Here is a 72,089-nt window from a genome sequence, read left to right as displayed (position 1 = left end):
ACAGTTGATTGAAGTAGTATATAGGTGTTCCATAGTCCATTGAGTTCCCAAGTATGTGATGGAGGTTTTTAAGAAGTAAAAAATTTCTTTGTGCAACAATACTGATTAGGACCATCTGTTGCTAGAATTAAATCTTCCACTGCTGCTCACATCTCTCTTCAGCACACGAACAAATACAATTGCAGTAAAAAAAATATAACATCAAATAAAATGATAAAAATAAAATAAGATAAAACAATGTAAATATATTTCATGCTAATGTATTGGCTTCATGCAAAAATACCTTTGACAATTGTATTCTTATTTCACTTGTAGTCAACTGCAACTGATTGTAGCTTTGAGACTTAATTCTGCTATTCTGACCCAACCGCAGAGTGGATGAATGGTATTGTGGAAACATAAGGTAGCACCTGCATGCTTTTTGACCATACAGCAACCATTGGACAATAATATCCGTCAGACAGGTACCACAGCATGGCACTATTAAGTCTTCTGACACACATCATTGCCTTGTTTGCTTAAAAAGTTTAGAATTCTGTGTCATACTTGCCTGAATTTCAGGCAGTCTCCCTGGATTCCTAGGAGAGCAAAGGACCCTTCTGCATCTCATCCACTTCCCTAGTGATGTAGATAGGTGTCATGAGCCGCGGCGGTACGCCGCATCCTGGCGTGATCTAGCAGCCGGGCACGTGCATTGGTTACTGTGCTCTGTTATTATTCTTTGGGATTATCCTTGTGGCATTGATGTAGGGACATCCTCCAACTCCAGGGGGAGCTCTCATATGATTTAAACTGGTTCATTTATATTTTTATACATGCTTTCTGGTTTATGTTATTACCTATGCCAGTTCTAGCTAGTAATTAATTAGCAGCCTCCTGAGGCCGATTGTCAGCCCTGTCCTGATTGGCTCTTAGTACTATTTAAGGCAGTGAGGTTTGAGCCTTACTGCCGGTTATAACGTCCAGTTCCCTGTCTGCTAACATGCTCCTGTGCTGTGTATACCATCTGGATTGAACTTCTGTCTATGACCCCTGCCTGTACCTTGGACCTTGCCTGCTTGCCTGTGACCCTGATTCATTTGCCTGTACTTTGGACCCCGCTGTATTGCCTGTGACCCTGTCCTTTGGCGTGTTACCTGATTATTCTGCTTGCTAGTGACCTCTGACCGCTGCTTTCGTCTGACCATCCGCTACCATCTACGCTGCCTCCTGGCCTGCCGCTACGGTTTTGTATTACCAACTCACACTACATCTGGAGTTAAGTCCTGGGGGCATCTGAGTACCGGAGAGCGTATAAAACTCTAAGGGAAAGGAGGCTGCTATAAGGGAAGACCTCCGCCATCTTGTTCTGCGAGTTGGTGATCAGACCGTCAGCCTAACAATAGGGACTTATGACATGATTTGCATCAACACACCCTTCCCCTCCCCCTTTAATCTCCAGGAGAACCTGGAGGGGAGTAAAAAATTTTGTCAAGTATGGTCCAGGTACAGCGATAGTCAAATCTCTCACCGAAAGATAAGAAGAATGAGTGTGGAACTGGTTACATGGTATTATATTATGGCTTTGTTCATATAATGGAGACTGTTGCATTTTATTGTATCCTTTCCATAAACTGATCCTTTGGTAAGGGCAGAGTTTATTTGCTGGATGTCGTCTGAATCCAGTCTGTGAACTTCTGTTAGATTGATTTCATCATCATCAGCTATTTATATAGCACCACTAATTCCACAGCGCTGTACAGAGAACACACACTCACATCAGTCCCTGCCCCATTGAAGCTTACAGTCTACATTCCCTAACATATACACACACACACACAATTTGATAGCAGCCAATTAGCCTACCGGTATGTTTTTGGAGTGTGGGAGGAAACCCGAGCACCTGGAGGAAACCCACGCAAACACGGGGAGAATGTACAAACTCCACTCAGATAGGGCCATAGTCGGGAATCAAACTCCTGAACCTATTTACGTGGCATATTTTGCGTCTTTTTACTCTGCACATGCGCTGAACTGAAACATAAACCAAAGAACACAATTCATGTTCGCACGTAAATAACACTTCCGGCTGCCTACGATTCGAAGAAAGGAACGGTGAGATGAAGGGCATATGCACGTATTCAATGTAGAGTAAGGGCATGTCAAAGTTGAGCACCACAGCAGCATCCAATTCAAGCATTGGGCATCTCTAAGGTACGTGTTTTTCAGTCGTATCATTTGCACCAGCTTCAGGGCAGGTTTAAATACTGAGGGACAATGATGATGGTTGCGTATGCATGTAAAAATGTGTTTGCAATCAAGAGCAACTGTAAAAATAGATTTTACGTATAGTAGGCATTAATAATAACCCGATAAATGTATTCCATGGGGGGAAAAAATGAAATAAAAAAACTTTTTTTAAGGTTATTTTCATCAATGACTAGATTAATAACAGATGACAATAATTTAATTATTTTTTTTATGTGCGTTCCACTGAGACTTTATATTGCAAATATGTATTGTTTGTATCCTGCAGTGTGTTGTCTGTCTCAATACAGTGGCGGATCCAGGGGGGGGGGGGGGATCCGGGCGATCGCACCCCTTAGCAGGGGCTTGCTGCCGACAGCTGCACACTGTGCAGGTCCGTTCGGTAGTGACAGTGTGCTGCCCGGCTGCTCTGATTGTGTTTTAAACACAATCAGATTAGCAGGACAGCACACTGCCACTGCCGAACGGACCTGCACATACTGTGCAGCCGCCGGCAGCCTTAGAAATCAGAAAGGGGGCGTGGCCTAAATCGCCCCCCCTAAAATCGCCCCGGGTATATCAATAGTCTAGATCCGCCCCTGTCTCAATATGACAAGTGGTGTATAAGTAGCACATACCTACATCCGTATTCACCGAGAGACGTTTCTTGAGTTCCGCTTGTAGTTGAATACGGATATGCATATGCCCGAATTATGTGCATTTTTTTAAAAAGCGCAAATTACGATTGTTTCGCTTACCTTAATGAATCAAGCCATGTGATGCAAATTTTCTTGTTCGCAACAAATACAACTCAGTATTGCCTTTTACTGTAGAAATCACCAGAGTGGATCCCAGTTAGCAAAGCCTGATATTGAAGATCTGATCGAACACAGAATGTTTTTATTTCACAGTCATAAATAGATGTATTTAGCACTGTATTTTAATATGTGTTTACATGATATTACCTCTCAAAGAGGTTATACATTTACTGTACTGTAAAGTGTGTGAATCTATGGTCAGTATCTGACATTCCTAAAGTGCTTCACTTTATCCAAGTTCTGCCTTTACCGCTGTGGGTCTTGCTAAATGGACTAACTATAGGGGGCATCCCTTAATTCAATGCACCTTTCCACCATTAAATTGTGGGCAGGGTAATGGCAACCTATAAAGTTGCTTGGTAACAATTTCAAGGTTGGGATCGGTTCTTAAACTTTATATAAACTGGTCAAAGCAATTATCCATTTTGCACTATTGTGCTATACCACATGAATTGTTATATGGTAATAAAATGTATCAACTTTTCTCCTCCAAAAGTATACCTCCACAGCATAGAGAATAGCAGATACAATTTTTGGCTGATATTTATGTAATGTTCTCATCTGTCGGGGAACCTGAAATTCCGCTGTCGCTATATTATTCCACGTGGCTCCTATGGTTGGCCAACTAATCCATTAGAGGGTAGTATGTGTCAAAGTCAGTAAATTGGATAAAGTCATTAATTAATATCGAGCAGATTTGGTTGTCTTTGTTTGAAATTAAGCGTCGAGCACGCTACAGTGTGGAAGGGCGTATCCAGCCGCAACACGTGGCAATAACAAGTTTTACACTTTTACACACATTCACACAAACATAAACATTTGTAATTAGAACACATTAATTGTAAGTGCAACACATAGTTATTTATGTCGAAATATAGCAGTATTTATGTTTAGTATTATACGTTATATACATGTTAGTGAAATCAAAGGTTCAGGTTGCAGGAACTATGTCATGTTCAGTATCATTTTAATCCCCTAGTCATCAGCAGTTGTCTGGTTTATTCGCCGAAGAGATCGCACATTGCATACTCTAGTTAGCGATGTTAGGGAATAAATGTTTAAAGTGATACAGACTGTAAAATGCAAATAGACTAGTGGAAACTGGATTCTTGGCGGGAAAGTCGGAGCACATCCCCTGGAGAGTTGACCCCCCACCTTTGGATATTTTGGTTTGAACTGGCCTATGACCTGCAGCACACTGGACCTTTCTGATGTCTGGACCAATAGAAGCAAGCTGCCTCGTCTGCATTGTTTAACTGTATTCATTGACTGCATATAAGCAGGGGCTCTGGGCTTAGTGACCAGTCTTCTTTGACCACAGCCTTCAGACCTGAATGACTGTTCACTGGATCCAGAGCGCCTGCGATAAGTAACGGCTGTACTTGTTTTATTTCACATTGTAATTCTGCTACTTTTAGCTATTAAATTACGTTGTGCTTTGGAACCACACATCGGGATTCGACAATCGTTATTGGATAGCGACTAAACGTACATAACATATGCCACAATCCTACACAATGTCCCTTGATGGAATAAACCAGTTCCTATGGTTAAGGTAATCAATGTATACATGTTCTGTGCAGATAGCGAGCTAGAAAGACAATTACAAAAAGTATCCATAGATAGACTCAGTTACAGAACTACAACTCTTTGAATTGGCACATGAGCAGAGAGAGCATGCGCTGGAATGTGCTTGCTCAGAAGAGGCTAGAGCGCCATTACCTACCTAAATTTTACTATGGGACCTGGCGATGCACCTTTCCGCCCCTGGATACATTTGAAAGAAATCTAAAAGAAACACAAGAGATGACATACATGCAGTTGCTGGCAATACCTACACCAGCACAGTGAGACAAATATATTTTCAGAGAGACGTAAAAATCGGAGGAGACACACTGTGCAAACATGTAAATGTCACATGAAAAGTCCAATCTTACACTTTAATACTACCCTTTTATTAGATTACACGTTTGTGTTTTCTCCTAAAATACAGCTTGGTTTATTCTTATGTGTGGGTTATGTTAATTATGAGCATGAAGGAACATAAGGTTCGTTGTTATTATATTTGGCACTTTTGCATGTTTAAGATTTGTATTACATTAGGCAAGGTGAGCCAGGAAGAAAAAGTATAGGATGGGACACGATAATCACCATCGCCAGTGTATGGCCCTCAAAAATGAAAGTTCTTTTGTGGAGTAGAGTGCTAAAGGCAGTGCATGCGTCTAGTAATCTCACCCAGTGGGGAATAATGAAAAGCATTTTAAGCTAAACTGGACCCCATAGGTGCAGGTAAGCTAATGCTATCCTGAAATGGTGATAGTTTGCATTTTCGCTGATTCATAAATTGCTAACATGACAGTCCTCATAGAGTTCTATGGGGACTGCTGTAACCAACATAAAGTAGGTTAGGTTAATCTTTGATTTCTCCTGTGTTAACCCCTTCCTGAGTTGTATAGGTCGAAGCTATGGCCATTTTCTCCGAGTTAATGGCTGATCACCACCTCTTTGTCCCCCATTGCCAGCATGTCAAATGTGTACAGGTAGCAGGAGGCAAAATATAGCACAGAATGAAGAAGGTAAGTGCATGCAGGGCTGCCAAGAGAAATTCAGGGCCCGGGTACAACAAATTAATGGGGCCCCCTCATAGTCGAGTAAGCCATATAAAAAATTTGCGCCGCAAAAAATTTTGTGGGTATGTTCATACATTCAGGGGGGTGGCAATGCGCCTTTGGGGCGTGGCTATCCTAACGGCGATGCATTCATTTTTGGGGGTGTGGTCATACATTTGGGGCATGGCAATGCGCAGTTGGGGCGTGGCCAACATCAAAATCACTAGGTCCTGAATTCACCAGAGCGTCACATATGTCCCAGCACTCCTGACTTTTAAGACATTTAGCACCACAGTGTAGTATACAAAGAATGCAGTGTGTACACAAAGAGTTCAGTCTTGGCCTGCACCTTACATTGGGCACGACACTCACCAAAAATTCCCATTGTCCCTACTAGAATCACAACATTTCACACACTGTGCTGCTCTCTCCTACCTGTTCTTCTCACTTTCACCACCTGTGACTGCTGCTTTCTTTAGTTGCGGCTTGTCCGGATCCTAAGATGTTAGGATATTTGGGAAAAAAAATAGTTACATTTAGAAAATTACAGCCAGCCCCGGCGTTAAATCAATAGCACCCACGATTAATAATTAGGCCTTCCTCCAGCCCCAACATTAAAATAATACTATTCACATTTAATAAATAAACCTATTTCCCTTCCTGCAAACAGCCCCAGCAATACCTATTTCCCGCAACCATCACTGCCATTAATAAATTCATAGTCACATTTAATAAATAGACCTCATTCTCCCTAAACTCACCCCCATATTCAATAGCCCCCAAACCACCCCATCTTAAATTATTAGTCCCCACTATTAAATGTGCCTCTCCCCTTTTTTTTTTTAACTCTTTGCTTCTCTCCCCCTTTTTTTTTATTCTGTTTCTCTCCCCTTTTTATTTTAACTCTGTGCTTCTCTCCTTTTTTATTTATACTGTTTCTCTCCCCTTTTTTATTTATTCTGTGCTTCTCTCCACTTTTTTATTTATTCTATGTTTTTCTCCCCTTTTTTATTTATTCTGTTTCTCTCCACTTTTTTATTTATTCTGTTTCTCTCCACTTTTTTATTTATTCTATGTTTCTCTCCCCTTTTTTATTTATTGTTTCTCTCCACTTTTTTATTTATTCTGTTTCTCTCCACTTTTTCATTTATTCTGTTTCTCTCCACTTTTTTATTTATTCTGCTTCTCTCCACTTTTTTATTTATTCTATGTTTCTCTTCACTTTTTTATTTATTCTATGTTTCTCTCCACTTTTTTATTTATTGTTTCTCTCCCGTTTTTTATTTATTCTCAGCCTCTCTCCCCCGTTTTTTTACTCCCCCTTCTTTATAGCACTGTCCCTTTCCTCCCCTTGCCTCTCCGTTTCTTTACTTACCTCCTGTCAGCTTCTTTCTTTTTCTCTTCTTCTCTTCTGTCTTCTCTCCTTTCTTCTAGCTTTGTCTTGTCCGGCGCTCCTCACTGACTGACGGGCGTGACTTGATGACGTCACGCCCGACAGTCAGTGTGAATAGAGAAGAGGAGAGGAGGGACGCGGCGCCGCGGTCACGTGAGTATTTTTTTATTTTTTCTCGTTTTATTGTTCCAGCTCCCCCCACCAACCCACCCCCACCCCCCCCCCCTCCGCCGCAAAAAAAAAGTACATACAAAAAAACCCAAGATAAACAAAAAAAAATAGATAAAAAGAAAAATTTAAAATTATAACCGAGGGCCCGCCCCAGGCCCCCTGGCAAGCCGGGTAAAATGTACCCGCTCCCCCCCCCCTCTCGGCGGCCCTGAGTGCGTGTGTGTCACAATGAAGTGAAGGAGCATTTAATGTAAGTGAGAGGGATTGAATGTACAAATTGAAGTGCAAGACCAAAAGGCTGATCCAGCGCAACCGTGTGCTAAGTATAGATAATAAAAATGTAAAAACTAAGGCGTAATGAGTGTATACAGACCGGTCTGAAGTGTCCTCCGATACCAAGATAATATTGGTATAAGGGTGATATGATACAGGCAAGTGATCACTTCCGTGTTCCGTAATATATAGATGATCCAGATAAAATGGATTATTGAAGGAATATATTGATGTCCAGAATATTAGACCAGCAGGTGGTTTCAGCGTACAAGGGAATACACAGTCAATTAGTGGTAATACAGCCGCCCCGATGTTCCGTAATGCGTGCACTCTCCAACTGATGGCTGAGGTCTAGACAAGTTAGCCGATCAAAAAACCTGTCCGAGCAGGGACCAGGTAATAGATATATGGTTCCACAGATCTTTCTAACTCCGTAGCCTGTTACTATAAGTATGCTCGTCCTTAGCATATAGTGTTCTTCACAAAGTGCAAGTGCCAATAATAGATAGATAAGCTGACTGACACGTCTCGTCTCTAGACTGAGACTTTCTCAAATTGAAGTGCAAATAGTTCTAGTGTAAATATAGCTTATAGCATTTGGTGTTGTTGTGATCTCCATAAAACAGGTAATATATATATTTATATATGTACTTTCCAGTTAAAAATTATGGTTAAGGAGTTATTGTGTGCTGAACCCCAAAAAATTGTCCTGTTCAACTAAGATCCTGTATTAAAAATGAAGCCTGGCTTGGTGGGGCTTTTAATGTAAGTGTTTGGGGGGGAGATTTAAAATGTAAGTGTAACACCCTTTCCCTAGCATCTTGAAACGGGTGGTAAAATGTTTCTCTCTCTTCAGTGCTTCCACCCAAATCTTCTACACAGTATGGTGGGATGTGGACTGTGACTGAATCCACAAGCGGTTGACTCGGGAGGCCCCTTGTACCCGACCACACTAATTCTCTAAGTAATAATGAACAGGGCTGCCAAGAGGAATTCAGGGCCCCGGTACAACAAATTCATGGGGCCCCCCTTATAGTCGAGCATGCAAAAAAATTTGCACCGCGTTACGACGGCACAAAATTTTTTGTGGGTGTGGTCGGCCATTTGAGGGCGTGGCAAATGTGCCATTGGGGCGTGGCTAACATCAAAATCACTAGGCTCTCAATTTGCCGGAGCGTCACATATGTCCAAGCACTCCTGACTTTCAGGATATCTAGCACCACAGTGTAGCATACAAAGAATGCAGTGTGTACACAAAGAGTTCAGTCTTGGCCTGCACCTTACATTGGGCACAACACTCACCAAAAATTGCCATTGTCCCTACTAGAATCACAACATTTCACACACTCTGCTGCTCTCTCCTACCTGTTCTTCTCACTTTCTCCACCTGTGGCTGCTGGTTTCTTGTAACGGATTTACTGGATTCTCTACTAACCTTGATTAACGCTGGCTTACCTGAGGTGCGGAGTCTAACGATCTCCCCGGTATTCACCAAGAACCGCTGCAAGGCGGGATGGGCTTTGCTGCCAGGAGTCGCAGGTCGCGGTCCTCAGGTTTGCCCCAAGGTGTAGTACAGCGGAGCAGGAACAAGATGAGAGTAGTCGGACAGGCCGGGTCGGTACACAGGCAGGCAATGCAGACAGAATCAGGAAGCGGTCTCGGAGTCAATCAAACCGGGTCGGTACACGGGTCACAAGAACAGAAGCGAGGTCAGCTAGCCGGGTCGGTACACAGAGGACAACGGAATCCAGAAGAGTGAACAAGCCGGGTCGGTACACTGGGAGTCAATACATACGAAGCAGAAACAAGGAAGGACACAGGAATCAGGAGCCAGGAACTGGCAAGTTGCTCTGACACTCTCCAAGTGTCAGAGCTAGGTTTTTATGCAGAGTCCCATTTGAATTCCCCGCCCTGGTGGTGATCATGTGACCGCCCTAGGTAGCGGTCACGTGATCGCTGAACCTGGAAGTGCGGCTTCCGGGTCCGACGGAGCGGCGGGGGAGCGTGGAATGGTATCGTAACAGTACCCTCTACCTTAAAGGTGGACTCCGAACACCTATACAGGTTTACAGGGAAATCTTTTATGAAAGAGTTTGAGTAGACGGGGTGCATGAAGGTCGACTGCTCTTACCCAGGAGCGTTCCTCGGGACCGTAACCTTTCCAGTCTACTAGGAATTGTACACCACCTCTGTTTTTACGGGAGTCCAAGATTTGTTTTACTTCATATTCACCCTGATTTTGAATAATAACAGGGGGAGGAGCCCTAGGAGGGGTGGAAAACTTGTTGGTAACCACTGGTTTCAGCAATGATACATGAAAAACATCTGGGATACGTAGAGAACGTGGTAAGCTTAATCTGAACGCTACTGGATTGATGATCTCTGAGATAGAAAATGGACCAATGAACCTGGGAGCAAATTTCTTGCTGGGAACCTTTAACCGAATGTTCTGTGTAGATAGCCAAACTTTATCCCCGATAGAGAAATTAGGGCCGGCTCCTCTCTTTTTATCATAGGACTCCTTAGAACAAGAGATGGCTTTTCTGAGACTTGATTTGGTTTGTTGCCAGATATGTGCGAAGTTACGAAATAATACACCCACTGCTGGGACTTCAGAAGCAGTAATTTGGGAAAAGGTGGGTAATCTAGGATGACAGCCATAGAGAACGAAAAAAGGAGAATAAGAGAGAGCCTCATGGAAATGTGTCACGGGCACTAGGAGTCTTTACCCAGGGATCACCAGGTGGTAGGCTTACCAGAGCAATGTAGGTGGTAATAGGGTACTCTGGTAGCAGGGTGATCACGGAACAGTAAATAGCAGATGATGAGATGCTCAGGAAAGTCTATGACTAGCAACACTGGTAATATGGAGGTAATAGTACACGAGGAACTGTATGGACAAGGACACGTGAAGGTAGTCAGTGGTCTGCGATAGCAAGTTGTACCACTGCTATAGTGAGGAGGAATGTCCAACAGAAACGAGGAAGTGATGAGAGTCAGCGGTCTGCGGATAGCAAGTTGTACCGCTGTCTGAGTGAAGGAATGGAATCCAAGTGGAGGTATCCGGGGAGTCAGTGGTCTGCGATAGCAAGTTGTACCACTGCTATGTGAGAGGATACTGGAACAGGTGATACTGGAAACAGGGATCAGTGGTCTGCTACTAGCAAGTTGTACCACTGAATATATATGTGAGGAGGTGCACGGGGAGAGACTGCAACACAGGGTAAACACGGCACCTTAACACGATCCACAGTAATATGCACAATATAGATATATATATATGAATGACTGAACAGCACTGCAAATATGGAAAGTCTCTTGAAGTAATCCGGCACAAGATAGTACAGTCAATGATGGTAATAGTCTCAGCGGATAGTAAACTCCAGAGGAGAACAAACTCAGTCCAGCAAGGTATGCAATACACCAGCACAGTCAATGAGAAGTATGCATACCGTGGTTCAGAAGCAGGCAGTCAGACAGGAGTGCAGCGATACCTGAGCGGCAGGAGGCCGGCAGGATGAGAAGTCCCTGGATAGATGAAGCAGAGGTCTAGTAGGTGCAGCGCACAGGTAAGTAAACCAACAGGGACACGAATCCACAGGAATCGGTAGAACGCGGAACTGGACTCTTAGAGGACCCAGGAGAATGGTGATGATCTAGCAGCAGGATAGCGGATGAGACACGAATCCAATGCTGACAGGCGGGTAGAGACCAGCGGAACACAGGAAGGCGTGGAGAGCGGATCAGCAGTAGATGGACGATTAGCGCTGGCAGCAGCAGCAGGACACTGCGGCTCCCCGGAGGTAACCAGTAGCAACCAGCAGGTGCAAATAGCGATGGAACACGGGTGAGCAGAGTAGACCAGGAGCTGTTGATCACGGAGAGTAGCAGATGGCAATAATAGCAGCAGTCTCGAGGAAACACGGAAGAGATGAGATGAAGACTGCAGTGCACAGGGACAGCGGATAAGAATCAGCTAACAGTCACGATGATGAAACACAGCTGAGTTGCAAGCTGGAGTCTGTAGTGCACGGAGGCAGCGGATAGGAATCAGCTAACAGTCACGATGTTGGAACACAGACGAGTTGCAAGCTGGAGGCTGTAGTGCACGGAGGCAGCGGATAGGAATCAGCTCACAGTCTTGATGATGAACAGGTGAGTAGATGTGGAGAGTGGCTGAAGTGCACGGAGGCAGCGGATAGGAATCAGCTCACAGTCTTGATGATGAACAGGTGAGTAAATGTGGAGAGTGGCTGAAGTGCACGGAGGCAGCGGATAGGAATCAGCAAACAGTCACAATGATATGAGATAGAGTTGAAGTGGCTTAGAAGACTGTAGTGCACGGAGGCAGCGGATAGGAATCAGCTAATAGTCACGATGATACAATTGATGGTAGAAGTGGTATGGGAACCACAGTAGTAGCAGTGGTTTGGAAACCACAGAGGTAGAAGTGGTTTGGAAACCACAGGAATCAGCAGCGCTGAACAAACGAGGAAACACCTTCAGAGACTCATGGGGAATGAGACTCCAAGATCAGGCAACGTGGTGTTGACCACAGGTGCTTAATATAGGGAGTGTTGCCTGATCTGCCAATTAAGTTAAAGGGACATACACTGAAGGGTAGGAAAGGGCTGCGCATGCGCAGACCCTCAGGATGGAGGACGGCCACGGTTCCTAAATGTCCAGGAAGAGGCACTCACGGTCCGGTGAGTGACAGTACCCCCCCTTTTAAAGGTGGGCACAGAACGCCTGGAACCGGGCTTGTCCGGATTTTTGGAATAAAACTTCTTCAAAAGGGCAGGAGCATTAAGATCTTCAGCTTTGATCCAAGAGCGCTCCTCAGGACCAAAGCCCTTCCAATGAACGAGGAAACGGAGGACTCCTCGCGAAATTTTTGCATCCAATACCTCAGTAATCTCGAAATCCTCCTCCTGGTGAACTTGAACTGGCTGCGGAGCTGAGGGAGGAGTTGAGAAACGGTTGATGATAAGAGGTTTGAGTAAAGACACATGAAAGGCATTGGAAATCCGAAGATTCTTAGGAAGAAGAAGTTTAACACATACTGGATTGATTATTTGAATGATCCTATATGGACCAATAAAACGAGGGGCGAATTTCATAGATGGGACCTTCAAACGAATATTTTTGGCAGATAACCAGACACGATCTCCAATTTTTAGTGGTGGAATAGCCCGCCTCTTTTTATCTGCGAAAGACTTATATTTGTTAGATGTCTTCTTTAAACAGGTTTTGACCTGAGACCAGATATTTTTGAAGGTCTGACAAACAGTCACCACAGCAGGAACTTGGGTGGGCGGGAGGGCAGGAAATTCCGGAAAAGACGGATGGTGACCGTAGACCACAAAAAATGGAGTTTTGGATGATGACTCATGGTACATGTTGTTATGGGCGAATTCAGCCCAGGGAAGCAATTCTACCCAGTTGTCTTGATTGGCTGAAGAGAACATCCTTATAAAAGTCTCAAGATCTTGATTGACTCGTTCGGTTTGTCCGTTAGATTGCGGATGGTAAGAAGATGAGAGTGCTAATCGTATGCCCAAGGTTTTACAAAGGGCTCGCCAGAATTTGGAAACGAATTGTACTCCTCTATCAGACACAATCTCCGACGGACATCCATGGATACGGAAGATCTCTTTAATGAAATGTTCAGCCAGAATAGACGAGGAAGGCAAACCAGACAGAGGGACGAAATGAGCCATCTTCGAAAATCTGTCCACCACCACCCAAATAGTATTATGATTCTTACTAGGTGGTAAATCAGTAACGAAATCCATACTAATATGGGTCCATGGTTTGGACGGAATGGGTAGTGGTCGCAGCAACCCTGCTGGAGTTCTGCGGGAGGATTTGAACTGGGAACATAACTCACAGGAAGCAATGAACTCTTTGACGTCTCTCCTCATTGAAGGCCACCAGTAATTTCGAGAGAGAATCTCAAAGGTCTTGTGTTCACCGGCGTGTCCAGAAAAACGGGAGGCATGGAACCACGAAAGGATTTTCCTCCTTAGAGTAGGAGGCACAAGGGTCTTCCCAAATGGTAGCATTTTGGTGGAGGAAGCAGCCAGTGAGATACATTTGGGGTCTAGAATAGTATGGTTGGAAACCTCTTCTACATCAGAGGACGTCACAAAAGCTCTAGACAGAGCGTCAGCTTTTTTGTTCTTGGCAGCTGGTTTGAAGGTTATAATTAATTCAAAACGGGAAAAGAAAAGAGACCATCTTGCTTGACGAGGGTTCAAGCATTGGGCAGACTGGAGATATGACAAGTTCTTATGATCCGTGAAGATCGTCACCGGATGGCGAGCTCCTTCCAATAAGTATCTCCATTCCTCTAATGCAGCTTTGATAGCCAGTAACTCCTTGTCCCCGATAGTATAATTCTTCTCTGCGGGCAGAAGACCCCGAGAATAGAAGGCACAAGGATGGAATTTTTGCTGTTCCGAGCGTTGGGAGAGAATGGCTCCCAGGCCCACATTAGAGGCATCTACTTCTAGGAAGAAGGGAAGTGTCACATAAGGCTGTCGAAGAATTGGAGCCGAGGAGAAGGACTCTTTGAGAATTTGAAAGGCTTGGAGAGCCTCAGATGACCATTGCTTAGGATTAGCCCCTTTCCGAGTCAGGGCCACAATAGGGGATGCAATGGAAGAGAAGTCTTGAATGAAGCGTCTATAGTAATTGGCAAAACCTAAAAAACGCTGGATAGCACGAAGAGTAGTTGGCTGGGGCCAATGTAGTACAGCATTCACCTTGTCTGGATCCATCTTCAGGCCAACTCCGGAAACTATATACCCCAAGAATGGAATCTGGGGCAATTCGAATGAACATTTTTCTAATTTACAGAACAATGAGTTTTTCCGTAGCCTGGAGAGGACTTCTGCCACATGTTGGTGATGAGAAGGCAGGTCCTGTGAGAAGATCAATATGTCGTCCAGGTAGACGACGACACATACATATAATAAGTCCCGAAAGATCTCATTGATGAAGCCTTGGAAAACAGCGGGGGCATTACACAGCCCGAAAGGCATTACCAGATATTCGTAATGCCCGTCTCTGGTGTTGAACGCTGTCTTCCATTCGTCACCGGAACGAATTCTAATTAAATTGTAGGCACCACGAAGATCCAACTTAGTGAAGATACGGGCTCCCTTGATGCGATCGAATAACTCAGTGATCAGCGGAATGGGATACCGATTCTTGATAGTAATGGCATTGAGTCCACGAAAATCTATGCAAGGGCGTAATGATCCATCCTTCTTTTTGACGAAGAAGAACCCAGCTCCAGCGGGAGAGGTGGAAGGTCGAATAAACCCACGCTGGAGGTTCTCCTGTATGTACTCAGATGTGGCTTGAGTTTCAGGTAACGAGAGTGGATAGACCCGGCCCCTGGGAGGAGTCTTGCCAGGTAGAAGGTCGATCGGACAATCCCAAGAACGATGAGGAGGAAGACGTTCAGACTGAGCTTTATCAAACACATCAGTAAATGAAGCATACTGAGGAGGGAGTCCCGGTGAGGAAGATGAAATGGAAGATTGCTGTACTTTGAGAGGAATAACTTGGGAAAGGCACCGATGGTAACATTCAGACCCCCAAGACGTAACTTGAGGAGTGCGCCAGTCAATCTGGGGAGAGTGACACTGAAGCCATGGAAGGCCTAAGACAATCGGACTTGTCGTAACTGGAAGGATTAAAAACGATATTTCTTCATGGTGCAAGGCACCAATCTGAAGTGTTACTGGAGACGTACTCTGGGTGATGAGACCGTTGATGAGACGTGATCCATCTATAGCCGTCACAGTAATGGGTGTTCTTAACGTAATTACTGGTAGAGACCATTGATGCACTAATGATTTGGAAATAAAATTTCCTGCTGCTCCGGAATCAATCAATGCCTGTGACTCAAAGGTTTTGGTAGCAAAGGAAATCGTAACATCAAAAGCGCAGACTTTAGATTTCATAGAAGATGGAGAGGACTCCAGGGACCCTAACTTCACCTCTCCAGAACTAGTTAGGGCCTGGCATTTCCCGATCTCTTAGGGCAAGAGCTGAGCATATGAGTGGAATCAGCACAATAGATACAGAGTCTATTCTTGACTTTTCGTTTCCTCTCCTCTGAAGATAATTTGGAACGTCCTATCTCCATGGGAATCACAGAGGGTGAAACAGGACGAAATTGAGGGTTAGAACGAAGAGGTGCTTTAGCAGAAGTTGTTCTCTCAGCCTCTCTTTCACGAAATCTCATATCAACACGATGGCAAAGAGAGATCAGATCTTCAAGTGACGAAGGAAGCTCCTGGGTAGTCAGTGCATCTTTAATTTTATCGGAGAGCCCCTGCCAGAAGGCGGCAACTAGGGCTTCAGTGTTCCACTGAAGTTCAGAGGCTAAGATCCTAAATTGAATGACGTACTGGCCTACTGTATGAGATCCTTGTCGCAAACGGAGGATGCTGGAAGCAGCGGAGGTCACACGACCTGGTTCATCGAACACACTTCGGAATGTAGAAATGAATTTGGCACTATCTTGCAATATTGGGTCGTTTCTTTCCCACAGAGGGGAGGCCCAAGCCAGGGCTTGTCCAGAAAACAAAGAGATAAGATAGGCCACTCTGGAACGATGGGTAGAAAAATTTTGAGGTTGGAGCTCAAAATGGACTGAACATTGGTTAAGGAAACCCCTACAAGTTTTGGGGTCCCCATCGTACTTTGACGGAGTAGGCAGGTGAAGCGTGGAAGCTGTAGACACCTGGGATGGCACTGGGGAAACGGAGGAAAGCACAGGAGCCTCAGTAGTGGCTGTCACAGTCTGTCCAGATGTTCCTTGGGAGGTTAATGATTGATAACACTGAAGTAACAGCTGTTGGCGGGCATCCTGTTGCTCCACACGGCTGACCAGATGCTGCAGCATCTCTTTGGCGGTAGGTTCCGTATCTGGGTCTGTCATGGCCTGATCTTACTGTCACGGGCACTAGGAGTCTTTACCCAGGGATCACCAGGTGGTAGGCTTACCAGAGCAATGTAGGTGGTAATAGGGTACTCTGGTAGCAGGGTGATCACGGAACAGTAAATAGCAGATGATGAGATGCTCAGGAAAGTCTATGACTAGCAACACTGGTAATATGGAGGTAATAGTACACGAGGAACTGTATGGACAAGGACACGTGAAGGTAGTCAGTGGTCTGCGATAGCAAGTTGTACCACTGCTATAGTGAGGAGGAATGTCCAACAGAAACGAGGAAGTGATGAGAGTCAGCGGTCTGCGGATAGCAAGTTGTACCGCTGTCTGAGTGAAGGAATGGAATCCAAGTGGAGGTATCCGGGGAGTCAGTGGTCTGCGATAGCAAGTTGTACCACTGCTATGTGAGAGGATACTGGAGCAGGTGATACTGGAAACAGGGATCAGTGGTCTGCTACTAGCAAGTTGTACCACTGAATATATATGTGAGGAGGTGCACGGGGAGAGACTGCAACACAGGGTAAACACGGCACCTTAACACGATCCACAGTAATATGCACAATATAGATATATATATATGAATGACTGAACAGCACTGCAAATATGGAAAGTCTCTTGAAGTAATCCGGCACAAGATAGTACAGTCAATGATGGTAATAGTCTCAGCGGATAGTAAACTCCAGAGGAGAACAAACTCAGTCCAGCAAGGTATGCAATACACCAGCACAGTCAATGAGAAGTATGCATACCGTGGTTCAGAAGCAGGCAGTCAGACAGGAGTGCAGCGATACCTGAGCGGCAGGAGGCCGGCAGGATGAGAAGTCCCTGGATAGATGAAGCAGAGGTCTAGTAGGTGCAGCGCACAGGTAAGTAAACCAACAGGGACACGAATCCACAGGAATCGGTAGAACGCGGAACTGGACTCTTAGAGGACCCAGGAGAATGGTGATGATCTAGCAGCAGGATAGCGGATGAGACACGAATCCAATGCTGACAGGCGGGTAGAGACCAGCGGAACACAGGAAGGCGTGGAGAGCGGATCAGCAGTAGATGGACGATTAGCGCTGGCAGCAGCAGCAGGACACTGCGGCTCCCCGGAGGTAACCAGTAGCAACCAGCAGGTGCAAATAGCGATGGAACACGGGTGAGCAGAGTAGACCAGGAGCTGTTGATCACGGAGAGTAGCAGATGGCAATAATAGCAGCAGTCTCGAGGAAACACGGAAGAGATGAGATGAAGACTGCAGTGCACAGGGACAGCGGATAAGAATCAGCTAACAGTCACGATGATGAAACACAGCTGAGTTGCAAGCTGGAGTCTGTAGTGCACGGAGGCAGCGGATAGGAATCAGCTAACAGTCACGATGTTGGAACACAGACGAGTTGCAAGCTGGAGGCTGTAGTGCACGGAGGCAGCGGATAGGAATCAGCTCACAGTCTTGATGATGAACAGGTGAGTAGATGTGGAGAGTGGCTGAAGTGCACGGAGGCAGCGGATAGGAATCAGCTCACAGTCTTGATGATGAACAGGTGAGTAAATGTGGAGAGTGGCTGAAGTGCACGGAGGCAGCGGATAGGAATCAGCAAACAGTCACAATGATATGAGATAGAGTTGAAGTGGCTTAGAAGACTGTAGTGCACGGAGGCAGCGGATAGGAATCAGCTAATAGTCACGATGATACAATTGATGGTAGAAGTGGTATGGGAACCACAGTAGTAGCAGTGGTTTGGAAACCACAGAGGTAGAAGTGGTTTGGAAACCACAGGAATCAGCAGCGCTGAACAAACGAGGAAACACCTTCAGAGACTCATGGGGAATGAGACTCCAAGATCAGGCAACGTGGTGTTGACCACAGGTGCTTAATATAGGGAGTGTTGCCTGATCTGCCAATTAAGTTAAAGGGACATACACTGAAGGGTAGGAAAGGGCTGCGCATGCGCAGACCCTCAGGATGGAGGACGGCCACGGTTCCTAAATGTCCGGGAAGAGGCACTCACGGTCCGGTGAGTGACAAAATGGTTATTATGGGCAAACTCAGCCCATGGAAGGAGGTCCACGCAGTTGTCTTGATTGGCAGATATGAATATTCTTAAAAATTTCTCCAACTCCTGGTTGGTTCTCTCTGTGAGACCGTTAGACTGGGGGTGATATGCAGAGGAAAAATCAAGCTTGATCCCAGATTTATGACAAAAGGATCTCCAGAATTTGGATATAAACTGAGATCCTTGATCGAAGACAATGTGATGAGGACAACCATGAAGGCGGAATATCTCTTTGATGAAAATATCAGCCAACGAGGAGGAGGATGGAAGACCTGTCAATGGAATGAAGTGAGCAGTTTTCGAAAAACGGTCTGTGACCACTAGGACCACAGTACAAGACTTGGAGGGAGGTAGGTCAGTGATAAAATCCATGGAGATTTGTGACCATGGGTATTCAGGAACTGGTAATGGAAGTAGATGACCATAAGGCCTCCTCCTGGGGGGTTTGTGTTGGGCACATATGGAACATGAAGACACAAACTTCATTACATCTTCCCGTATGGAAGGCCACCAGTAATTGCGAGATAACAGGGCTCAAGTCTTGCGGATGCCAGCATGACCCGAGAAGAGGGAACGATGAGCCCATCGTAGAAGTTTGATGCAAAGAGGTGCAGAAATGAAGGTTTTGCCTGGAGGACAGCTTTTCCTGATATGGGTTGCTGCCAATATTCGACTAGGGTCCAGAATAAATTTATTCTCCTCCAAGGGTTCCGAGTCAGTAGGATCAAATGAGCGAGATAGAGCATCTGCCTTGATATTTTTAGATCCAGAACGAAAGGAAATGTTGAAGTCAAATCGGGAGAAAAATAAGGACCATCTTGCTTAGGCAGCGTGCCGTACGTAGATATAGCAAGTTCTTGTGATCAGTGTAGATAGTGATGGGGAACTGGGCTCCTTCTAGAAGATGCCTCCATTCAAAAAGAGCCAATTTGATGGCCAGGAGCTCCTTATCCCCGATACCGTAGTTCTTCTCAGCAGGAAGAAGACGACGGGAAAAGAATCCGCATGGACGTAGTTTACCGGTAGTGTCTCGTTGAGAAAGAACTGCTCCTGTACCTACGGAGGATGCGTCCACCTCTAGAATGAACGGGCGAGAACAGTCAGGTTACTGGGGGATGGGAGCTGAGGAAAAGAAGGATTTTAAGGTAGCAAAGGCTTGGATGGCCTCTCCAGACCATATTTTGGCATTCGCAGACTTACGGGTTAAGGCAGTGATGGGAGCCACCAAGGTAGAGTATCCTTTAATGAACTGGCGGTAGTAATTGGAGAATCCCAGGAACCACTGTGTAGCCTTAAGGCCCGAGGGTTGAGGCCAATCTAGTATAGCTTTTAACTTGGTAGGATCCATTTGCAATCCAGTGCCAGAGATGATATAGCCTAAGAAGGGAACTTGCCTTTGTTCAAAGATGCACTTCTCTAATTTACAATATAGATAATTCTTCCTAATGCGGGACAGAACCTCCAAGACATGTTTGCGATGTGATACTAAGTCTTGGGAGAAGATGAGGATATCATCCAAATAGATGACCACACATTGATATAATATGTCTTGAAAGAGTTCATTCATGAAGCCTTGAAAAACAGCCGGGCATTGCATAACCCAAACGGCATGACTAAGTATTCAAAGTGACCGTCCCGGGTGTTGAAGGCTGTCTTCCACTCATCTCCATCCTTAATGCGCACCAGGTTATAGGCCCCTCTGAGGTCCAATTTAGAAAAGATGGTAGCCCCCTTTATCCGATCAAATAATTCTGAGATTAATGGTAAAGGGTACCGATTTTTTACGGTGATGGCATTAAGGCCTCGATGTCAATCTTTTTTACGAAGAAAAAGCCTGCCCCAGCAGGAGAAGAGGATTTCCGGATAAAGCCTTTTCTGAGATTGTCTTGGACATAATCCTCCATGGCCTTAGATTCGGGAACGGAAAGTGGATAAACTCTGCCTCGGGGTACTGGTTTGCCAGGAATAAGATCTATATTACAGTCCCAAATTCTATGTGGAGGGAGTTTCGTGGCCTCTTGTTCACAAAAGACATCGGAAAAGGTTTGGTAGGGTTCAGGAAACAGTGCCAAGGGTACCCTCCTGTGGCGTTTGGGACCCTCCTTGGGAACTACTTTTGATAGACAATGATTAAAGCAATGCTGTCCCCAGGATAAGATATGACCGGACTGCCAATCCACGTTAGGAGAATGGAGACGGAGCCACGGAAGTCCAAGGATAACAGGATTGGTAGTTTTATGGATGATGAAGAAGGAGATACTCTCCTGATGTAGGGCTCCAATCTGAAGACGAAGAGGAGAGGTGCGTAAAAAGATAGATCCTTCAGGGATTCTTCCCCCATCGATGGCTAAAAGGGAGATAGGTTGTTCTAGGGCTAGCGTGGGGATAGAGAATTGCTTTACCACGGCAGCCGAAATGAAATTCCCAGCTGCTCTGGAGTCAAGGAGTGCGGATTGAGAAATGGTATGTTGTCCAGACTGTAAAGAAATGGGAATAGTGACACAATCATTATTATAAGGAACTGAGGGAGAAGAAATAAGGAGGCCTAACGACACAGTTCCTGAACACGTTAGGCCCTGTCGTTTCCTGGACATTTGGGACAAGAGTTCAGAAGATGCCCGCTCTCTCCACAATATAAACATAACTTGTTTCGGAATCTTCTCCCTCTCTCTTCGGCCGATAGGCGGGTCCTTCCCAATTGCATCGGTTCCTCGGGTGGAAGAACAGGTGTTTGGAAATTGGGGGCTAGACGGATCATACTTCGTTGGGTCTGTTCCTTCTCAGAACTACGCTCCTTGAAACGTAAGTCAATCTTAACGCAGAGGGAGATGAGATCGTCTAAAGATGCAGGGAGTTCCTGAGACACCAGCTCGTCTTTAATCCGATCTAAAAGACCCTACCAGAATGTAGCTACAAGAGCCTCATCGTTCCAGCGGAGTTCCGAGGCCATAGTTCTGAAGTGGACCTCATACTGACCCACAGACTGGTTTTCTTGGTGGAGACGCAATAACCCAGCAGCGGCATTGGAAACCCTTCCGGGCTCGTCAAAAATCTTCCTAAAGGTGGACAAAAAGGTGGATAAACTATGCAGGATAGGATCATTCCGCTCCCATAATGGGGATGCCCACGCTAAGGCTTGACCAGAGAGCAGTGATATCACATAGGCCACTTTAGCCTTTTCAGAAGGAAAATTCCCTGGCAACAGTTCAAAGTGGATGGAGCATTGGTTCAGGAATCTTCTGCAAAGTTTAGGGTCTCCATCGAATTTAGGCGGATTAGGCATCCGAATTTGGGAGGAAGAAGCTGCTGCTACAGGAGGGGGTCCGGAGCCGCACTCACTGGTGCTGGAGGTCCGGTAGCCACTAAGGTGTTCTGAACAACGTCCAGCTGGGTAGATAAGCTCTGAAGGAATTTTAAAAGTTGCTCTTGGTTCGCCTCCTGTTTATCCATTCTACCCACTAAATGCTCCAGTAGATCTTTAATCGCTGGATCCATGGTCAGAGCAAACTGTAACGGATTTACTGGATTCTCTACTAACCTTGATTAACGCTGGCTTACCTGAGGTGCGGAGTCTAACGATCTCCCCGGTATTCACCAAGAACCGCCGCAAGGCGGGATGGGCTTTGCTGCCAGGAGTCGCAGGTGTAGTACAGCGGAGCAGGAGCAAGATGAGAGTAGTCGGACAGGCCGGGTCGGTACACAGGCAGGCAATGCAGACAGAATCAGGAAGCGGTCTCGGAGTCAATCAAACCGGGTCGGTACACGGGTCACAAGAACAGAAGCGAGGTCAGCTAGCCGGGTCGGTACACAGAGGACAACGGAATCCAGAAGAGTGAACAAGCCAGGTCGGTACACTGGGAGTCAATACACACGAAGCAGGAACAAGAAAGGACACAGGAATCAGGAGCCAGGAACTGGTAAGTTGCTCTGACACTCTCCAAGTGTCAGAGCTAGGTTTTTATGCAGAGTCCCATTTGAATTCCCCGCCCTGGTGGTGATCATGTGACCGCCCTAGGTAGCGGTCACGTGATCGCTGAACCCGGAAGTGCTGCTTCCGTGTTCGACGGAGCGGCGGGGGAGCGTGGAATGGTAAGTATCGTAACATTTCTTTAGTTGCGGCTTGTCTGGATCCTGAAATGTTGAAGGACCTATTTGGAAAAAAAATGGCTACATTTAGAAAATTACAGCCATCCCCGGCGTTAAATCAATAGCACCCACGATTAATAATTAGGCCTTCCTCCAGCCCCAACATTAAAATAATGGTATTCACATTTAATAAATAAACCTATTCCCTTCCTGCAAACAGCAATACCTATTTCCCGCAATCATCACTGCCATTAAATAATTCATAGTCACATTTAATAAATGGACCTCATTCTCCCCAAACTCACCCCATATTCAATAGCCCCCAAACCACCCCATCTTAAATTAAAAGTCCCCACTATTAAATTGCCTCACCATCACCCTACAAACAAAATAGCGCCCATTAATTAGCTGCCACCTACCTCACACACACTACATTGCAACAAGCCCCCTGTGCCATCACACACACAATACTGTGCCCCTTCATCACTACTACACTGTGCCCCCTTATGCTCACACTGCGCCCTCCATGCTGCTTTTCCCCCCTTCTTTTTTACTTTGTGCCTCTCTCCCCCTTTTTTTCCTCTCTGTGGCTCTCTCCCCCATTATCTTTCCTCTGTGCCTCTCTCCCCCATTTTTTTTCCTCTGTGTCTCTCTCCACCATTTTCTTTCCTCTGTGCCTCTCTCCCCCATTTTATTTCCTCTGGGCCTCTCTCTCCCATTATCTTTCCTCTGTGCCTCTCTCCTCCATTATCTTTCCTCTGGGCCTCTCTCCCCCATTATCTTTCCTCTGTGCCTCTCTCCCCCATTTTCTTTCCTCTGGGCCTCTCTCCCCCATTATTTTTCCTCTGTGCCTCTCTCCCCCATTTTCTTTCCTCTGGGCCTCTCTCCCCCATTATCTTTCCTCTGTGCCTTTCTCCCCCATTTTCTTTCCTCTGGGCCTTTCTCCCCCATTATCTTTCCTCTGTGCCTCTCTCCCCTATTAGCTTTCCTCTGGTCCTCTCTCCCCCATTATCTTTCCTCTGTGCCTCTCTCCCCTATGAGCTTTCCTCTGGGCCTTTCTCCCCCATTATCTTTCCTCTGTGCCTCTCTCCCCCATTAGCTTTCCTCTGTGCCTCTCTCCTCCTTCTTTATAGCACTGTCCCTTTCTGTTTTCCCCCTTGCCTCTTCTTTGCTTACCTTATGTTAGCTTCTTTTCTTCTCTCTTCTTTCTTCCGGCTTCGTCCTGGCTGCGGCATAGCCGGATTAAGGGGGGGGCACAGGGGGCACGTGCCCCGGGCCCCCCTCTCTCTGAGGGCCCCCCGCCGCCAGTATCACTTCATCTGCTGTCAGTTGCTGACTGACAGCAACTGACAGCAATCGCACCAGACATACCTCTCTCCATGCCGTCTCCGCACGCGGGGGGGCCCCCCGCGCTGCCCGCATTACCTGTTCTGTATCAAACAGCTGTCAGTAGCTGTTTGACAGCAACTGACAGCTGACGCATGCGCGATGTGCGGCCACTCTTAGCAGCACCGTGGCTGCTACCTAAAATGTCCGAAATGGAGCTGCTGCGCATGTGCAGCTGCAGCAGCTCCTCCTCTGCATGAAGATTTGAGAGATACAGTCGGACGGTGAGTGACCAAAAAATTATACTTAAACTTAATTTTATATAGAAAACCCTTACATGGGTATTTATTGAGTAAATATGTAAAATGCAGCCACATATAACAGTAAGAGTACAATATATATATATATATATATATATATATATATATATATATATATATATATATATATATATATATGTATATATATATGTATATATATAATATATATATATATATATATATATATATATATTCTGGCTACATTTTACATATTTAATCAGGCTATCAAGTAATAATCATACTGTGTGGCGTCTTCTTAAATATGATTACTTATTTTATCAGTAGTGTTTCAATAAATATACATAACACATTAATATTAGGCTGGTAGAGCAAATTGAGTGGCAGATTATATTTAATTAATCATTAGTAAAGTAATTACTGAAGCCGTATAGTTATATTAAAGTTTGAATAAAATTGTAGTACATTATGTATAATTTATATTTATTTTTATTTATATATATATATATATATATATATATATATATATATATATACACATATTTATGTCATCTAATTAAAGCTTTAATATAAGTGGCAGACTTCGATAATAACTTTAATAATGATTAATAAAATGGAGGGTCCTGCATGATTATTACACACATATATATATATATATATATATATATATATATATATATATATATATATATAACACATAGATATGCACATATACATAGCTACACACACATATATGAATATAGACATATATAGTCAAAATTTGTGTTACGTTAACATTTTTATGTTAGTTTAAATGTGCGGTATCATTGCTAGTTTTAATGTGCATTTTCAATGTTATTTTTAATTTGCGGTATCATTGCAATTTTTAATGTGCATTATAAATTGTATTTTTAAAGTGCGGTATCATTACTAGTTTTAGCTTGCGGTATAATTGTTAGTTTTAGTGTACGTTATCAATGGTATTTTTAATGTGCGGTTTCAATGCTAGTTTTAATGTGTGGTGTCAATACCCATTTTAATGTGACCTTTTGATGATTGTTTTAATGTACAGTATTTTAGTTTTGTGTAAGTAATGATTTGTCTTATGCAGACAACCTAGGCGAGCCCCTCTGGGAGAGCTGTAAGTGTCCTACTGTGGGCTGTAGGTGATGTAGGCGTGTCAATGCTTATAGCCTTATACCCAATGGCGTTATTTTACATGCGATTTATACAGAGGTGCTTGTACATTTTACAAGTACCTGTACTAATATTAATATATATCTATATATAGATATATATTACATCCAGCCATCATACCTTCAAATCTTTGTGGACCGAACCAGCTTCCCAGAAGGAGATTATTGGATCGGAGTAGAGGCAGGCAGCTGTAAGTAGTTTTAACATACCGTGTATATATATATATATATATATATATATACATATATATATATATATATATATATATATATATGTATGTATACATATGTAAAGTACCTGTACTAATATTAATATATATATATATTACATCAAGCCATCATACCTTCAAATCTTTGTGGACCGAACCAGCTTCCCAGAAGGAGATTATTGGATCGGAGTAGAGGCAGGCAGCTGTAAGTAGTTTTAACATACCGTGTATATATATATATATATATATACATATATATATATATATATATATATATATGTATGTATGTATACATATGTAAAGTACCTGTACGAATATTAATATATATATATATATATTACATCCAGCCATCATACCTTCAAATCTTTGTGGACCGAACCAGCTTCCCAGAAGGAGATTATTGGATCGGAGTAGAGGCAGGCAGCTGTAAGTAGTTTTAACATACCGTGTGTGTGTATATATATATATATATATATATATATATATATATGTATGTATGTATACATATGTAAAGTACCTGTACGAATATTAATATATATATATATATATATTACATCCAGCCATCATACCTTCAAATCTTTGTGGACCGAACCAGCTTCCCAGAAGGAGATTATTGGATCGGAGTAGAGGCAGGCAGCTGTAAGTAGTTTTAACATACCGTGTGTGTGTATATATATATATATATATATATATATATATATATATATGTATGTATGTATGTATACATATGTAAAGTACCTGTACGAATATTAATATATATATATATATATATTACATCCAGCCATCATACCTTCAAATCTTTGTGGACCGAACCAGCTTCCCAGAAGGAGATTATTGGATCGGAGTAGAGGCAGGCAGCTGTAAGTAGTTTTAACATACCGTGTGTGTGTATATATATATATATATATATATATATATATATATGTATGTATGTATACATATGTAAAGTACCTGTACGAATATTAATATATATATATATATATATTACATCCAGCCATCATACCTTCAAATCTTTGTGGACCGAACCAGCTTCCCAGAAGGAGATTATTGGATCGGAGTAGAGGCAGGCAGCTGTAAGTAGTTTTAACATACCGTGTGTGTGTATATATATATATATATATATATATATATATATATATATATATATATGTATGTATGTATACATATGTAAAGTACCTGTACTAATATTAATATATATATATATATATATATTACATCCAGCCATCATACCTTCAAATCTTTGTGGACCGAACCAGCTTCCCAGAAGGAGATTATTGGATCGGAGTAGAGGCAGGCAGCTGTAAGTAGTTTTAACATACCGTGTGTGTGTATATATATATATATATATATATATATATATATATATATATATGTATGTATGTATACATATGTAAAGTACCTGTACGAATATTAATATATATATATATATATATATTACATCCAGCCATCATACCTTCAAATCTTTGTGGACCGAACCAGCTTCCCAGAAGGAGATTATTGGATCGGAGTAGAGGCAGGCAGCTGTAAGTAGTTTTAACATACCGTGTGTGTGTATATATATATATATATATATATATATATATATATATATATATATATATATATATATATATATATATATATGTATGTATGTATACATATGTAAAGTACCTGTACTAATATTAATATATATATATATATATATATTACATCCAGCCATCATACCTTCAAATCTTTGTGGACCGAACCAGCTTCCCAGAAGGAGATTATTGGATCGGAGTAGAGGCAGGCAGCTGTAAGTAGTTTTAACATACCGTGTGTATATATATATATATATATATATATATATATATATATATATATATATATATACGGTGTTTATTTCCAGTCCTTCAGAATGCCAAGGAGAGTTTTGCCGTCAGGAGCTAAAAAGCGCAAAGTTGCAAAAGAGAAGAAACAAAGTACTGATGCAGTCTTGGCGAAGATACCGAAGTTGAATTATTTCTTTGAACCGAATACCAGGACACCAGAAATACACACCGGACATTCAACAGAAACAAATGACCGGCATGATCAGGAGCTTACCAAGGCAACTTGTTCAAATTCTCTGGATGACGAATGTGAAGATAATGGACCAGAAAGTAGTCACACCAGACATTCAACAGAAACAAATGACCGGCATGATCAGGAGCTTACCAAGGCAACTTGTTCAAATTCTCTGGATGACGAATGTGAAGATAATGGACAAGAAAGTAGTCACACCAGACATTCAACAGAAACAAATGACCAACATTTTCAGAAGAGTACAGTATTTTTTGAATGTGAAGACAGTGGACCTAGTCGTTTAGAAGGCGGTGATAATGAAAGACTCCAATTTACGGAATATGGTGGACCTTCAAAGAGGAAAGGTAATGCAGAACAATGTCAAGCTCTGGATAGACTGGGAGAGTGCCAATCAACCGATCCTGCAAAGTGGTTTCCAATCAAATCTGTTTCCGTTGATTATTGGCTAAACCAAGGTTTAGAGACCTGTCAAAATAAAAGTGAATCTGACGATTATCAAAAGTCATCACGCTACTACACTCCTTCTCATGCTAAACCAAATGGACATTTCCGTTTCTTTAAAAACTCCATGTTTTATGGATGCTGGCCTAATGGTACTGTCCATCACCGAAAATGGATGTCATACAGTGCTTCAAAGGGATCAATTTACTGCCTTTATTGTACACTAATGGGAAGTAAAATGGACAAGTTTTCACATACTGATGGATTCTGTGATTGGAAAAAAGCGCAAGAGAAGATTAAAAGACACGAGGAAAGTGATGCACACCGAAACTGCATTTTGCAAGCACGGGAACGTAATGCAAAGTCAGGTCATGTTGACAGTTACTTGGAACGTCAGTTTATGGAAAGAAAACAATATTGGTGTGAAGTTCTGCGTAGAGTAGTAGCAGTTGTGAAACTTTTAGCAGAGAGAGGGTTAGCTTTTCGTGGAAGTGATGAAACTATTGGTTCAAAGTATAATGGTAATTTTCTTGGGTGCATAGAGTTAATAGCACAGTTTGACCCGTTTCTGGCAAAACATATCCAAGATTTTGGAAACAGCGGAAGAGGCAACACAGGATATCTGTCATCAACTATTGTTGAAGAGTTTATTGAAGTCATAGCAAAGCAGGTGACAAATCATATTGTCAAGGAAATGTCACTTTGCAAATATTTCTCAGTGTCGGTTGATTCAACACCAGACATAACCCATGCTGATCAGCTGAGTGTTACTGTGCGTTATGTGTTGGATGGCATACCTGTCGAGCGTTTTCTCTCTTTTTTAAGAATTCAGAGTCATAAGGCTGCAGACCTCACAAATGACTTGTTAGAATATTTAAAGTCAGAAAACATTAATATCATGGATTGTCGTGGGCAGACCTATGACAATGCCAGCAACATGGCTGGAAAATATTCTGGCATGCAAGCAAGGATAAAGGAATATAATCCACTGGCTGTGTTTGTGCCATGCACAGCACATTCCTTAAACCTTGTTGGATCAAATGCTGTTGATTGCTGTGTAGAAGCTGTAAGCTTCTTTGGGTTTCTTTCAAGTGTTTACCAATTCTTTTCTGCTTCCACCTATCGTTGGTCTGTGTTACTGAAACATCTTGGAAAGCAGGGACTCACAGTGAAGAATCTCTCCGAAACAAGATGGTCTGCTCGTGCAGATGCAACCGCTGCCTTAACCAAAGGATACAAAAACATTCAAGAAGCACTTGATAAAATTGCTGATGATAATCAACAAACTGCAACTACAAGACACGAAGCTGATACCTTGTCTCAGACAATGGATATGCTGGAAATAGCATTCATGTGTAATTTGTGGAACACCATTCTTTCACGTTTCAATACGACAAGCAAATCGCTGCAATCCACAACCATTGATCTTAAGGTTGCTATAGAATTACTAGAATCTCTAGGTCACTTTTTAGATTCGCTGCGTGAAAGTTTCGATAACTTTGAGAGGGAAGCAAAAGCAGCATGTGGTAGATCAGACTATAAAGTAACTCGTACAAGAAGGAGAAAAATCAATGTGGATAGTGTGGAGTCCGAAGAAACCGTGTTATGTTCAAGAGAAAAATTTCGAGTGGAGACGTACTTGCGTATAATTGATTGCCTCAAAATGGCATTAAATTATAGAATTGCTGCATATACAATTATATCAGATCGTTTCAGGGTTGTGCTAAGTTCTTGCAGAATGGCAGACAGAGAAATAATGGAAGAGGCTACCAAATTGGCTGAGCATTATCCACAAGATATAGACAAAGAAGTGTATCCTCAAGAAATGGTTCAATTTGTACAGTTTGCCAAAGGAAGGAGCTGTCACACACCTTCATCTCAAGCTAAGTTAATGTATGAAGAAAAGATTGAGGATGTTTTCCCCAATGTATCTGTCTCTTTGAGAATGTACCTTTGCTTAATGGTCACAAACTGCTCAGGAGAGCGTTCGTTTAGCAAATTAACTCTTATAAAAAATAAATTGAGATCAACAATGCGGGATGAGCGACTAAAGGCATTAACTCTTCTGAGCATTGAAAGTGAACTAATGCGAGGAATCTGCTTTGAAACAATTATTGAAAACTTTGCTCAAGCTAAAGCACGAAAACATAATCTTGGATAAAATAGTACTTTCCCTTCAGTCCCTTTAGTCTCAAAGTGTTTCATTTGGTTGAATGGCCGTACTTGTGGGAGGTGTTGTCTCATTTTGGTTTTGAACCCAAGTTTGTAAACTAGATGAAATTTTTATATTCACATCCTGTAGCATGTGTATGTGTGAATGGTTACCTTTCACACGTTTGCTTTATGTAATAATAGTTTATTTAAAGGTATTATTCAGTGCATATGGAGGATGAGATGGCTTCATTTCCAATGACATGCTTTTGTTTCTGTCAGATTAAGATGCCTCCCTGGTGGCTTTGTTAAAGATAGTGAACAAGCTTGAATTTGTCCCTGTTGATTTTAAGCCATGAATATTCCCCAGTGTCTTTCAAATTTGGATGGAAGTTCATCTCCTCTATGTACGTGCACGTTAAAGTGGACATCTAAATTTAAATATTTTGAAATATGGCTTACTAATACCCCTATAGACTATGTGAAATTAAATAAACATGAATAGCTCCTACAAGTCCTATGTTCAAACACTGGATAGTGCTGGTCAATAATATGATAGGTCATGAAGGGTTTGCTTACACCAGTAGACAGGCTCTGAAGAAATATCAGAGCACATGGAGTAGATGACTCAATTCCCCCTATGCGCTTGTCTTTATGAGACGAGCTGTTCTGGATGATTGAGCCCGTGGGTACCCATGCCATTGGGATTTATATGTGTAATGCACATTATATATTGTTTATCAAATATTGTATTAACAATTGTTTAATACTACAGTTGGAATCATATGTATTTTCCAGTTTCTTGTCCAGAACTGATTGTGCTTTATTTTTTGCCTTTTCTGGGCATGTTTTGCAATGTATATTTTGAATTAATATTAGTGTGTGTGGGGTGAGGGCGGAGGCATTGTATTTTGTCCTTTTTCTGTTTTTGTAAATACCAATACTTGGTGCTATATAAACAATAGTAAAAACTTAAGCTAAAAAGTGTTATTTGTTAATATGTTATCTTTAATATTTATTTTAATATTTAAAGTTCAAAAATCATCCTGAGTTATAAAAGTGCAATAACTGTGTAATAACGGAGGAAATCAGGATGTGGTGTAATACTTTTTCATGGCACTGTTTATATGTGTATGTATAGAAATATATATAATATACAAAACTTTTTTTCACTATTATGTTTGGATACATGTTAAATAAATATTCCTTTTATGATAGAATTGCTCTGATTGTCTCTTTAATATTCACCACCTACTTGTAACTCTCTCTCCTGCATGATGACACTGTGCACTTAATTCCTAGGTTCCCAAAGTGTGCGCTGCAGCGCTGGCACTTGGGTGCTGTGGCCAGGAAAAGAAAAAAAAAATAATAAAAAATTACCAATCTGTCGGCACATGGTACCCAGCATCCTTTTCCCTCCTTGCTTCTCATTGAATGTTGAGCGTGACGGCATCATGCCCGACATTCAGTGACAAGCTGCAGGAGAGAGGATTCTGGGTCCCGGGCACTGCCGAATTGGAAGAAAGACAGAAGAAAGAAGGTCAAGTATGTAAGTAATGAAATGGAGGGGAATGGTGATAGGAAACAGCAATGGAGGGGCAAAAGAGTGAAGGAGGGGCCAGTGTGTGGATGCAGAGGGGCACAGAGTGTGTGGATGCAGAGGGGCACAGAGTGTGTGGATGCAGAGAGTGTGGATGCAGAGGGGGCACAGAGAGTGAGGATGCAGAGAGTGTGGATGCAGAGGGGGCACAGAGAGTGTGGATGCAGAGGGGGCACAGAGTGTGTGGATGCAGAGAGTGTGGATGCAGAGGGGGCACAGAGAGTGTGGATGCAGAGGGGGCACAGAGAGTGTGGATGCAGAGGGGGCACAGAGTGTGTGGATGCAGAGGGGCACAGAGTGTGTGGCAATGACGCAGAGGGGCACAGAGTGTGTGGATGCAGAGGGGGCACAGAGAGTGTGGATGCAGAGGGACACAGAGTGTGTGGGTGCAGAGAGTGTGGATGCAGAGGGGCACAGAGTGTGTGGAGATGACGCAGAGGGGCACAGAGTGTGTGGATGCAGTGGGGCCCAGAGAGTGTGGATGCAGAGGGGCACAGAGTGTGTGGATGCAGTGGGGCCCAGAGAGTGTGGATGCGGAGGGGCACAGAGTGTGTGGAGCTGACGCAGAGGGGCACAGAGTGTGTGGAGCTGACGCAGAGGGGGCACAGAGTGTGTGGATGCAGAGGGGGCACAGAGTGTGTGGATGCAGAGGGGGCACAGAGTGTGTGGATGCAGAGAGGGCACAGAGAGTGTAGATGCAGAGGGACACAGAGAGTGTGGATGCAGAGGGACACAGAGTGTGTGGAGATGATGCAGGGGCACAGAGTGAGTTAGCTGTAAATTATTCTTTGACAGAAATATAATAGAAAAAACAATATAAAAGTATTCTTTTCCCTTGGATTTATGTGTATTATTTTTGCAAACAACTTACTAAGTATGTCCGTCCTGACCTAAATACTTATTACATTATTTAGACCAAACTACTTATAAAACGGGACTGATAGGTAATTATTTTGGAGGGGTGCCTTGAAATAATTATGGAGACACTAAGGATGCCGCAAACTTGAAAAGTTTGGGAACCACTGCCTTAATTTTTGATCTTAGGGGCCCCCCTGTCTGAAGTGCCCCGGGCCCCCCAAGGCCTTAATCCAGCTCTGGGCTGCGGTGCTCCTCACTGACTGACGGGCGTGACTTGATGACGTCACGCCCGACAGTCAGTGTGAATGAAGCAGAGAGGAGGAGCGCAGCTGTCAAGTGAGTATGTATTTATTTCTTTTTTTCCCTACAGCTCCCCCCACCAACGAACGAGGTGGACCCGGGCCGCGACGGATCGCATCCCCCCCGCGGAAGGAAACACACTATGAAAAATAGAAATCAACAATGATTTAACACCATTATCACAGTCCTAGCAATATTAAATTGTTTGTGAGATTAACTAGTTAATGTTTGTGCACATTGATAACTTGCATTAGATCTCTCTGATGCTTCAAATGCTTATTCATACTTGCCAACTCTCCTGGAATGTCCAGGAGACTTACGAAATTTTGGTCGGTCTCATGGACTCCCGCAACTGCCTGGCCAAAATAACGCAATTTGCGGTGAATCGCGTCATTTTGGCCCCGCTGCCCGCAACAAAACGCCATTTCAGTCGCTGGGGGCAGGGCCAAAATTACACATTTGGCAGCGCCCCTCTCCCGGACTGCTCTTGCCGAAAGTAGGCAAGTATGTGTTTATTTGATGGTGGGAACTATTTAATTTAATAGTGGGGCTATAGCATACCTATTAGTTTAGGATGGGATGATGAGACTATTAATTTAATGCTCTGCAGTTTTAATGCTATTAACTGAATGTGTGGCTGAGTTTGTGGAGAATTGCAAGACGGTGTCGCGACTCAAACACTTGCAGCACAACACCATCATAATCATACTGTTAATAGTACATACCTATATGAGATGATAATATTACATTCTGATTATATTCAATAACCTACTGAAACTTGTATATGACAGTATTACATTTCGTTATAGAGCCGCATCCACTTCCCCTAGCTCGTCTCTAGTCAGACGTTGTATGCAGTATCCAGCAGGGGGCGATGATTCCATACAGTACTCAGAGAGAACAAGAGCATCCTTGGTTGTGATCGCTTTATTTTCTGCATCGTAAAGCGCCGCGAGTACGGGGGGCGGGTTTCCGTCATCATCTGACGTTGGGTTTGTCAATTGAAGGGGCGTGTCCTGGGTTGCCGAGTAGCAGCAAGATGGCGGCGTGTGTGAGACAGGATCTGACCCAATTGATGAGCTCCAGTGGATCCCACAAGGACCTGGCCGGGAAGTGAGTGGAGGCTTTGTGTCACTGTGTTCAGACACGTAGGGCTTATGCTGATCGCTACAATCGGTTGAGCACGGATATGATGCACAGTGTGTTTATGCAGTTAGTGTTTCCTGTTGCAGTTACGATTGTGCGGTGCTCTCAGATAAAATGCGTGCATTGCTCCTAGTGTCTGCAGAGCACTGTATACATACATCTAGACTCAGAAGACTGTGTACTCAGTTGCTCAGCAGGTGGTGAAAGGCCCCCAGCGCAGGGATACTGTATTGGGGGCAACACCAGTGTAGGAAGTGCTGCTAAAAACATCCATAAAGCCTAGGTGGCCATGTCCCAGTGGGACCTTACAAGTGTTGAAACCAAGGGAATGTAAGGTCACTGGAAATACAACTCAAAACGTGAATGTTTTTTGGCTGCAATGTGTTAACTATGCAGAGTATTCCATCTTGCCCTACAGATGCAAAACATCTCTATAATTGTGTATAGGATCAGTATTAGTCCCAAAGATTGACATATATTTGCTGTTAAATACCCAAAGGTTTATTACATATGGCATTGTGATATTACATAATGAAAATCTGCCATTTACAATGAACAGCCATCATAAACTGATAACGGACATACACCATATTTTTCCCAGAGCCGTAACTAGGACTGTGCGACAGGGGCAATCGCCCAGGGTGCAAAGCTGAAGGGGGCACAATTTAGGAATATTTTAGGTTGATTTGGTTAAAATTGAGTGCTAGGGGGGCGGCATTTGTCTTTCTCGCCCCAGGCGCTAGAATTCTAAGTTACGGCTCTGATTTTTTCCTACCACATTTATGGCCTACCATTAAACCCCAACATTTAATACGTTACCCTGAAAGTATACTGAAACTGAAACTCTGTTGGACATATCCATGTCACAAATATCTGGACACCCCAGTTCTAAAGCTTTTAATGTGACTTGGGAAAAGGGTAAAATTCAGGGAGGATAATTTCCTTGTCCTTAGCTGAAGGAGCAAGTGCTGAAACAAGAGGGAGGGGAGTGGGTGTTAGTTAAGGTCTCTTGGTGTGTAAAACAAAAAGATAGAGCTTTTTATGGTAGAATCTTCAATACCTGGAAGAAGGTCCTTATGGTCCTCTACATTAAATGGCCCAGATCTCCTAAACTTGCTGAAGCAATAGCAGCTATGAATACCACATATAAGATTAGATTCCCAATCCTTGTCTCAAAAGCTTGTCATGCAGCACCCAATAGCAGATCTTTTGGGATAGAAGGGTTTGGGTTTTTTTGGAGGTTCTTATTTAGAAACTGCTTTCACACACTAAATAACCATAGAATTGGAGACCTACTGAATATTTGTACTTTTAATATAGTTAGATTGAAACCCTTCTGATATCTCACTTAAAAAATCAGAATATGCCCATGTTAAAGAAACAAACGATCAATATTTTTCTCTTAAGTCAGCCTAAATAATCTTTTCCTGACTCTTGAATGGGTAGCATTGGTAGAAGACATTTTTTGCCTTCAGACTGAACCAAGCATTTTGGTTATTCAATACAAAGAATCTCTAGAATACAGCTCAACAAATCCAGTTGCCAGGTCACCATAGTGACTAGAAAATATACCCTGGGGATTGGAGGAGCAGGCCCTGTATCTGTCCTGGCTGGAGGCATTGCAGGTCCTAGGTCCTGAAAAACTGGGTGAGAGTGATCAGACAGACTGCCAGCAAATCAGAATGAATCTATTACATTCTGATTTGCTGCCAGACTGTCATTCGTATAGTGTAATCTGGAGCTTTTAGTTTCACAACAGAGACATGATGAAACTCTCATTGTCTCCTGAGACTAAGCCTTGCACCATGGGACCAGATGCAACTACATCTATTTCTTTCAATGTTATTTTTTTTCTCTTTGTTTTTTTTTTATTGTTTGAATGTTTTGCTATGTTTTATTTTTTATTATTCTTTTAGTATTATTTATTTATAAACTGTCAACAGTTTGTGGCACTGTACAATTTTCAAGAGTTTTAGACCTTATAAAACAAGCCAATGCAAAAAGCTAAAGAGATCATGAGAGCTTACAATCTAAACAGAAGGGGCACAAGGTGAGGGCAAACAGGTTGAAAGTGTGGTGAAATGAAAGCATAAAAGAAAAGGGTGGACTAAGAGGGTACATCTTTGAAAAGATGCAACCAATTAAATGTTGTGAAACTGAGGGGACAGTCTTCGAGCCAAGTACTGTGTTCCAGACGTTATGGGGGGAATAGAGATTTTAAGAAATTGGAAAGTACGCTTAGACAAGAGTATACAAAGTGATGCACATTTTCATTGCTGTGAGCGGGGTAGTCAGACCACAGCAACAGTCCGAAAGGAAGAATTTAAAGGGTATCTCTACCCAAAAAGTATATATTATCTAATAGGGAGAGGGGTGCAGCTGTGTTTAAAATAAATAATTAGGTAAAGTACCTAACCTTAATTCTTAATATTTCTGTCTCACTCTTGGCTGTCATTGCTGGCAGTCACAGTCCTTACTGAACAGGAGCGCCTGCGCAGTATCCTGACAAGAACTAACCTCACTTGTGGCATGTGTCGGAATTCTGCACTCGGCAGCTACAGTAGTCTGGAGCTGCTGTGAATAGTGTGCTGGATCATGTCACAGGTGAGCTATATTTTGTTGGTTTACTATTATGCCGGTACTCCTGGATGGTGTCTGTCAGGTAGGTACATATTATTATTATTTTTATTTATTTTTACACAGCTGCTACACTTAATAACAATATTGTTTTTTGGGTGAAGATACCCATTAAGCAAAGAAGCTTATGGTGGAATTTGTATTCCTATTATTAGAAATGATAACATCTCAAGTTATTATGGAGGGTTTATTAGATGAATGGAAGTAAGGGAGCCAGTCAGAGAAGTCATTAAGGAAATGCTAGGTAGAACCAAGCAGGTGATGATAGAAACAGGTGAATAGAGGTATTTAACATAGACTCTAAAGGAAGAGAAGGAGAAACAACTTGGTGTGATCATAATGGAGATAGCATAGTGGTGGAGTTTGAGTTATTCTGTCCACTGGGTCTAGCAATGGGACTCCACCATGGAAAAGTACAGAAGGAGAAGAAGAGTCAGATTCGGTAGCCTGAATTAGTAATAGTGATGGACATTGAGGGAGTTTGATATAGAAGTTGTTAATAATTGTGAGTTTACCATTCTATAGGGCACATGAAAATGGAGTGCTAGCTTTAAGAAACGAGGGTTGGGGGAACCATGTCTGGGAGCAGAAACTCATTCTTTTTCATTTTGTAGATACCGTCAAATATTAGAGAAAGCTCTTCAGCTTCCTGCACCAGAACAACTTGAGGCGCTAAAAGCATTCGTTGAAGCAAGTAAGATATGTAGTGTAAAATTAAATACAGATTTGAAAAAGACTGCAGACTGCTATCTTACAATAAGCTGTACAATATATATTTTGACTTGTTTATAGACCTGGGGGTAAATATATCAAGCTTGAGAGTTTTCCAGCGAGTTTGAAGAGTGGAGATGTTGCCTATAGCAACCAATCAGATTCTAGCTGTCATTTTGTAGAATGTACTAAATAAATGATAGCTAGAATCTGATTGGTTTTTCAAACCAGCAACCGGAAAACTCCCAGCTTGATACATTTACCCCCTGGTGTTTGATGTTTTAAGCCCAGCAAACACTGTGCATGGTTCAGCAGTGGGTCCAGCTTAAGATTCATAATTTATTTAACAATGTATTCTGAAATTTTGGCGTTCAGTATGTAGGTAACCTAATTTTATCCTAGTTTTAAGAGCAGGTTTATCATTTTGACTGTAGCACTCCAAAGTTATTTGTGTATATAGAGTTCAGTCAAGAGATGGTGATAACACCACTTTTGTGAATTTGGCCTTATATATTTTAAAATTTACAGTCTCTAATTGTAAGACTGGGTACACACTACAGGTTTTTCAGCCAATAATTGGTCCAAACACTTGATAAACGACTGTTTGACCGGATATTGCATTAGTGTGTATACTTGCACATATGAGCGAAGGTTGTTCCAAAGTACCGATCGTCGTTTGATTTAAATAAAAAAATCTTGTTCAGCTATGGCACAATGTCCTTCCAATCCTGCGGTGTTCATGCACTCACGATCAGGATCTCCATAGAGTTTACAGAGTCATGATTTTTTTAGCCGATGACAGAAGAGCACAGATCTGAGGGTAAATCTTGTAAAACATGTAGTGTGTACACATGAATCAGGATGCTGATCGGGACTTTTTTTTTTTTTTTTTTCCTGTTGTTTGTATAAATGTGCTATCTAACAATTTTACCATGTGTACCCAGCCTAACATTCAAACGTTTAGTGAGTTGTGAGAAACCAATAAGAGATGTTATGCATATTTTCTTCCACTGCATGAATAATAAGATCTAGTAACATTTTCAGTGGTAAATGAGAACGTCAGCCTAGTGATATCACGACAGCTTCTCACAGACTTCTGTACGCATCTTCCAAGTCTGCCTGATGGTATTGCCAAGGAGATCTATCATTTCACCTTGGAGAAGATCCAGCCACGAGTCATTTCTTTTGAAGAGCAGGTGAGAAATACATATATGTATACGTCATTATTTCTGGATCATTGGCTGCTGGTGAATGATTTTGTTTTGTTTATGGCAGCATTATGGTGTAATTAAAAATTTTAAGTCAGAGATTCTTAAACTGTGTGTTGGTGCCCAAAACATGCATTGTTGGATCGTCAAATGTGAATATTAATCATATCTAAGAATTATAGCTTTGTGCAGGTCTCCAATTTGTTATATTAAGAATACTCTACTTAATATAAAGACAAAGAGAAGTATGTGAATTTAAATTTGAACTATGGGTTAGAAGCTAATTTACAGACATAAGAGTATGTTTACTAAACTGCGGGTTTGAAAAAGTGGAGATGTTGCCTATAGCAACCAATCAGATTCTAGCTGTCATTTTGCAGAGTGCACTAAATAAATGATAGCTAGAATCTGATTGGTTGCTATAGGCAACATCTCCACTTTTTCAAACCCGCAGTTTAGTAAATCTAGCCCATAACCTGTCTGTATTCTTCTGGCTTAGAAAAGACTCATTTTAAAGGAGACCATAAAAAAAAAATGTTTTTACGGTCCTATTTTATTCAAGTTCAGAATTTATTACTTGTTGTTGCTTGGCAAAGCCTTTAAAGTCCTGTGTGACGGGCAAACACGGAGTTGATTTTTAATGGTAATCTGCAGGTGGCATCTATTAGGCAGCACCTGGCGTCCATTTATGAGAAGGAAGACGACTGGAGGAATGCAGCTCAAGTGTTGGTTGGGATACCTTTGGAAACAGGACAAAAGTAAAGCTGTTACAAATTATATTTAATTTCTCTAATGTCTTTCAAAATAAGTGCAAAAACTTTCATGACAACGTGATTGACTGATTATTTTACTGTTTTCCTACAGACAGTACAATGTTGACTATAAACTGGAGACCTATCTGAAAATTGCCCGTCTTTACTTGGAGGACGATGACCCAGTGCAAGCAGAAGCCTACATAAATCGGGCTTCTCTACTGCAGAATGAGTCCACCAATGAGCAGCTACAGATCCACTACAAGGTGATCAGTTACCATTTCCATTGTAACTGGCATTGCTTACAGTGTGTTTTTAACACCCTAACTAATAGTAACAATATCCCTACGCTATTTTTGATTACTGTATCAAATTGTGAGCTGTTTTATATGAAATGGCTAATAGTAAAATTCACAAAAAGTACATTTAGGAATTCATGTGAATATAGAAATACCATCTCAAAGCTCATTTTGGTGAGCTTATTGGGAACTGCATGGATGAATGATAAGTAGATTGAACTTGGGAACATAACATTCAATTTCAAATATCTTAAATTCTGTCTGGTCCTTGCAACATATAGATTTGTGAATGGTACACAATGTCTGTTTATATTGGATCAACTTGAGTTTTAGGTTTAATTGTCATTTAAGTAAAAAGAGAGAATAAAAACTTTCCAGACTCTTTCAGGAGTAGGACTTCATTGATAAATGTTCCGACATTTGGCAATAATCAGTTAATTGCCTCTTTCTTCTCTTGATCCCCCGCAAAGATTGGGTCGGCTAATATGTGGCTTTCTGTGTGCACTCTGCTGCAAAAGGAACTTGAATAGTTTGGCTGCCATGTCATAATTAACCACTCCTCACCTTGACACTTTTTTTGCTCAGTCTCTTTGGATATATATGCCCTGCCTTTTAGCAGGTTGAACAATATGTTGTCCCCACCTGCACACCACACACCAGGCATGACACCAGCTAGCCAGTTTTAGTGTCCTTAAGAGATGTACCTAGACACAGTTCTCTGGAACTTTCAGATATTCCCAGTTCCACAGGTCTCCCTCCTTTTGGGCTTCTGTTCCAAAAGGGGTCTGGAGTCATACAGCGGCAGTCGCGCTTGATACTTCTAATTTTTCACAACGGTGGAGGGAAGGAATTTTTTTTTCTGTGTCTTTCTCGGCATCTCCAATGTCGACACTACTACTTCTACCCTTCACCTCCCTCCATCCTTCTGCTCTGCTCACAGATGCAGAGGACTGCTGCTAACTTCAATGCTGCCTTTCTGATCTGGGTAAATGCAAGCTCACCAGTTTCTTCACCAAGATGTTGGATTACTTGACAACTGGATCACCCATGGGTGGTGGGTCATGCACTGGAAAATGGTAGTGCATTTCCCTACCCTTTGTATTGTTGGAAATGGGCTCTGACTCCACAAATAAGGGTCGTGTTCCAAATTTCTGTTTTTTTCAGTGTAAACTTGCATAATTGACATACTGCAGAAGGAAAAACACAGAAGTATCTGACGTGGACTTTGATTCGGGGATAAATAAGACTATTTAATACTGCACAACCTGTAAAGATCAGCACAGAGCTGTACACTTAATAGTTTTCTTTTGTCTAGGTTTGCTATGCCCGTGTCCTAGACTACAGAAGAAAGTTCATTGAAGCTGCTCAGAGGTACAATGAGCTGTCGTACAAAACCATAGTGCATGAAACGGAGCGAATGGAAGCACTTAAGCATGCGTTACACTGCACCATCCTGGCTTCTGCAGGTAAAGCTTATCTGGTCCTGAATTCAAAGGATCACTAAAAATACATTTTCAAAATTATCCAGATTCCGCTTTAGCTCTGGTAAAATGTATTAACCTCCTAACAAAACTAGAGCGGTAGCCCCTATCAATTCTTTAGGGCAATCTCCTAATGCAATCTGTTAAAGTTCAAAATGCTGAGACTGCAGTCATTTGATCTGCTGTGACATCATTCCCTAAGCCAGTGTATGAATCCACCTATCCACAAAGAGAATTTTTGCAAAGCAAGTTTTCCAAGCCGCTATTATCTAGGGCTACTTTGCACACCTTGCAAGTATGTGCAAACTTTCTAGTGAACCACAGCTCATCTGCTCTGTTAAGAATTCACCATTTTACATATCAGCCTCCTGCAGACAAATGAAGGAGAGTAATGTGGACATATTTAGTTATAGGGGAATTCCACTTTATTTAAGAACTCCAACATCCCTTCTCTTTTCTTTAGTTGGTGGTCCCTTAATTAGCCGGGGCCTTAATTAGCCGTGGCCAGGGGGGGGGGGGGGGGGATGATCGCCCCTATCTGGATCCGCCACTGGCCGGGGCCCTCTGTAGTTTACCTTCTATATATTTTGTGACAAAATGATCTTACCTTTTTAATTTAACTCGCCAATGCAGTGGTTCTTTAATTACTGCAATATTTACTACACCAGTATTTGATGTTTCCTCTAACTTTGTGGTAGGCCAGCCTATTATGTGTTGTTTGGTTTGACATCCACTACACATGTTGTATTTGTAGGACAGCAACGTTCCCGAATGTTAGCAACATTGTTCAAGGATGAAAGGTGCCAGCAGCTTGCAGCTTATGGGATTCTGGAAAAGATGTATCTGGACAGAATCATTCGGGGAAACCAATTGCAGGAGTTTGCAGCTATGCTCATGCCACATCAGAAAGCAACCACTGGAGATGGTAGGACTGAATGTTTGTCAAACGTAGCATTTTTATGGAGTATTTAGCTAGGGTCAGATCTCCTCGGCCCAGAGAGTTTCAGGAGATGTTTGCTGATCTTGTAGGAGGCACTGACCTGTCTACTTGTGTAATTACGTTAATAAGGACAGGACTACTTGTGACATAGGCAGGGTCGTGAGGACGAAAATGTAGGCAAGCAAGAAGCCACAAGCTGAGAGTGTTATGGTGGAATGAGCAAAGAAATGGCACCATTTTTTTACCTAAATGTTTTATTCCTGACTATATAAACACTTCAGATGATAAACACCGGTTTCAGAGAACAGTTTTTTTCACATAAGTTAATGAGCTGTAGCCTTCTCACCTGCCATTGTCACATGTATGCCCTGCATTTCAGTGCCATGCCATGATGCCTGTGTTACCATTATCTGCCACTCTGATTATATAAATTGTAATGTTCTTTGTACTGAATAGGAAAATGACAGTGAAGACCAAATGAAACACAAATTCATTACATTACATAATATTTATATTAATGGCAGTGGTATAATGGAAAATGTGCTATAAACACGAAAAGATCAAAGCTCTTCACTATTCATATATGCCTGACTGGCTCTGTAATAATCCTCAAAACATGGGCGATCAATGGAATTCATTAAACCCTGATAATATGGGCTGTTGATCTTCATTCTGGTTTAGTGGTAATTTCTGCTAACACATGGTTGCTTATGCAGGAAATACATGCAGTAGGTATTCAATCCCATTCCAGGAATATGCCATAAGAATATACAAATGATAATACATGCTTTTACTGTTTAAGGTTCTAGTATCTTGGACAGAGCAGTGATAGAGCATAATTTGCTATCAGCAAGCAAATTGTACAACAATATCACCTTCGAGGAACTTGGAGCATTATTAGAAATTCCTGCTGCCAAGGTAAATTGTTATTCTCTTGTCATCTTTTATTTGAATGTGTGAAAGTGTTATTCCTTTCCTCGTTATTTTTTATTCTTTGTTTTGGGTTTTTTCTAAAAGTCATGGAATATACTAAACCTGTAATACCTCCTTTATTATATAGGCAGAGAAGATTGCTTCTCAGATGATCACAGAGGGGCGCATGAATGGATTCATTGATCAGATTGATGGCATTGTCCATTTTGAAAGTAAGGAGCTTAAACCTGTTTTCCTTTCATTTCCCAGTTTAGTGATCCTCTTATGTAAAACTGTGTGTATGGCTTAAACCACTATGTAACTATGGTGTCTACACTTGAATTTTCCAGCAAAGAATGATGGTCAAAGTTACTGCCTTCTGCTCAGTTAGTGTAGAAGCTGCACAATGTTCCGGATGTGTTTGTTGACATTTGTTTAAAATTGTATAGCAATGGGTTTTCTTTAAATGTAATCATATTTTCCAGTGATTTTCTCTGCAATTTTGTCAGCTGGGCTGGGTTTATAAATGTTGATCACAGTTTCTAGTGACAAAAATATAGTGTATTGAGCTTGACTGAATAAATTATCTACTATACAATGCACATCTATTCAGGAGATGCCTGGAGATTAAAGGGGTAACAAGAAAAACCCTCATTGGTTTGTTTGGGGGAAAAGGGCGTTTGTGAACAACTTGCCTTAGCGGACATCCTGTTTAATGGGGGGGTGGGATAAAAATATTATAGCGTTGGGTTTAGCAGTCTCATAATATAAACCTCAATATTTAGACGCAACATTCACAAACCATGTCTCTCATATGTCAGATGACCCCCGATTGCTTGCATGCAGGTAGTAGGTGGCAGCAGTTCTTGTCAGTTCATTAATTGTGTAGAAATAGGGATCCGATACTGGCACATTAAATATTTCAATATCCTTTCACAATGACACATTTTAACATCCACTATAAGCAACTGCAGAAATGAGCCCATATATTACAACGCTTTGGCTAGTGAAACAACTTGTACGTGACTAAAGAGAGACTGGAAACCTCTAGGGTTTTGTTATTGAACGAAAGTATTAGCTACTGGCAGCACCAAAGGACTGGTAATGTTACTATTAGTATATTAGGCGTATTAGTCTTTTCTAAGATTGCACATTTCTTCCATGAAACAGTCACCTGTGCTGAATGTATTTAATAGGATCAAATGTACTTTCAAGCATGAGAACTAAAATGTATTCAGCCCAGTAAACCTTTGATTGGACAACAGAGCAGAATGTCACCTAGATATGTGAAAGTTACTGCCATCACACATTGATGCAGATCTCGAGCCATAGTGAACTTTTTATTGAAGTTTGCTATATAAGCCTATCTCAACTCCTGGTTTTGGTTTTCTCTTTCCTCAGCTCGTGAAGCTTTACCTACATGGGACAAACAGATCCAGTCATTATGTTTCCAAGTGAATAACCTACTAGAAAAGATCAGTCAGACAGCACCAGAGTGGACGGCACAAGCCATGGAGGCTCAGATGGCACAGTGAAGAATCTGTCATCATCCTGCTGGAGGACTGCAGCATTTCCTGTGTGATAACAATGCACTTCATTGGATACCATAGAAAATTCTATGAACGTTTTACTTCAATCTCAATGCTGCACGGGGGTGAACATTTCTAAGTAGAACAAGCAAGCAGTATTTATAGGAAATGCTCCTCAATTAAATAAAAGTACTGTGTTTGTTCAGCCTGCCATGGGATTTTTTTTTTTGTAAACTTATCCTTACTGTATAGTTATCCAGGCTTGTGTAAAACAATTACCTGTTTAGTGTACAGAGAGAGAGACTACTTGTAGCAGACAGCAAAGGGGTAATTCACCCCCTCCTGCACAGCCAGGACAGGAAAATAAGACACCTGGGAAGATGTATCTGGCCACCCCTCCCTCTATCCTGTTCTTCATCGAGATTTGGGTAGTTACATTTTATTTTGGTTTAGGGGCTTACCTGCGATTGGTGTCCGCTGCCAGGAGGACCTGAATGAGGATGGCGTGCTCCAAGTCCTGAAGCCCGGTGATTGTACATCCTTTTACAAACTAGGGACGATGTGGTGGGACCAGCCTCCTCTGGAGAAATACTTTCCCGTCAGATGGCATCCTCCAGATCCATTACATTCAATTTGGCAACTGTGCCTTTAAGTAGGTACATTAGGGGTGCGAGTGTGTGACGTTAGTCTTAAATCGGAGAGATTCAATTCTCATTGAGGAGCAGAGTGGTAGCAGTTATCAGTTAACAGTGCAGGTGTTCATTGCTAGTGATTTTGCTGTTTTACCCGGTGCTAACAAAGGACCATCGCTGCAGGCATGGGAGGAAAATAGTCCTAGACTGGAATGGCAGGGTGAGCCTTAGGGAAGACAGTATGTTTGATTTTAGCAGTAGAGGTTTCTTCTAAATATATATTTTTCTCTTTCATCCGGTCTGGGGGACACTGCTTACCATGGGTTGTGGAGGGGAGCTTGGGAGTTGGCACCTAACTAGTTAAACTTTAGTACTGCCGGCAGACTCCTCCCCTCTACAATCCCCCTGCCTCTTCCTGTCCAGTTTTTTTAGGTGCCCTGGAGTTGGGGCAGTGTTTTAGTACGTAGTGTAATTTTTTATATATTTGCTTTATTTTATTGATTTTTAACTTGTTTTTTCCCTAGCAGTGGCAGCGCTGGAGTGTGTTCTACTATAGAGAACACACTCACAGCAGGACAGCGCAGGCATCCCTTTGCCAGATGAGCGCCAGCGGCGCTCACTGGCATGGATTTGAACATTTTATAGGTGCCTGATTGAAGAGTGACAAGCGGTCTCATGGACCGCTGTCACTCCTCCAGCCCCCACCGATAACCGGCGCTGCCATTACAGGCAGAGAGTGCCGGTTATCGGCAACGGAAGATGCCGGCGGCCATTTTAATTATGAGGCCAGTGCTAATGGAGAAGGAGGAGAGGGGGCCATACCACGTTTCCCCCCTCATACATAGGAGGGGGGTGCCGGGTAGCTAACGCTGCGGAGACCTCTGTCCTGGAGGTCTCCACTACTCTGCCACGCTTGGAGCTTTTAATATAGGCTCCGTTTTTTTACAATTTTTTTGCAAGAAAATAATATAGCTGCAAAGCGGCAGTACTGAAGGGGGGGAGCTACAGCATAGAGTTCCCCCCTCCTTCCAGAGAGAGATGGTCTTTCCCAGCCTTCTGGCGCCAAGAGAAGCCCGGGAAGAGGAACAGTACGGAGGGAGCAGGCACAGGACTAACTGCTGTTGGACTTCTCCTTTTCTGTGGCCCTTTTGGCTAAGTATCACCTTTATTTGAACACTATCAAATGTTAATACCTGTCCTAGTAGGATTTACATTAAGTCTCCTACTGGTTTATATATTATTGGTGGTGTTATTTTTACAAGTTTTTTTTTTTTTTATATACCTGTTCCTCCACATTTATATAGACAAATATATATATATATATATATATATATATATATATATACATATACATATACATATATACTTGCTCTCTCTATCTCTCTCTCCATTTCTCCTCTGTACTCAACAGTAAGATTTTACTCTGTGTGTTTGGTGTGCCTTCCTTTATAAGAATGACAGATAAGGGAAAGGGCCCCATGGCAAAATACTTCATATGCTCAAAGTGTCATGTAAAATTACCGTGTGGCCAGAGGGACCCCTTGGCGCTCTGCTCTGCATGCGAAGCAGGGGCTCCCACTACGCATACCCAGCAGGTTTCAGCCCCACCGGCGGAGGAACCGGCCTGGGTGGCCTCCCTGACACAGTCGGTTTCCTCCTTGGCTCGGATGGTTTTTCAGTCAAATCAGTTGCTATCTACTGTAGCAACTTACCAAGTTGTGTTATAATTTGGATGCTGTGCTTCAAATTGTAAGCCATGCTGACATGTCACTGATTACTGTCAATTGAGTTGCAACTCATTTTTACAATTAAATGTGCTTAATACATGTTTCATGTTGCAGTTCCATTTTCCATTAGCGCCCAGGGAAACACCACTTAACACTTTGATGTTAGCTAGGAAGCCTGTTTCATCTCGCATATATCACAGGATCTGGAAGGCCTACATTAAGTGGTGCAAAAACAGGACATGTAATTCGTCCGCTTTTCATATTCCTCGCTTGTTAGCTTTTCTTCAAAAGGGCCTGGAAGCAGGTCTCAGATTAGGTTCCCTAAAGGTGCAGGTATCGGCACTTTCAGTATTTTTTCATATGAAATTAGCTGATTTGCCAGATATTAGAACTTTTTTTCAAAGAGTCTTGCACATACAGCCTCCTTATGTACCTCCTACAGCTCCGTGGGATCTCAACATGGTACTGGATATGCTCAAGGGGCCTCCATTTGAGCCCTTGAGGGAGACAGATTTAAAATGGTTGACCTGGAAGGTCCTCTTTCTTTTGGCTATTGCATCAGCTCGTAGGGTTTCTGAATTAGGAGCCTTGTCCTGTAAAGAACCTTATTTGGTTTTCCACGAGGACAGAGCGGTGTTAAGGACCCTTCCTTCATTTGTTCCCAAGGTGGTGTCGGCTTTCCATCTTAACCAGGAAATTGTAGTTCCGGTCTTTTCATCTGCTTCCCATTCAGATAATCAATCTATGGATAAGTTAGGTGTGGTTAGGGCTCTCCGCATTTATGTCAAAAGAACTTCCCAGATTAGGCGCACTGACTCTCTGTTTGTCCTTTATGACGCTAATAAGAGAGGCTGGCCAGCCTCTAAGCAATCCATCGCAAGATGGATTACGTCTACCATCAGACAAGCATATATAAAGGCTAACCGCCCTGTGCCGGAGAGACTTACAGCCCATTCCACCAGATCGGTAGGGGCTTCGTGGGCAGCGCGGAATGGAGCTTCTGCGGACCAGCTTTGCAGGGCAGCCACCTGGTCCTCTGTCCACACCTTTACAAAATTTTATCAATTTAATGTCTTTGCATCAGCTGATGCAAATTTCGCTCGTAGTGCTTTACGAGCAGGATTTTCAGAGTAGTCCCACCCTTAGGGGGCTGCTTTAGAACGTCCCCATGGTAAGCAGTGTCCCCCAGACCGGATGAAAGAGAAAAGAGGATTTATGTACTTACGTTAAATCCGTTTCTCTGATTCCGTCTGGGAGACACTGCGATCCCTCCCTTCTGTTTTTCTTCTGTGTGTTCTTGTTTGACTGCCCTTTTTTATCCTGGGGCTTTTTAAAACTAACTGGACAGGAAGAGGCAGGGGGATTGTAGAGGGGAGGGGTCTGCCGGCAGTACTAAAGTTTAACTAGTTAGGTGCCAACTCCCAAGCTCCCCTCCACAACCCATGGTAAGCAGTGTCCCCCAGACGGAATCAGAGAAACGGATTTAACGTAAGTACATAAATCCTCTTTTTTGTATAGATATGTCTTAGAAGGACAAAACCATGTGTGATCTAGATGAAAAATAAAAGATCTGTGCTGTTTGTGATGAGAATCTTCCAGAAGAATTTTATGGGAAAATCTGTACTAGTTACAGCTATAATGAGCAGCAGTAACCTCCCCTGCATAAAGCAGAGCTTATCAAATGGATGAAAGTGGCTTTAGCTGATACTTTTATAGTAAAGGATAATTTATGGCAGTTAAGGCCCAAAAGAAACCAGCCCCTAGTAAGCATTGACTGATATAAATTTTAATCATTTTAAAGCTGAATTTGACATGTTAGTGTCTGAAAAATCTAAGTGGTATATTTACTAAACTGTGGGTTTGAGAAAGTGGAGATGTTACCTGAGGCAGCCAATCAGATTATATCTGTCACTTTGTAGACTGAACTAAATAAAGGAGTTAGAATCTGATTAGTTGCTACAGGTAACATCTCCACTTTTTCACCTCTTTCAAACCCGCAATTTAGTAAATATACCCGAGTCTGTTGAAATCTCAGAGGATGGCGACATTAATGCAGACCTTGTGGATAGTCTAATAAAATCAAATTATAAGTGTATGAATATAAAAGATGTCTGGACATGTTGAGTCCAAGAATAAAAGCTGTCATTTTACCCTTCATAAATGAATTCAAAATAATATTTTGGAAGAATGTACTAAACAAGCATTTAGCCAGGTATTTCAAACAGGTTAAAGACTGCACCCTTTTGTACCAGAGCAAACTAAAGCCTGGGATACACCCACCAACACATATGTGACTGTAGCTAAACTAAGAGAACAACTATCACATTAGAAGATGTAAATTCTATTAGGGATGTGATGGATAGGAAGTGTCACATGATTTCTTGGGCAGCATTAAAACCTGTAATGGCAGAAACTTCCAGAGCTTTATGTGCTGGCAGAACGATCCTGAAAAAAATCATTGAAGATGGAATGAAGAAGAGTTAAGCTACTTAAAATGGTTCAGGATATACAAACAGCAACAGGGTTTATGTGTGAGGCACTAGTGGATTCAGTTAGGCTTTGAGCCAGGAGGAGAAGTCCTTGGGTTACTGTCCTGATTAGATCATTATTACCATATATACCAGCCAACAGAGATGGGGCACCCTCTGTGGTAATTTCACAGCTCAAGGTCAGTGGGAGAATGAACACTGCTTTAGCTACAAATGTCAGAAATTAGGAAATTGTTCAAAGCTTGTATGCAATTCCAAAAGTGCAGGATGTTAAGACAGAATAAAGTCCAACAAACAATCCGTAGTGATGTATATCAGTTGTCAGAAGCACAAAGAGTCAGGCAACGATGTAAGAGGTACGACATTTGTCATATTGGGTCGAGAATCACTTGACAGGGTTATCTTCAGTTTACATAGCTCGGATAAGCAACATCAAGTCAGATTTCCTCAGCTGACATATTGCTCTTACAGGAATGGGTGCAATGTGTCAATGATCATGTCTTGAACAAGATCAGAGATAGATTTTATGGCGGCAACAGCAAATGTCACAGTAAAGGGGTATTTTGCTAGTTTTGCAGACAAGACAGAGGCATTGGATGCCCTCTGAACAAAGTGGCAACTGACGTGTGTTTTCGCCTATACCCATGATTCTCCAAGTCCTACAAAGATAAAGGACAAGGTTCTACCATGTTGGCTACTCAGGGCATGGTATACATGAGTGCTATACTTAGAGGTGGAACAACCAAGGTGCCTCCCAATATGTCCAGACCTTCCATATCAAGATAAAAAGTGATTGCCATTCTACTAATGGCTAAGAAACAGGCTGCGTCCAAAGAATCTTATATAGTTTGGCACACTTACAAAATGGTGGCGCCATAAGTAACAGTACCAAACAATCCCTCTGCTACTTATATTGTGGACTCCCTGCAGCATGAACTAACCCTTGATACACTAAAGTGTAAATTTCTGCCCTAGGGGCATTCACAAGAACCTGGCCATGAATGAATAGCATACAGGCAGCAAAGAAGATAAAACCAATCATCTGTCTGCCATTAAATCTGGTCTTGGAACTCTACAGAACTATAATTTAAACCTTTATAAGAAATCTTTTTAAAATTTCTTATGCTGAAGGTAGTCTTTTTAGTTACTAGATCAGCATGGAGAATGTGAAAACCGCAAGCTTTATGTGGGAAGTAACCATTAATATATTTGAGGATAAGGTGGTCCTTAGAACTAATCTCTAACAAAACCGGAGCACATGCTATTTGTCCGCAATGACCAGTGAGAGTGTATCCATAGTTAACAGGTAAAGAATCCCATACTAAGTCAGCACTTATCATGTGCCCTTAGTTTGAGGACGTGGTAACATATTTTCACACCCAGGCAAATATCTGGATAGAGAATAATTCAGTTTATTACTACAAAAATACCAACAGCGATATAGCACTTTAGAACTTAATCACACTACAGCGATAATAACAACACATATGCGTACAGGTAGAATACCAGTCTCCTTATAGCGTGAGCTTGGCTGGCATGTCACCTTACCCTTTACTTCCTGCAGTTACCTCCTTGGTGGCTCTTCTATCCCATTGGGGAAAGTGTACATCAGGTGTTTCAGCTGCAGCTCCATGCTGTCCGAAGATATCTGGTTGCACAATGGATTTCCTGAAGAGAGCCTAAGCACTGAAGATGAGATTAGCAAGGGCATTGTTCCTGGGTTAACTCCTGGTCTGCAAATTATTGCTCTCTGGTGCTGCGGCACTTCTGATAGGCTGTGCCCACTTTTCTGGATGCCTAACCCCACTTCCGGCCAGGGCATGAGCGAGCACTCAACGCGCCTATTAATCAAGCTGCACTTGCCTTTATTGTGACAGGATTGATCTCTTCAAGGGTGGCTAGAACAGATCTACTACTAGTACAATACAGTTTCAACACAAAATGCCTGATTTAGAGTAGAATGCAAGCATAAGTGTAATTTGTGATTTAAAAAAGTTGCATGCAAGTGTATGCATACACTCTATGCAGAGATAAAGATGTGTCCATTCCAGAATGAGTAGTAGATACACCTGCTTGACAACAGACATTTACATCCAACTTACTAACATACAAAATGCTTTTATTTCAGTTATAGTTGCTATGTATCATCATTTAATCTTGAATAACCTTGCTAATATAGCAGGAACAACTTCCCTACATGAGTGCAAAAAAAACCCAATTATCTTCGCCTCAACATGCACGAAAAATCCTAACCCATGGCCAAGCGACTGCTAAATTCTCAGTAAGTGTCTGCAAACCTCTAATTACAATTGGTTCAGATGTTCATCATCATCATCACCATCCACTACTTATACCAGGCCTTGATCTACCGCAAATAAAACTCCTTTTCAAGCTGTATCTGTGACTACCTCCCAGTCTGAATCCATAACCAATTGCTCAAACATGCCCTTACTGTACAATGCCTACGTTAGAATACCCCTAGCAGGCCTCTGGTGACTCAATTCATAACATTAAGGGTTTCAGGTCAGCAAGGTAAGACTTAAAAAGCTATCAAAGCAGGGCCGGCACTACCATTAGGTGAACTTAGGTAATTGGCTAGGGTGCCAATAGTCAGGGGGTGCTGGCCATACACTAGATAATGTAAATCAGTTTTTAATGCTCCCACATGAAACGTTAGTCGCTGACATGAAAGAGCAGCAACATGCAGCTTCTTACTTGTGAAGCTGCTGCTCCTTCATGTCAGTGTTATACTGGGAGTATGGCTATGATGTCACAGCCAAGCTCCACACTCCTGGTCCCAGTAAGATAGGCAGCAGTCTCCACCTCCAGGGCCGTCTTTTCCACTGGGCACGATGGGTAAGTGCCCAGGTGCCCCATAGGCAGGGCTCTGGTCTCTTTCTTAATCAGAATCAATAATCCTGCAAAAAAACCAAAAAACTTATCTTTTGTGGTCACGCGGTCAGGTCAGGTGGCGATTCGGCTCCCTCCCTGTTCCCCTCCTCCATGCTGCGCTCGCGCTGATTGTCATCTTGCCCGACGCAAGAAGCAACGGAGAAGCAAGCGAAATTCAAAAAAGCTGAAGACAGAATAGAAGAAAAAAGGGGGTGCAATCGAGAACAAGGCAATTGAAAGGTAAGTTAAGTGGGGGATTTGATTTTTTAGTTGCTGTACTTCAAGGGTGGCAGAGAAAGTACATAAAAAAGGTGATTTTATATATATATATATATATATATATATATATATATATATATATATATATATATATATATATATATATATATTCTGATTGCGTAGATAGGAGCCCCAGTGCACTGCTTTGCTCGGGGGTCCATAATGTTGATAAGATGGCCCTGCCCACCTCCTAAGGTAAGCAGCCGGGGTGGGGTGTTGCTTATGATGTATAAGGAGGTGCCCCTGATTTGAAGCCATTATTTGACATTATAATATATCAAAGAGGTGAATAATATACATGAAAAAAATACATCCTAATAGTGCATCATGCTCTCTTTCACTGCTCTGCAGCAAGATGCTATGTTTAGTGGGATGTGATTCTGTAATTTAAACAAGTTACATACAGCTAGGCAGACTAGCATTGCACACATTCACTATGTGGATTGGTTGATCCATACAGAAGGGCAGGGTCTGTCATGTCAAAGCAACTCTGTCCCAGCTTCAATGACCTGTATAGAATCCTATTAGGACACTGTTACAGCTGTCTGTGATGGAGTAAAAATACTTTTTTTTTTTATAGTGGAATGTTAGTTTGCCACTGAACAAGTATTTTACCTTCATGGTCATGTCTAATCATTTATTTTATTCTCTTAGTGGTCCACATCTGTTAAATCAGAAAATTATTTAAAAGTGTACTTCATACTGCCATATTTCTGTGACAGCCCATATATCTAATCACTGACTAAGTTCTATAAATAAAGTGTTCTGTTAGCAACAATACACAGTATGTCATGTTTCTGTTATAGTGTTCTCTTTACTCTACGTATGTAGAGCATCCATTCCAAGGCTATGTACACATTTTTTGGCATACTTAAATGCAAGTAAAATACATACACACACCACATTGTATATAAAACGTGTCTGTAACAAAACAAGAAGCAGTTATCTTGTTAAGAAAACGGCATGTGGAAATGCACATGTGAACAATTCTTAACCACACCTCCTTGTCTTTACAATGTGCTCCCATTGCGATTAATGTAAGTTTTTAACTGTATTGACGTGTTAGACGTATTGAAATAAAACAAGCATAAAAAAAAAAAACAACAACGCATTGCAACACAAATATGTACTGTCTGATTTTTATTTATCACCTCCATTTACATGTGCTTGCCTTGCATTAGAAATGTATTTTAAATGCAGAATTTGGACTTCTGTGTGTAATAGAGATCATCACGGGGGTCCTCAATCGGGAAAGGCTGGGCTTTTGGCATGCATTCTTTAACACATGAAAGAATGCATATATACTGCATTGTATTTATGTATGCCTGTAATATGTGGTTTATAAACATGCATCTAACACCTGATTGGATGGATGCTGCAGCCACATAATCTGTTGTTACTGTTCCAGCACCTGGAAAATTCCTGTTTATAGAAAACAATTTCAATTGGCAGAAGGAATGGGATCCCTGCCAAACAAAACAAAATAATGTATCTAATGAACTAAAAGCCAGGCTAACGGAAATTGCTTTAAAAAATATGTAATCAAGATGTTTATATACACTAAATGATTTTATTCTTCACAATACAACATTGTGTGCATTTTATACATTGTAACTCACTATTAAACAACTCTTTGATAAGGCACTGGCAGCCTTCAGCTGGAGATGAGATACAAGCACCATAACGTCCAACAGCAATATATGAGAAGCATTTTTAAATATGAAATTATTTGCTGAGTATATCACTATGCTAGTAACCAAAAAAGATAAGGTAGTACATTTAACCTTGTACTGCCACATATCTCCTGTGCCTTCATATTACATATGATAATATGCCTCCCAAAGATGCCCCAGTTGTAGTACAAATGTACCAGTGTGAACCTGTATATATGAAACAGAACCTGCATTAATCTAATACCAACAGTGTGGCACTAGCGCTCAATTAAGCGAGTTCCATTTCCAGTATATGAATTAAAATGGGCCACCGTTCCCCACAATATTATAAATATATGAATACATGATGACACTGATGAAAATCTGAAAATGATAGTCATGGATATCCAAATGCAAGCCATTTTCTACTCCATACTTGCTTACTCTCCTGGAAATTCTGGGAGGTTCAGGAATTTTGGGGAGTCCGTAGGAAACTGCATCGTCTCGGGTCTTGAGGGAGAAGGGGCATAGTGACACAATTTACACCATAAAGCCTCCCCCCCTGTCCCACTATGCAATGCCGTGAATTTTGTATTTCCCAACAGGGGACCAGGCCACACTGATGCAATGGCGTCACCACATCTCTTCTTGCACTTGACACCTGACCCCCCCCCCCCCTCCTAAGCACTGGAAATGGCCATCCCAGTGCTGCTTCTTGCATAAATTTTAATAAATCCTGAAGAAGTGACCATAAAATGTAAAAAGCTTGCAATCTATTATTTCATTTAGTCAGCCATTAATAAGGAATTACAGTCAAGCTACTTGTATGACTGTGAAAGAATAAGCTTGTTGCTGCATAAGTCACTGAAATGATACCACTGATGACATAATTGCCAAATTTGAAATTTTAATAACAAAAATGTCTAAATTTGAAGTCCTTTATGGTTATAATTAATTTATACATAATTAATAAATAATATATCATAAACAATATATATTGAATAACTTGGTATTAATACATTAAATTCACTGAAAAGTATTGATATAAAAGCAAAATCTATTTTTACAGTCTTTAAAAACAATAAAACGTACTATTGTCCTAATCTAAATGATAAAGAGGACAGAAGGCTGCATAGGAGCAATGACTGATATATGCAGAGGATGACACCCTCAAGTTAAGAGGATGGGGGGGCGGACTACCTAAAGGGACAAAAGGACACGTCTGCCCCTCCGCCCCTTTGCCTGCTAATGTACATCTTGACAATAGAAAATTTGGCACATTATAAGGGTGAGTAAGAGGGGAAGTAGGCCAAGCTAAGAACACAATAGGATTGGGATACACCTGGAAAACAGCAGGAAAAGGGGATGGTTCTTCCGCTAGGGGTCATGAAATGTGACAAGATTTATGAGACAATGCTGTTTCACAAACTTACCACACTGCACACAACTATAAAATAGTGAATCTGCATACATTAAGGTATATGTCAAAACGCTATTAGCAGCCTTTAATTACTGTTGACAACTATTAATCTTAGCACGGCTAAGCATAGGACAATCTATGGGCACCCTGTTGTTCTCCATGCTGAGAGAATACACAAGTACCTGCATTTAGCTTACAGGACATGCAGAACTTGTGGTTCAACAACAGCTGTATACATGGCTTGAACACTGTACACAATTTACACTGGGTTCTTTGGCATAAATAGAGTTCTCGCATTTGTTTTACACTATAAAGTTTGGCGATTAAGGCCCTTACTTTTATTAATGCCCAGAGATTACATTGCCTCTTTGTAAAGAAAAATAATGTTAAGTAAACACATATAAATGAACTTGTTATTAAAATACCATGTTGAGCAGTGGATTCAACCATGATAAATACTGTGCTGGATGTAGAGTTCCTCTCATCACACCTAGTCACAGTTTGTTAATGTGCTGTGGAGGGACATATCCTTGACTTCATTTGTGTCTTGTCTTTTGCACAAGTTGCCAAGCACAATGCCTAGGAAAAGTAAAAACCCCACAGTGCGATTGGCACTAAACTTCTTCCAGCAATCTTCTGCGCTGTTTATATCCAGGGTATAAATCTACAAAGATGACAGGAGACAAGAAAGCATAGTTTGATAACATATACACCATAATGGCAAAAATCTAAAACTGTTTTTTTTTTATATATATATAATATATATATATATATATATATATATATATATATATATATATATATATATATATATTATATATATTATTTTTCAGATATATTATATATATATATGACAACATATCTAGAGATAAAGCTTCCCCTTACCTCAATAATAGGAGACTTAAGGGATAGGCTACCCTTCAACTGATGATCTCAGCTGCTCCAAGCTTCACCTATGTTGCTTTATATTTTAATAGGAAAAAGCTAAATTGTGCTTAAGAAAAAGTCTCTAGTGGGGAGTCAAAAGCTGACAGCTGTTTTGAACCACAAGGATTTGGTACCGATAACTTCAGAAGAGGCAGATTCCCTGTGACCTGATCATTTTAATAGAAACACAATTCCCCAGTTCTCATTTCTCCGCGAAAGTAGAATTAGGGAAATGGGTTTCTATTAAAATGATCAGGTCACAGGGAATACTATTGTAAAAATCTAGAGTTTCTCTTTAGTGAAACTGTGGCATTACAGTCTTAGCAGTAGGGTTGTCAGGCAGTAACACAGCATGTGTGGCCCCAAGCCGGGTAGTAATCCAAGCAATATTGACGCAATCATTATCAGGCATGTTGGTAAACGCAGTTGGAGAATGATTGCTATTGGTGTGTTTGTGCGGTTATCTTCTGAAAACACTAATGGGCCCCAGTGACTGTGGAAGAGACCGTGCCAATGTTTATACCTACTACATTTGTCTCTGTCTAAACACACAGTAACTACTACAAAGCTTAACAAGTGGGTTACATTTTCTAGTTTCTAGTACATATCAAAACGTTACCATTATAATATTGTTGTGTTTACCCTGGACATTGTAAAGGACAGTATATAAACAGAATCGGCACATAGCCTTGAAATATATTTTGATTTCAACACCACACAAATATTTGTTACTGTAAAGGTTACCTGGTGAGCAAGGTGACCCCCGATGAGTGCTACAGCAGTGTAATATGGCCAAGTCTGGTCGCAGCTTAGTCCAGTTAGTGTCAGGCCAGTGAGCATGGACACGCTGAAGCCGCACAGCCAGTGCTTTGTCTGCTCATTGAAGCGCAATGCTGTCGACTTAACCCCAACCAACACATCATCTTTTTTGTCCTAAAAATAAATATTATATAATTAGTTGTCCAGTTTAAAGGTGCAGTTTATGTTACAATTTTGCTTAATAGAGCACTAAGTAGATTCAGAGTTGACACAAAGGTTTTAAGGTGTCAAATAGATTTGGTAACTCACTAGCAAGCAAGCTTTGCTATCTGATGCAGGGCTGCTATGTCCGAGTTCGCACAAGGATTACCTGATGAGCATAGATTGTATCATATATTAGTGTCCACATGACTCCAGAGACATACAAAGGAAGGCAGACCGACCAATCACAGGATCCTTTTATAGCAGACCAACCTAATAAGGCTCCCCAGTTAAAAGTCAGTCCTTTGGAAAAAGTGTTAAAAAAAGATCATTGCATTTCTAAGTAATAAATGTCACTACACAACACAGAAGCCACATTACTTACTCACTTAATTAAAATTTTCAGCTTCTGATTATCACATAAAGCACACAAGCTGTTTCTTTAAATCTTTGGGTGCAATAAGAGAGTACCGCATTTTCATGTAGAAATGCAACATCAACGCAAGGGCTGCAGTCAAGAAAAAATAACCCCAAAAACCCAAACCCCATTAGAAACACCGCCCTCTTTTGCTGCATCGTCATAAAAATGTTCTCTTCATTACACAAAGAACTCAGACAAAAAAAAAAAATAACATATTCACTGCTATTTGTTGGAATGATTCTCAAGGTACCAAATTAAAATTTGCACGCTTTACATTAAAAAATGTATTGCATTTACTGGTACTGGTAATCAAAAACCATCGCAAACAGAATCAATACTGTTCGTGTTAAACAAATTTAACAGGTCCTCATCTAAATTTTCTTCACCGTCTGATTCGTCATTTTCTCCTGTGATGGCGTTTCGGACTTAATCATTTCTGCCTCACTGAATCCGGCAATAATTGCAGAAGTTTTAACAGACTTACATGATTTAGAATCCTAACGCGCCACTTCTTCACACTTGGCTTTGCAATATATATCCTCTCTCCCGTTGGTCCTATAGCCACTTCTCAAGATTGTTTTCTAATTGTGGCCAGGCTTTGTCTAGCACGTTTAAATCTCTGTATCTTTTCAGCACGGTGGCTCAGTGGTTAGCACTTCTTCCTCACAGCACTGGGGTCATGAGTTTAATTCCCGACCATGGCCTTATCTGTGAGGAGTTTGTATGTTCTCCCCGTGTTTGTGTGGGTTTCCTCCAGGTGCTCCGGTTTCCTCCCACACTCTAAAAACATACTGGTAGGTTAATTGGCTGCTAACAAATTAACCCTAACCTGTGTGTCTGTCTGTGTGTGTGTTAGGGTATTTAAACTGTAAGCCCCAATGGGGCAGGGACTGATGTGACCGAGTTCTCTGTACAGCACTGTGGAATTAGTGGCGCTATATAAATAAATGATGATGATGATGATGATATGCCATATTTCTCTCGTCTTCTGCATCTAACACATCATTCATCTATTTCATGTTCATGTGCTGTAGCTCTGTTTCCAATCTCTTTTGCTCTTTTTACTACTAGTAATTTAAAACTTGCAGTATAACTGTATATACCGTTTAGGCACCATCTTTATGACCCATGAGTAGGCCGGGTGACTGACTCACCCATTGGTGCTTTCATTTATATGACAATCAAGCGAGTCATTAATAACGTCATCTTGCTTCACCCAGTCGCCTGCACCACTTCCTTATTTATCAGCAGGGACAGGCTGGACGGCAGAGGGGGTTTTCTGCCCCCCAGGCCGGTCCCACAATGGGCTACCTGCATTTTTTTTCCTTTAAAATAGGCTGCTGAGTTGAGTCTTGCCCCCAGGCTGAAATTTGCCACCCCCCCTGTTTATCAGTTCCTTTTAGTATAAGCTTGTAATCGCCGCACAAACAAAAACGCTGTAGAGAGCAAAAAGATCCTGATTAAGAATTGGACGTAACGCCAGCTGCAGCACCTAAAACAGCACATTTCCATGGTGCGCATGCCTACCAAAATATATAATATATTTTTGTGCTAATAAATCAAAGATTTATTTGCAACCTATGCAGATATCTGCTAAAAAAAGGTTTCTGTTAACATTGTTCCTTTAACAATATATGCAGAGTGCACACATGTGTAACCGTATTTCTCTAATTAAATGTAGTGGCTTCTAATTTCTTTGTTACTGCTGCTATGTTGTCTTAAAGTAACAGCAATGGCTACAATGGAGACAAAAGTACAATCTAATATACTAGAAATTATATCATAAGACTTATATAACAACTTTGTGTACCCTAGCCAATTTCATGTTTGTTCCAAGACAGACAGGACATTCTTCTGTTAAAATAAACATTTTAGTCCGTCATATTTGTGTGATAACGCTGATATACTTAGATATATCCATTTTAACCATTACTTTTTTGATGTTTCAAAAAGATATGAATATTATTTTTAGGCATAATCAAATTGAATTTTTTTTTTACATAGGACTAAATTTACCTAATACAAGCTGGGGCCAGTATGTTATCCTCTTCATTAGTGGATAGGTAAGCACCAGTGACAAGGAAGCAGCTCCTAGAGCAATACTAAAGCAAAATGTTAGGTAGGAAATAAAACAAAATGCACAAAAGATCATTATGCAAAAGAAACTTTCATACAGTTCACACCTGTACCTGATTTTTTTGGAAGACTATTTATGATTGGAGGCGTGCTGGCTGATGTATGAGGTTTTACTTAACACAGTTTGTGCATTTTTGTTTTAAATGTATTTCTGTACTAAAATCCCTGTTGTTTTAGTGCAGGGGTGTCAAACACAAGGCCCGCGGGCCAAATCCGGCCCGCCAGACCTCGTCTGATGGCCCGCGGAGCCGCCGCCAGCCTTGCAGCCTCCCCTTTTTTTTTTCAATGAATTTACTCCGTGCCTCAAGTTAACAAAAAAAAAATTTTTTACTTACCTTCCGGGACCTGGCCCGACTTCTTCCTGCCCCGCACTGCTCCCTGGGTGTCGGATGTGACGTCATCACGTGACGTCCGTCCAACATCTCCAGGGATCAGAGGAGCGCGCGGACGCCGCGGAGAGGAGCCAGACTGAAGAAGAAAGAAGTAAAAGAAAGAAAGAAGTAAAAGGTAAGTAAAGTAAATGGAGGGGGCACATGGCTGGGCACTATAAAAGGGGGCAGATGGCTGGGTATGGGCACTATAAAAGGGGGCACATGGCTGGGCACTATAAAAGGGGGCAGATGGCTGGGCACTATAAAAGGGGGCAGATGGCTGGGCATGGGCACTATAAAAGGGGGCACATAGCTGGGCACTTTAAAAGGGGGCAGATGGCTGGGCACATATAAGGCAGGTGGAGCGGTAAACTTTGGATATACTGACCACTTCCATGTCACTTTACAGTGGTATAGGGACCATAAACTACAATCAAATACCCCAAAAATGTCCAAGAAAAGAAAAGTTGATGCAGAGGGAAGGCAATTTCAGGAGAGATGGGAAAGTGAATACATGTTTGTGATTAATGGAGACAAGCCGGTATGTCTTATTTGCTATGAGGCAGTGGCAGTGATGAAGGAATACAATTTACGCCGGCACTTTGAGACCAAACATGGAGCCAAATTTGCTAACTTTAGCCACCAGGAAAAGCAACAAAAGGTCCAAGAATTAAAAGGTAGCCTGCATTCTCAACGGAATATTTTTTCAAAAATGACAGCAAAAAATGATGCAGCAGTGAAAGCCAGCTATCTTGTGGCTGAAGAAATTGCGCGAGCTTCAAAGTGCTTTTCAGAAGGTGCATTTGTAAAGAAGTGTATGCTGAAGGTATGTGAACAGGTGTGCCCTGAGCAGAGACAGGCTTTTAACAATGTCAGCTTGTCAAGAAACACCATCACAGACCGAGTCAGGGACCTAGCCTGTAATCTTAAAACAAAGTTGGCTGAAGAGACATGCAGTTATGTGGCATTTTCATTAGCTGTTGATGAAAGCACTGACAATACTGATACAGCTCATCTAGCTATTTTTGTAAGAGGTGTGAAGGAAGACTTGTCTGTCAGTGAGGAGCTCTTGGATGTGGTCGCCATGTATGGGACAACAACTGGGAGGGACATCTTCAATGCAGTGGAGGAATCCGTAAATAAAATGAAATTACCTTGGGAAAAGTTGGTGGGACTTACTACTGATGGCGCTCCAGCAATGTGTGGAGTGAGAAATGGCTTGGTTGGACTGTTAAAAGAGAAAATGGAAAAAAGTAATTGCCACACGCCGCTGATAACTTATCACTGCATTATCCACCAAGAAGCTCTGTGTGGCAAGGTTCTGCAACTGGATAACATAATGTCCACAGTCACGAAAACAGTGAATTTTCTGCGTGCACGGGGTCTGAATCATCGTCAGTTCCAACAATTTTTGAAGGAGGTGAGCATGGAACATACAGATGTGCCATACCATACAGAAGTAAGGTGGTTGAGTAGGAGCACCGTTCTAAAGAGATTTTTTGAGCTTTTGGAAGACATTAATCTTTTTATGCAAAGTAAAGGGAAGCCCTTGTCAGAACTGTCAGATCCAAACTGGCTGTGCGATTTTGCCATGTTGTGTGACATAACAGAGCATCTCGCCCAACTGAATCTGAGGCTGCAAGGCCGCAAACAAGTCATAACCTCAATGTATGACGCAATAACAGCTTTCCAGGAGAAACTGCGCCTATGGAAGTCACAGCTTGAAAAAGACAGTCTTGCCCACTTTCCTATCTGCCAGAGCATTTCAACCTCATTCCCAGGTACTTTTTCATGTGCTCGATTGGGTACCAAAGTGAATCGGCTGATTGATGAATTCAATCAACGCTTTTCTGATTTTAAAGAACAAAACTTAACCTTTACCAGCTTTGCCAATCCCTTCAACATCGATGTTGACAGTGCACCACATCACCTTCAAATGGAATTAATAGAACTTCAGTCCAACAGCAGCCTGAAAGCGAAGTTCCAGGATGCGACAGTCGATGACTTTTACCGTCTCCTCCCCCCTGCTTTGATGCCACAGCTCCGACTTCAAGCTGCACGTGTTCTGGCCATGTTTGGGAGCACTTATCTATGTGAACAGATGTTTTCAGTCATGAATCTGAACAAGACCAAGCTCAGATCACGCATCACTGATGATAACCTCCATGCTGTTTTGCGGATTGCTACAGCACAAGACCTAACGCCAGACATCGATGGACTGACCTTAGGAAAACGATGTCAGCCATCTAGTCAGAAAAGTTAAAAAAAAAGGTAATGCCTTGTGTTTTCCATAAACAGTGTTTGGCAATATTTGTATGTTTAAAAAAAAATTAATGTTTGTTACCAAAAAACATTTTTCAATGCATTGTACAATAATTGTACATTTGAATATCTACTTGTCATTATTCTGACTATGTTTCTGCTTTCAGAGCTAGTTATTACTTACATTATTACAAAAAACAGTAATAATTGAATGCAGTGACATTAATTTATGATAATAAAGAGTGGGCACATAGACCTACAGATACAACCGGCCCTTTGATGGGGACCAAACTGCTGATGCGGCCCCCGATGAATTTGAGTTTGACACCCCTGTTTTAGTGTATTTATTTTGCATTAAAAATGCCAGTCAACACTAAATAATTTGCCTCTTAAATAAAGGAAGACTTTGCTGCCTCAAAATATATTTTGGATTATTTCATAAGTGTGGGTAATGTAAAGATTTTCCGATACTGCCTTCAATCAGACATACCTGGTACAAATATAGGGCCTAGTGAATGTATTTCCAGTGATTTAAATCTCAGCAGTGTGTACTGTTATGACTAGTATTCTTGACAGTACAAGGGTTGGATGAATGGATAGATAGATAGATAGATAGATAGATAGATAGATAGATAGATAGATAGATAATTAACATTTTTTAAAAAATATATTGTTTGTTACTAAGCTGCACTTTATTATTTTAGTTTGTTCTTTTACAGGTGTCCAAGTAGGGATTTAGGTGATGACAAAAACAACATATTAAAAAAGTGGATAAATACTGAAACAAAATTACGTTTGTTGAAACAGCAATTTTATATTATATTTAAAGACTACACAAAATAGTAAATAAAATGTATTTTGGAGATAAATGTTAATAATTATCTATAATCCCAGAATGGCTGGATCATGTCAGTATTATTCCAATGATGGCATTATATAGGAAGAAGTTGAATTCTGATATGCTAGTACAGTAACAAAGACAACAATATGTTAGTACACAACAAACTGCATTTGTAATTTTAAATAAAACACCTGACAGTTTAAGAATAATATAATATATAGACGGCTCACCTATAGTTATTCAGACACAAGAGCACACCCAAAGCCAAACTAAGCTGTCCCGCAAGGAAAACCAAAGACTGGAAATGGGATATGTCTCCTGCTGCAATGGGGCGACTTGCTGTTCTCGTCACCTTTGGAGTAAAGATCATATGTTGAATATCAAACAGAATTTTCACAAGAAGGAGATATTAGAGATAACAGCAAATCCAGATAAATGGTGCAAATTTGCACCTGGACAATCTATGTGTGATGCAAGGTGTGCAAATTATTTTTTTCCGGCATGCAGGGGAAATTCTGCCCGATTTCGCATGTAGCACATAAATGCTAGGCAGCTTTATTTTTACACTGCTGGGACGCGCCCTCCACCACCTCCCCCAACTCTAAAGCTATCCACACAAGTTACCCCCCCCTCAGCACAACATAGTTTTGCCAAGATGCAAAATTGCACATTCTAGCTGGATTTTCTCCTAACTCTAAATGAGGCCCTATATGTCTGTTTTTTGCTTCATCTAACCAGCATTTGGTATTTAAAGTGTACCTACCATCAGGAGGTACAAAGGCAGTTCCCATACTTTTGGTTGTGGCAAGTAAAACTTCTGAACGGTGCTGGACTTGTCCAATACAGAAAGTTATGTAACTATTGTCATCTTTTTGCCTATAGCAGCAATAAGTCAGGGTTACCAGTAGTTAAGTTGTGAAGTTACCAAGGGAGGTTTTCATTACTGCCTTAACACTCACAAATTCCACAGCGTAGTTGCTGCAAGGAAGGGTGTGAGAATCCTCCCTAACCCAGCATTAAGGAATATATAATAATATCTTGCAACATGAAAATGGCAACGATTGCTGTCTTGCCACATTGAAATAAATTTCATGATGAACTGGATAAACATCAAAATAACAATCATTACTAGTGAATGGCACTGGGTTCCGTAATGAAGTTTTTACATATAACTTGACATCAGGTAAGCTGACAAAATATTGCAGGTGTCCACAGAGGTATTTCTAGCCTACCTTTCTATCAAAGTCTTTGTCCCACATATCATTAATTGTACACCCAGCACCACGCATAAGTACTGCACCAGTGCCGAACAGGGCGAGCATATATAAGTCAGGGAGGCTGCCTGCTTCTGCTGCAAGGGCGATACTCCAGGTGCAGGGCAAGAACAGCAACCATGTTCCTAAAAGAAAAAAAGTAGAAAATGTACTAGTAAAATGTGTGTACAGTATACAATTATACAAAAATCCTGCACATCAGGCAATATCAGTGTAAACAGAGCAGTTTTCCAATCTAGTGTTTAGATCAGAAGACTGAACCTACATGTAAATATGTAAACATAAACTTACATATATATTCTATATACCTATGTTTTGGCTTAGTACAAAATATTTATATATATATATATATATATATATATATATATATATATATATATATACACATCCCTTGACTACTCCCTTTTCTTCACCCCCATATTCAATCCCTCACCATCTTGTTGCTTTCATCTCCGCAACATAGCTTGCATCTATCCCTTCCTATTCTTTGATGCCACCAAAACTCTCATCCATTCTCTCAACATTTCCCGCCTTGACTACTGAAACCTGCTCCATACTGGCCTCCCCTGCTCCCGTCTCGCTTCTTTTCAGCTCATACTCAACACTGCTGCGTGATTAATCTTTCTCTCTCACCAGTCTTCCTCTGCCTTCCCCTCCACCATAGAATCTTCTTCAAAATCCTCTCCCTCACCTACAAAGTCCCCTCTAACTCCACTGCTACTTACATCTCCAACCTCTTCTCCATTCATACTCCCTCTCCCCCTCTATCGTCAGCCAATGATCGCCGTCTCAATTCCCCTCTGGTAACCACATCTCACTCCCACATTCAAGATTTCTCCCATGCTGCCCTCTTGCCCTGGAACGATCTCCCTCGTTCTATCAGATTTTCCCCTAGCCTGCAAATTTTCAAACGATCCATCAAAAACCACCTGAACAAGAAAACATATCCTTCCTCTGTCCCATTCTCAACCAGTGTCTTCATGATACTTCTTCACTATTTATAGTTCCCTCATCCTGTCTACACTCTTTGTGTTTCCGGTTTAGTCTGCCCTTTCCCTTTAGATTGTAAGCTCCCTGCTTATCCTCTTGTCCACCTCCTTATGTCACCTCTGCCTTCGGCACCCTAGCCTCTTTCTTGTGCCTCGACAATAGGCCCCTGCCCTATGTCTCGTATTCTACCATGCCTTTGCCTTTCCAGCACGGACTCTGATCCTGTTGGCTGCGCCACGCTCTTGGGCACAGGTTCAGCATCTCCTTCCCTTTTCTAGTCTAAAATATTCTGGTCTTCACTAATGCCTCTTTGCCCAACGCACCTCTCCCCAGCTGGGTCGATAATTTATTTGCACTTTGTTTTTACCCTTTATGCTGTGTACTGTTTCATATCTCTCTCTCTCTCTCTATATATATGTGACATCCTGCAGATAAGCCATTAAACCATTGGCTTCCGGTACGAGTACATCTATATTGGTGTGACCTGTTTTTCTACCTTCTGAATGCCATTTGGCCGTGTGTGACTCTCTAGTCTATGAGTTTTATTTATCCATCGAGATATAGGCGATACCCACTTGGTGGGAAGCTCTCACTCATTTCTGGTGGTTTAGTTCTTTTTTCTGGTTTGGTTCACCTGGCTCCATTGACTTGCCATATTACACTATTGTGCGCCTCCTCTCATTTACTTTTAGATATATATATATATATATATATATATATATATACATACACACATATCGAAGTGGAAATTGGTATTGGGAAATGGAGGTGAATGAAATTTGATCATTTTATGGCAGAAAAGCATACCACCATATATCAGCCCACTTCAAACACAGTACCTCCCTCTTGCACCCCAGTCCCTACATGGTGAGTGCAGAGCACCAATGTTTACTTGTATATATATCTACACATACACTCAGTGGCCACTTTATTAGGAACACCTTTCTAGCATTGAGTAGGACCCCTTTTGCGCCCAGAACAGTTTGAATGATTCATGGCGTGGATTCAACAAGGTGCTTGAAACGTTCTTTAGAGATTCTGGCCCATATTTACTTGATAGCATCATGCTACAGAATTGCAGTCTGCATAATCAAAATCAGCTCGACATGACATGTACTTTGTGACATGGCGCGTTATCCTGCTGAAGCCATTAGAAGATGGGTAGACTGTGGCTATAAAGGGATGCACATGGACAGCAGCAATACTCAGATAGGCAATGGTAAATTGGTATTAAGGGGCTTAATGTGTGCCAAGGAAACATTTCCCACACTATTACACCACCACAATCAGCCTGCATGGTTTACACAGGCAGGATGCATCCATGGATTCATGTTTTTTTAGCCAAATTCTGAGCTCACCATCTGAATGTCACAGCGGAAATAAAGGTTTGTCAGACCAAGCAGTTTTGATGAGCCTGTGCCTACTGTAGCTCCGGTTTCCCATTCTTAGCTGACAGAAGTGGAACCCAGTGTGGTCTTGCATGCATTGTTCTACATACCACCTCTGTAACATAACTTTATATGAGTTATTGTTGAATTCCTGTCAGTTTGAATCACTCTGGCCATTCTCCTCTGACCACTCTCATTAACAAGGCATTTTCATACACAGAACTGCCGCTCACTGGATGTTTTTTGTTTTGCGCACCATTCTCTGTAAACTCTAGACTGTAGTGCATGAAAATCCCATGAGATCACCAGTTTCTGAGACACTCAAACCACAACATCTGGCACCCACAGTCACTCCACAGTTAAAGTCACTTAGATCACATTTCTTCCCCATTCTGGAGTTTGATTTCAACAATAACTGAATCTCTGGACCATGTCTGCATGCTTTTATGCATTGAGTTGCTACCACATGATTGGCTAATTAAATATTTGCATTAACAAGCAAGTGCACCTAATAAAGGAGAGAGAGACAGAGAGAGAGACAGAGAGACAGAGAGAGAGAGACAGAGAGAGAGAGACAGAGAGAGAGAGAGACAGAGAGAGAGAGACAGAGAGACACAGAGAGACACAGAGAGAGAGACAGAGAGAGACAGAGAGACACAGAGAGACACAGAGAGAGAGACAGAGAGAGAGAGAGAGAGAGAGAGACAGAGAGACACACAGAGAGAGAGAGAGAGAGACAGAGACAGAGACAGAGACAGAGAGACAGAGACAGAGAGACAGAGAGAGAGAGAGAGAGAGAGAGAGAGAGAGACAGAGAGAGACAGAGAGAGAGAGAGAGAGAGAGAGAGACAGAGAGAGACAGAGAGAGACAGAGAGAGAGAGACAGAGAGAGAGAGAGACAGAGAGAGAGAGAGACACAGAGAGATCTATATCTATAATTCCACTCAATTCCTTTATGTATATTTCTGCAGAATGGTAAATATTTCATCCTATTAGGGATATGCAATTATGTCTCCCACACACGCTGCTAACCTGCAAGCAAATGTCATTATCGAGTCATGTCTAGAGTGTGGACAACTTTATAATGAGCTTTAAAAGATTATATCAATATGCATTTCATCATATAAAGGACGTGTGTTATGGCCTTTTCAGGAACTCTCACCTATAGGTTTATCCAGCCTCATGAGCCTTAGGTAAGGCTGGACATTTTTTGGCATTGATTCAACCACTCCAGCTGCAGAGAAACTAGGCTTTGTCCAAACATTAGGTGAGGTTTTCAGAGGTGCAATGTGAGACATCATAGGACGCCAGGTTCTTAAAAAAAGGTGTTCAACATGGTTAGTGCAAAACCATTTGGTGCTTAGTAATGTCTTCTTGCAGTGGTCATCTTTATGGAAATCATAAGCCAGGGAATTATACACATAACGGGTACAGGGCCTGTGCACAGTTTTATGTAGGTATATACATGTTCGGAGCATCCTGGATGACAGGGCCATCATGGAGTTTCTTTCTGTAGATTCAAAGAACCATGTAAACATCACATTATAATTATTAGCTCCAAATTATGCATTTTAGGTGTTGACGAGTTACATACAATATAATCATGATATAATTGAGCTATAAAATAATAGTTATGTGAATTCCAAAAGTAATTTCAATTAAGGATTTATGATCGTTTGCAGTTGGCAGAAGAAAAATTGAGCGGAACAGACGGGGAACTTGGGTATGCAACAGCAATCTCTTGTTCATTAATCATTTCATAAAGATGGTGGGTGACATGCATTGTTGATAATCATAATATATAACTACAACTAATGTTCAAAAACATTCTTAATAAAAAAAGAGGCAAAAGTGACCCATTCAAAAAGGCTCATTTGCTAATATTTTATTTAGGTGCACACTTTGCACTAAAATATAAAAAACCACCATATTGAGACAGTTGTTTTCATTATTTAATATGCACAGACAGATACAAGTTAATTGCAAAATGTGCACCTAAATTTAATATTAGTAGAAGTATAAACCATTTCAAAGTAAATAAATTGTGAATTTCTATTACCTTTTGTACAGTGACTTATAGGAGAAAGTTTTTGGTAACATTACCATCTGTACTTTTGCATAAAAATGAGCAGATCCATTGTTGGTTTAGCTGGGAATAACGGTTTCACTTCTTAGCTTAATAACGCAAATGTTTTATTTTTTAAAGCTTTCCGATATGACTTATCTAATGGGGGTATAAAGAAATATTTGTATAAATATTTTTACAAAAAGGCTGGTTATTCACTGACGTTAAATCCCACGCTTTTACTAGCCCTTTTTAACACCAGTAATAGCATGCAAAGTTACCTATTAGGGCACCTATTCGTTCCAATGACCCAAAATACACATCTACTTGCGTCTGTGGTCAGGAGTGGAGGCGGCACAGCAGCGTTTTTTAAACACTACATGCTCCATTTACTCACGTTCATTGAAGTGAAATCAAGCGGCTCAATGGAGGGTCCTCCATTGATCCCCCCGACCGCAGATGTAAGTGCTGGTTACACACACACACAAACTCAGGTCAACGTGACTGTGTTTGACATGCAGTGGCACTGGCTTTTTACTAACCCCATTGGGTAAGCGGCCAAAGAGCCCATTTGAAGCACCAACAATGTTCCTATTGTCTTTCCAGTTATGATCTTCTTCTCATATATGTGTGCTAAAAATCCATTTTCCCCTTCTATATTGCAGATAGAAGTAATTTAGTTCGTTAACAGATATATTAGCTCAGAGGGGTGAAGGCTGGGAGGGAGCAGAAGGACCACTCACGGCTGTCTGTTGAGTTTAAACAAACTCAAATGTCTTTATCCAAAGATATAACAAAAAGTGTTCACTAAAACTGTCTTTGGGACACAGCAATTTTTGGCATCTTTTTCCTAACATAGTCTGTTGTTGTTTGGCTTCCCATAGTTATGTTAGTGATCACAAAACATAATTGTCTACTTTCCCGAAGTATAGGGTTACAAAATATTTTTACTTTTACGCACAATGACACAATTTTTTTTTCATTATTTTCTTGGGCTTGGGGCTGACTCGCAGCTTATACCATGCAGGCACAGAGCTCAATGATCCTGATGCCTTCACAATTTTCATAGTGTATTGCTCATAATTTTTCCATACAGAAAGCAGTGTGACAAAAACAAAACAAAACACTTGTCTGAATGAGACTGAACAGTCACCACTTGAATTGCTGCATTTTAATGCACCATGAAGGCTATACTACTAGCCTGCCACTATAGCTGTGCCAAATATTAACGGACACTCGATTAAACAGATTTACAACATTTTGGCGTGTCTGCCCCTCATCTAACCGTTGTCTTGAGACTTTCCATTCATAAATCTAATTTTTATACAACTTCTTATGCTATTGGACTGCTGTATCTATCTTGAACAGTTTGTTTATTTGCTGCAACTTGTTTATAAATATTTCAGGTCAGATACCCAAATTGATGCATCTCTTCTGTGTTGGGAGAGTAAATCCAGCACCAGTATGTCAGCCCAGTACTTTCTGATATATAAGTGCAGGAAGCCCTTCTTCACAGCTCTACAGGACAGGTGGTCTACAGCTGCTAAATGTTGTGTTTTCTTTGATGAATGTTTCGAGTCCTAAACTGTAATGCTACTTAACAACCTTTTGTGGTCTCAGTTTATTTACTTTGTATGATTATATTAAAATAATGTGAAACAGTCTGCCAGTTGAAACCCCATTTGTAATGTTAAAGCTATATTTAAAATTGTATTGTAGCAATAATTTTCCTGTACACATATAATTGTTCCAGAGTGCAAGAATAGTGCTCTTGAATGAAGTTCCATGTAATATGTTTTTATGTATTTTACAATTATAAAGGTAAACACAAAGTTTAAAGACCTAAATATCAAAACAATGGATTCTTATTATCCTGAAAGTCAGCACTACCTATGGACCCTAAACTTCATGATTCTCATCATTTTCTAAAAATGAAGCTTTATGTTTACCAACCAGCATCAGTGCTGGTCTTACGGCACTGGTTTTATGTAAGTCAGATAATAAAACTGGGAGCATAAAAAATAATGTTTCACTGATTGGTCATCCCAATTGTATCTTACCTTCTCCCTACAAACCCCCATTTGCATGATATGCCTGACATTATATACCACACACTAGCTGGGAATTAAACACACTCCCTATAGCAAATAAGGAGGGGAAATAACAATATGCTCAAACAGCAGTTGCCGGGCATTAGTAATATAATATCCATTACACGTCGTATCTGGTACAACAGTTGGCAGCATATATTAATTTATTATCCCGCCAATATAAACTAACATGGACACTCGTCAAGCACGGAAACATACACTGACCACGGCTATAGCCTACGGGCGGCTCCGGTATACATGTGCCCCCACCGGGTGCTTGTACCGGGCAAGGATCTGTCCCTTGGTGATGATGTCAGGAGCTTCTCTAAAGCATTCTGGTATTTGTAGTTTTGTACAAGACAAGACAAGTAAAGCAGTCCAACAAGTTTAATGACAGTAGTTAGACCGAGTACTTGCAACACGACTTCGGTATTTAAATGTTTTGTTTTAATATTTAAATGTGCAAACTATAATATAATGGATATGTCCCAGGCAATCGATTCACTTGTATTGTTTCTAGATTGTAAAACCTGCAGCACTGACATGGCAATATTACCCATTGTCTTTTCATAGTTTGTCTTGTGCTGTATTTGCCATTTACTTTATGATTGAATTAACGTGGGATTATGTACATTTATCAGTTAATTAAACATGTTAATTCAGTTAAACGTATAAAAGTGTTTTTTTA

The 72,089-nt window shown here is 41.5% G+C and overlaps 2 protein-coding genes across 4 annotated transcripts; one reads left to right on the top strand and one right to left on the bottom strand.

Annotated features, from left to right (window-relative positions):
- Positions 1–33,957: 33,957 nt before the first annotated feature.
- COPS4 (COP9 signalosome subunit 4) lies at positions 33,958–44,793 on the top strand. The gene is made up of 10 exons (XM_075202784.1): positions 33,958–34,083; positions 37,368–37,447; positions 38,509–38,660; positions 39,327–39,430; positions 39,537–39,690; positions 41,039–41,189; positions 41,959–42,129; positions 42,947–43,062; positions 43,205–43,289; positions 44,458–44,793. Exons 1-10 carry the CDS (start codon positions 34,010–34,012, stop codon positions 44,589–44,591), a joined length of 1,221 nt encoding a protein of 406 aa, XP_075058885.1. The 5' UTR covers positions 33,958–34,009; the 3' UTR covers positions 44,592–44,793.
- Positions 44,794–55,146: 10,353 nt separating this feature from the next.
- COQ2 (coenzyme Q2, polyprenyltransferase) lies at positions 55,147–71,713 on the bottom strand. 3 transcript variants are annotated; one of them, XM_075202754.1, is made up of 8 exons: positions 71,627–71,713; positions 68,409–68,756; positions 64,827–64,993; positions 63,825–63,946; positions 60,001–60,086; positions 57,733–57,866; positions 57,348–57,536; positions 55,147–56,340 (listed from the first exon to the last, which is right to left on the bottom strand). In XM_075202754.1, exons 2-8 carry the CDS (start codon positions 68,743–68,745, stop codon positions 56,167–56,169), a joined length of 1,209 nt encoding a protein of 402 aa, XP_075058855.1. In that variant the 5' UTR covers positions 68,746–68,756; positions 71,627–71,713; the 3' UTR covers positions 55,147–56,166. The 3 variants fall into 3 exon arrangements, with proteins under 3 accessions (XP_075058855.1, XP_075058863.1, XP_075058873.1); XM_075202762.1 differs by having other exon boundaries at positions 71,621–71,705; XM_075202772.1 differs by lacking the exon at positions 71,627–71,713 and adding an exon at positions 69,306–69,490.
- Positions 71,714–72,089: the final 376 nt, after the last annotated feature.

Source organism: Mixophyes fleayi, chromosome 1, assembly GCF_038048845.1.
Source record: "Mixophyes fleayi isolate aMixFle1 chromosome 1, aMixFle1.hap1, whole genome shotgun sequence".
NCBI classification, from domain to species: Eukaryota; Metazoa; Chordata; class Amphibia; order Anura; family Limnodynastidae; genus Mixophyes; species Mixophyes fleayi.
The sequence above is the reverse complement of the archived record's forward strand: the minus strand, read 5'-3'. Positions and strand labels throughout refer to the sequence as shown.

What these genes read in the sequence shown, in the direction of transcription:
- COQ2 (XM_075202754.1), bottom strand. Translation starts at nt 68,745, where the DNA reads ATGATGGCCCTGTCATCCAGGATGCTCCGAACATGTATATACCTACAT. An exon ending in TTGTGTCTGAATAACTATAG is followed by an intron (nt 60,087 to 63,824) that starts GTGAGCCGTCTA and finishes ATTTTGCTTTAG; the next exon opens with TATTGCTCTAGGAGCTGCTT. An exon ending in GGGGTCACCTTGCTCACCAG is followed by an intron (nt 56,341 to 57,347) that starts GTAACCTTTACA and finishes TCATCTTTGTAG; the next exon opens with ATTTATACCCTGGATATAAA.
- COPS4 (XM_075202784.1), top strand. Translation starts at nt 34,010, where the DNA reads ATGGCGGCGTGTGTGAGACAGGATCTGACCCAATTGATGAGCTCCAGT. An exon ending in CACAAGGACCTGGCCGGGAA is followed by an intron (nt 34,084 to 37,367) that starts GTGAGTGGAGGC and finishes TTCATTTTGTAG; the next exon opens with ATACCGTCAAATATTAGAGA. An exon ending in AGCTACAGATCCACTACAAG is followed by an intron (nt 39,691 to 41,038) that starts GTGATCAGTTAC and finishes TCTTTTGTCTAG; the next exon opens with GTTTGCTATGCCCGTGTCCT.